The 72,089-nt window shown below is 41.3% G+C and overlaps 1 protein-coding gene across 1 annotated transcript; it reads right to left on the bottom strand.

Moving 5' to 3' along the window:
- Positions 1–60,706: 60,706 nt before the first annotated feature.
- Positions 60,707–61,945, bottom strand: LOC149257036 (uncharacterized). Its single transcript, XM_089452011.1, has one exon. The coding sequence runs from the start codon at positions 61,943–61,945 to the stop codon at positions 60,707–60,709; it is 1,239 nt and encodes a 412-aa protein (XP_089308137.1).
- Positions 61,946–72,089: the final 10,144 nt, after the last annotated feature.

The following is a 72,089-nucleotide window of genomic DNA, read 5'->3' as shown; positions in this document are numbered from 1 at the left end:
GCATGGTGATGTGTTTGGCCTTATGAACCCTTTCTCGAGCAACTCTTGTGCCTACTTCTTGATTTCTACATTTTCTAAAGCGGATAACCTGTACATTCCGATGTTAGGCAATGGAGCATCTTGCTACAAATGAATATTATGTACAATTTCCCTTTTGGGTGGCAGACCTTTAGGTTCTTGAAATAAGATATCATATTTTGAAAAACCTTTTTCTAAATCAGCTTTTTTTTTAGAATCACAACCCTCAAATACATTCATTTCATCGCGGGTCTTTTCCTTTACAACCATTAGTAAAAATTTCTTGCATGAATTTACAATTCTTTTCATCTGCCCTGAGTTTATGAGAGTGTAGTTATTTTTGAGCTGATGGGCTCTTACAATGTATTCTATTCCATCTTTCGTGAGTTGATACTTATTTTCATCTCTATAGAAAATGGCTTTTCTATCATACAAGAAAGGACTTCCTAAAACAATTCCACATATATCCAAGGGAATGATATCTAACTCAACCTCATCTACAAAAGTTGACCCAAAAGCAAACCTAATTTTACATTGTCTAGTCACTTGTAGCTTTGCTTTATCACATACCCAACCTAATGGATATGGCTTCTTGTGAGGTGTGGTTAGTAGTCCCAACTTCTTTACAATTGCTTTAGAAATCAAGTTTACTTGTGAACCACTATCAAATAAAGTATCAATTTTTTGATGCTTGGAAATAACTCTAATATGAAAAAGATCATGTCTTTTCCTCTCATTTTCTTCATTATCAATAGATTGTGCAGAATTACTAGTAGATGCTTCAAAATTTTTACCTTTTATACCTACAGTTGTGACTGTTGTTTCATCACCTGAGTTTGACCCAAAACCTTTCTAAATAGCAATAGCAGACTTCTTTTTCTTGCCATCGAACTTCTTGGGTTTCAACTCTGGATGCAAATACCAACAATATTCATCATCATATCCATCCTTCTTGCATTGAGTGCATGAAGGTTTGTCTTTCTATACAACATTTGCCTTCCTCTCTTTCCATTTATGCTTCCTCTTTTCCTTCTTCTTGTTTGTAGGGGGTTTTGATGATCCCCCAATCTCTGGGTTCACATTCTTAGCTCTAGCCTCCAGATGTGTAGCCTAAAATGATACCTCATCTATGCTAGTAGGGTTAAACATGAGAATGGTGTGCTTGAAATAACTATGTAGACCACCTATATACTTCAGCAAAGTTTCAGGTGAGTCTAGAGAAATTCCTAGAATTAAAGCTCTTTTTCTAAATTGCTGGGTATATCTTTGTACACTTTGCCCCTTTAATTGGCGAAGAGTTTGCCAACTCATCATGGCTTGCTACATATAAGCTAGTGGATAGAATTGTCTTTTAATGGCAGAAACAAATTCACTCCAGGTAGAAAGAATTTTACCATGCTTCTTCAAATTAGCTTGTGTCTTGCCTTCTCACCACACTAGGGCAGTTCCTCCAAGGCGAAGGCTAGCCAAATGAATCTTTCTCCTTTCTGAATCGATCCCAATGATCCAGGGAGCAATGTCTCTCCGCGGTATGTTCGACACCCTGCAATATACATCAATATGTCTAATCCAGTTATCTAGCTTTTCTACATTTAGTTCTCCATCATATATTGGAAAAGAAAATTTTACATCTAATTTAATTAAAGGACTAGAAGGAGGTGTTGATAGATGAGGCTCTTTTCCTTTCCCTTTTCCTTCAAAATGGCCATCTAGAAGAGGTTCATTTGTTCCTTTGTCTTGTTTGGAGGTTGAAGTATCTTCACCTCAACCTTTCTTAAATTCTTGGTACATCTCTTCTACCATGGCTCTCATCGTCATGAAACAGTCCATGAACTGAGAGTCTGATTCCAAGGGAATTTCTTCTGCCATTTTCCTCCTAGGATAGACTCTTCCAATTTCTGGGTTAGTCTCAACTAGTTCTCCTTCTCCTAATTTGAGCTTTGACCTAGTTAGCATTCACCAATCCAACACAAGCTTGTCTAACCTTAGAAACCTAAAGCTCTGATACCACTTGATCTGATAATGAGATCTAAGACATTTATTAAGGTATTATAGACTCATGTGCATGGATTTGCCTGTGTTACTTTGTGAAATGGATCGCTAAGATTACGAAACACATAGACAATGAAGCAGTAAAAGAAACATAATAGACAACACACATAACACAACAAGTTTAACATGGAGTTCACCCAAAACTCCTGGCTACATCTCTTGGTCCAGCCTTCAGTGGTGGCCTCTCTATTACGTCTTCAAAAGCAGAGTTTTATAACAATATGAGCTCAATTTGAGTCTCAACACACAACAAATACAATAGCAAGAGTTTTTCTTGAACCCCTCAAGCCTCTCTGAGTACACAAACTCTCTCTATCACTCTTTTTCTCTATCTTTTCTCTGTCTTAGCACTGCCTTCCTTGTCTTCTATATTCTATGGCTTTAAAGCCAATCTGTGTTTTCTGTTCATTTCCTCTTCTCGCACTTTCTAGGTCCCAACCTTTGTCCACTCGAATACCCCTTTTGTGTGTTAAATAATCATTGCTAATGTTTTTAGGGGAGGTGGCCACTTGTTCTACAACGGATGAGTGCATCGGGCCTCTGAAATCCCTGAAATGGCCATTCTATGTTTACACAGAGAAATACATTCAAACACAGAAAAATTCCACCAAACAATGTTCATCAGACTTCAAATATTATGAATCCACCATATAACTCCTATCGAATCCGCCTGTACATTGACATCGCATCTACATCGTTGATCTGGGAGATCCAGATCCAACGACTGTGGTTCATTTTGAGCGGCCCTTTCATACGGGGGTTAACCACTCTATGAGGGTGTTTTTCTCTCTCCTCAACTTGGACATGTGATAGCCAATGTATGGGCTCAGGCGGAGCCTGGCTGAAACCACTTACCGCTTTTGTTCCTCCAGAAATCCCACTTGTTTCATGGATTTCCTTTGCATTTGGAAAATATGTTAAATCACTGAAAAATCCCATAAAAATGGCTTTGGGCGAATTTGAAATATTATTCATTTTCATTCCCAAACCCTTTCGGGTCCACTTTTCATCACATCGGCACTCCCCTTGTATTTCGTTTAATAAACGAAATACGTGAAAATACATTAAAAATTCCATTTGACGGATCTCAAATCTTATGAAATAGCGTTTATATTTTTATCAGGTTCGGTCTATCGTAGCCTTAGTCATAATCGGCCCTGCTCCTTTATAAATCTCTCTCTCTCTCTCTCTCTCTCTCTCTCTCTCTCTCTCTCTATATATATATATATATATATATATATATATATATATATATATATATATATATATATATATATATATATATATATATATATCAGCGATGCGATAGCATGATTGATTCTAGACCGTTGATCTGCGCACATAGATCAACAGCTCTCATTTGATTGTGCTGCCTGCTATTGTGCTTCCTGTTAGAGTCGGTCTAGTAGCCCTCCATCAGCGATCAAAACTCTTTGCATTTGCATAAGTAGGTGTCTCATCAGTGTCAAGTTTTGCATCCCGTTAGGCATGCCATAACCCTGATGGAGGAGCTATTGTATTTATACCCCTCTTGGCTTTGCTGGATCAGTCATATCAGTCATTAAGCTCTTTCAAACTTGTCTTGTTTTGTCTTGAGGTCAAAGTCCTAGGTCTAGGGTTTTGGTCATTTATCTTTGCAAGGTCATGTCTTTGAAAGTCCATGAGTGCTCAGCAAGCCAGAGGGAGGATTGTAAACATGTTGCTTCGATATTTTTATCTTGTACAGTGAATTTTCACCTTGGATTTAAAAACTTTGTTTTTTAAAGCCAAGGTCATTTTTTTGAATTTTTGTAAAAAGTGATGAAATTTTCAAAAGACTGCAACAGACATCATGAAACCCTGGTCCCCTTGCCAAGATCCCTCAGATGATCTACCTGCAAAAAGAATCAAGAAAAAGCACTAAAAGAGTCAATTTCAGGACAAAGGAAGCCAAAAAGTCAGTTTTATAAAGTGTCAAAGATAAACTTTAGAAAGTGGGTTTGAGCATGAAATTTTTTCAAATGGAGGTTACAAAAGCTCAATTTCCCTCCTATTATTCTTATTATGCATCCAAGGCATCGTTGAGAGAGAGTGAGCAAGCATCAAGAGTGTTAGGCGAAAACTGGTCGAATTTCGGGCTCAGCACAGGCGCGCGACCCGTCAGGAGGGCGCGACCCGTCAGAGGCCATCCAGTAGTTCAAGTTTTGAACGGGTGCGACCCGTTGGGCGTGGCGCACGACCCGTCAAGGTTTCCCCTGCAAACTCGAAATAAAATCGCTCAAACTCCCTCAAATCTTCAAGATTGTTTGAGGTAGGCCCTCTACACTTCAGTTTGGTGGTTGGTTATGATTGATGACCCTAATGCTTGTGTTTAAAAGTTAAATTGTGCAAGTGGATGAAATTTCAAATGACTGTAATGTTAATGTTTAAATGTGCTAGGGTTTGTGTTGTTTCAAGGTATTTCCCTTGGTAAATTGTTTCCCTCCTTCCCTTTGTACTCATATTTGCATTCATATCTATTTTCCCCATGCTATGTTGTAAATAATTGCAAACCCTCCCCTCTCCCTAATCACCAAAAATACAAACTCTACCCCCCTCCCAAAGCATCAAAACTCAAACCCTACTCTTGCTTCACCATATGCATGCTATAAACATAAAAATTTCTTGGTGAATATGTGAAAGGTTTTGTAAATAAGTCTCCAAATGTTCCCTTGTTACATACATGTATTCCCTTATGTTCACTGTTTATACATGTATTCCTATATGCAGTGATTTTGTAAATGATTCCCTATATCCTTGTTATGTACATGTATGCATGTATATATGAAAATATTTGTTTGCAATGTATTCCCAAAATTCCCTGTTATTCATATATTCCCAATTCCTTGTGCAAGAGGTCCCTCCCCTAACATTTCCCTCATGTCATTGTCCCCTTGAAACAACATAGAATTCAGCACTTTTAAAGGCAGAAACAGCAGTACATTTTGTCCATTTTTCTCCTCAAACATGTCAGACACTGAAACATATGAGCAGAGTGATGACCATTCATAATCTCCAGAGATTGAGGTACAGAGGAGGCCACATCGAAGTGGAAAAGGTGGCCATCACAAGAGAGAGGAGCCTACTTCTTTGGCAGGTCTACAAGCTTGTCCTTTGGCAGTTTCTTGCTTTCAGTACATGTCCTGTTATGACTTTTGTGAGAGGATCTCTCGGATTCAACATCACCGAGAGTTGGCCCGCCTCTTTGTCTTGCACTTGCATGAGGGACATGTTAACCTTGCTGGGGTGGATTTCATTTTGACACCCGAGATCATTGCACAGGCTACAGGGATTCCAAATGTTGGGGAAATTTGGAATAAGCGTAAGGTATTGGATACAGTTCACTTTGAGCCTTTTGTCCGGCCACCATTCATGAGACATTTTTCCGGTGTGTTTCCTTTCAGGTTCCTCCGGAGTCAGTATGCCCCCATGTTGAGACTCATTATGCTTTATTTCATCTGTGAGGGCAGATTTTCCCAGGTATACTCATATCACATTCGCCTCTTGATGCACTTCACTCGAGTGCGGATGATGAACATCCCGGTCTTCTTTTATCAAAACATTGAGAAGATGGTGTCCATGATGCAGAGGAAGAGCCTGGCACAGCAGTACGGGAGCCTTTATCATTATGGTTTGATTCAGCTAGTGGTATTGCATCAGTTGACTCAGCAGGGCATCTCTTGGGATGAGTTCATCTCTCGAGATTTTTTCACAGCACCACCTTCACCACATCATGGGGTTATTCACGAGGAGGGAGGACCATCACAGCAGCATGACATCCCTGTCACTAGACATGTCAGCTCCTCACCTCTGGTTACATATCAGAAAGGCCAGAGGGCCTTATTTGCAGCAGCTAGGCGAGTACTATCTCCACAGCAGGTGGAAGGGGTCTCGCCTTCATCATTGGCTCAGCGAGTGTTATCTCCACATCAGGTGGAAGGGGCCTCATTTTCTTCACCAACACAGGTACCAGAGAGGGGCAAACAGCCCATGATTGATGAGGGTCCATCCGGAGTTCCCGATATTGAGCTTGTTGATCTAGAGGCTAGTTCTCCGAGCCAAGAGGCAAAGGAGATCATTCAGCATCTCGGAGCTGAAAATGATGCCTTGCAGAGGAGATTAGAGGGGGCACAATGGACCATCACCTACCTTGAGCAGCGCAACAAACAGTTGGAAGATGAGCAAGCACTTGATGAGTTATGGAGGATTCGTAGTGACCGAGTCTTGAACCGAAGAAGACCCGGTGATCCATTGCCCGCTGACCGAGAATCCATGCTCATCCAGGAGAACGCACACTTGGAGAGGCTGTTGGCTAAGGCCAACCAAGAGAAGAAATTGCTGAGGAACATGAAAAACCATTACTGGGCAAGAATGCATGTGTGCAAGGCCAAGATGAAAATGTTTCAAAGGCGGTTGTCCGAGGCCCTAAAACGAAAAACGAAGACCAATCCACTCCGTATCTTGGCTGAGGCTTCCCTCAAAGATCAAGGCACTAATTAGCTCAGCCACAGCACAAATCCCAAAAAATTTTGAAAATTTTGGGTGAATTTTGGCAATTTTTAGCAATTTGCAGGTTTTTCCCATTAACGGGTCTCACCCCGCGCGCGACCCTACATCATGGCAACTCAGTTTGGTAAAAACTTAGCATTTCTAGATTTTTCATGCAAAGTTACATATGCCCATGGATGGACTTGAGATTTTGTGCAGTTTTGGTCCCCCAAAAGGTCAAAAAACTACCAAAAAATGACTTTCTGGCCCTTTTTTGAGTTGCAGAAACCAGTCTTGGGAGAATTAAGTTTTGACAGGGCAAATGACCTCCAAACGCAAAAATTCCAGTTGGGTTGGAAATTATACTCATAGACCTTTCCAACAAGCCCACTTTTGCTCAATTTGGACACCTGAAAGTGCTTCAAACATTGCTCCAAAGGCGCGCGACCCGTCAGGTAGGGGCGCGCGACCCGTCAGGCAGTTTTTGCCAGATTGCATTGTACAACCCAGAAAACGCAGTTTTGACCCAATTTGACTTTTTGGGGTGGAAGATGATTATCTTTGATGTAATTATTGTAACTCTAAGACACTTTTACTCTTGTTTAACACTTCTAGAAGATTCATTCATGTAAAGGGAAAATATTTAATGAATGGATTGGTTTCCTAGCTTATAGAGGCAAGTTGTTTTGACTGCCTAGTTTGTAGTGCTTAGTTTAGAAGTGGTTGAAAAAGATCCTAGGATAGTGAGCTCGACTCATGGAGGCAGGGAAAGAGGTTAGATCATCTATATTATGTACTTTCTTGCTCATTTTCATGGTTGGACTCTTGAGGGAGAAGCTATCATTGTATTATTTCACTGTATCTCTGCAATTTTTGGCTAAGGAAGACCAGGGTTTTGCAGTCCTCTTTGGGATTCTTGTGGAATCATGTGTTGATGGTGTGTTTCTCATTGTACTTGTAAGCTTGTTATGTGATTCATTTCTTTTCTTTTACTTCTGCACATTAAACAAATGAAGTGTTAAAGTAGGAATTCATGCTTGCCATGCTCTGCTTTTAAGTTTGTTTAATTTCAATGTTTTCTTCTGTCTAAAGAGAATTTAAAGTTATTGTTTGCTCTATTTAGCTCTTCATCTTTCATTGCTGACCATCTACCTCAGTTAAAGGCATCAACATTGTCTCCTACCTCGCCCCAAGGAACCCCCTACAGAAACTGTGTCCAATCCCCGCACCCAAAATTGCCCTCTCCTCAATTTGCCACCAAAAACCCTAAAAACGCCAAATCAAACTCTTTGATCAGTTTACTAGCCTAATATCAGTGTTACCTTATTGGTCATCTCATCTATTGAAGATTTTATGAGATAGACCGGAGAGAGCCTTCTCCTGCCCTGTAGGGCTAGCTACGAGGCTAAATGGTTTGATGTTGCCTTGAGGTTTACCTTTCTCAGCCTGAGGTGAAATTTCAAGCGCTAACACTTCCCATATATCTGCCTCTGATAGCCTCCAATAGCCTTTGCCGATTGCGATTTTCTGATTAGATCTGGACCATTGATCAACCAGATCTGATGGCTCCTATGCATCACTCCTTTAACCACCAATAAGCCTGTTTTCCACTATTTTCTTGGTGTTTTTGGGTCTCGATAGTGTTTTCCGTTGTTTTATGAAGGTTTTCTCATTAGATTTTTTTGATCTTTTATGTGATGTTGAAGACTTAGAGGGTTTTTTGGATCCATTTGGATCACTTCGCCCGCAATTCGCGGAGTCTTTTCAACAATAATACTCAAAACTTGGGCTTTTAGCCCCAAAACATGTTGTGGGGGGATTCCATGCCCAAGAAAAGTAAAACTCAACTAATTTTTTAAAGGCTCTTAGGAAATAGTTCTATCCTTTAGGATACATGCAGCAAGCTGTTATTGATTGGCAGCATCTGAGGCAAGGTAAAGGGTAGAGTGTTCAAGAGTTTACTCAGGAGTTCAGAAAGAAAGCATTAGTGCTTGGTATTTCATTGGATACATGTGAAACTTTGTTAAAATACATCGGCAGTTTACATTCATATTTGCAGCATAAATTATTGATGTTTAATCCTGATGATTTTGATGAGGTGTGTGTTCAGGCCATACATATTGAATCAGGTGGTAGACCATTCAAGTTTTCATCGGAGTCATCCAGAGAGTTGGAAACCAAATATTCTAGTGACAATAAGGGAAAGAACAACTCGAAGAGAAAGAAATCAGCAATTGTTCAGAAGGAAAGACTTACTTGTTCTCATTGCCAGAGAATCAGTCATGATGAATCGAAGTGCTGTAAAATTCATCCAAAACTTAAGCCCAAAAATTTCCTTGAGGAGAAGGATGAAAAGAAGGCCATTGCAGTAGTCCAGTAGGATCTAGGTTCAGATGCAGGTGATGAAAGGAGGATAACTGCCATGGTTATGACAGGTAAAACTTTTGATACTAGTTCAAGTTCAAAAGCCAATGTATCTTCTTCAAACATAAATCCTTCACTTGAGGATAAAAGAGTTGAACTCTTCCACATAAGGATAAATTCTAAGCATACAAAGATTGACAAAATGTTTGACAGTGGATCGCGGGAAACTTTAATATCTGAACATATAGTTAATCAATTGGGATTGGAAACACAGAATCATCCAAGACCATACTCATTAGGATGGATTAATAAATCAAGTCAATTACATGTCACAAAGCAGTGTTGGTTAAAATTTGCAATTACATCTAAGTACATTGATGAATTAGAGTTAGATGTAGTCCCAGTAGACATATGTGGAGTTGTCTTAGGAAGTCCTTATCTTTATGATAGAGATGAAGTGTTTTACAGAAGAGAACATAAATATCACCTAAAGAAAGAAGGGGTTGAATTTATCGTTAGGGCACATAAAGTCAAATCAAACTTGGATTTAATTGTTACAAATCAAGTTAAGTAGTTAATAAGTTCAAGTAAAAATGTACTCATGTTTATTAAGGAACAACATAAGGAAGATTGTTCGAAATGCGAGATTCAGTTTATAGATCAATTGGTTAAGGTGCTTAATTATTTTCCAAGAAATCTTATTCATAAATAGGATAAGAAACATGAGATACATGTAATGTCCTATGAACATCTTCTTAAAGACATAATGAATCTCAACTCATTCATTCAACTGAATTATAGAAGATTCATCATTAGCAATGTATTGCAGGGTATGGTACATGTGAGTCTAATCAGAGACTTGCTTCTGATGGTATGTTTATTTTCAGTTTCAGGGGTGCAGGTCAGTATTGGGGAAAGTCAATGTTACATTTCTTTGGTATTGCGTCATCATTTCATGCTTTAAAAAGTAATGAAGCCTCTTTTCAAGTGGAGAGGAAGTTTATAAGTTTTCATGACAAAGCATTTTCGAAAGCAAATCTAAAGTTTCCTTATCATGATTTGAAAACTAATGCATTAAGTGAAAGTGTTAGCCAATGGAGATATCATTTTATAGATGAAGAAATAGTGGTTCAAGTAAATAAAAAATTACTTAGATACTTTCAAAGTCAAACTAAGTTGCAGCAGTCTTTACATCACAGTTGGATGAGTTTTGTGTAGCAAGTTCACGTAGTAGTCAGTCAACAGGAAAGTAAATCAAGTCAAGTAATTGATATGAAGTCAAAATCAAAGGAGTCTTTGAATATTTCAGTTATTCCGGAAAGTAGATTGTTAATACTCATCAGATGTATTGAACAAAGTTCTACGAAAATTGTTTTCAAAGATGTTTTTGAATCACTAACTCATGATTCTTCGTGGAAATAATTCCATTTCCATGTTTATAACAGGTTGTTTGCCCATCGTCGCAAGTTGTTCATACTATGGATGGAAGAAACAAGTCACCGGATCAAAAAGTGCCATGGTCAGCATCATTAGGGTTATCACTTGTAGGTGATTGATCGAATGTATTGGTACATCGTCAAGACAAGGTGGATAGAGAGGGACTTCTACCCTCATCGACTAATTTTTTAGTCAAACTTTTGTGGTCCAAAAGCTTTCAAGTGGAGAGGAATGATCCAAGAGGATCCGTCAATCCAATTGCACAAATATTCAAGTGTCGTCATCAATGTTCAATTTCATCATCAGCATTTAGTTCATGGGTTTCGTTCAGTTTCAACAGTGTTAGTTATGATCAGGTTGTTCAGCTAATATTCATAGGTTTTCATGGTGTTCAGCGGAGATGGTTTAGCCCTTGGTTGTCGACTTGAGTTCATCGAAAGTTCCCCAGGGTTTGGTCGAAAACACGTGTTTTTTTGTTCGACGTTGCAAGATATGTCATCAGGGTTGTCATCATGGCAAAGGATCAATATCGTCATTTGTCGATGATGGCCATGTGGTTTTATGTCACATTGTGACAAAAGATTGTAAAAGGGTTTTCTTTTAGGTTCTAGACCTAAACCCTAATCCTACATCTAAGACCTAAAACCCTAATGCATTAATCCTAAAGTCTAAACCTATGCTAAACACCATTACCTATCCAAATCCATCTATCAAATCCTAATCTAAACCTATGCTAAACACCAAACCCTAAGTCCTAAAACCTATGTATTAAAAATATATAAAATGCATTAATCCTATGTTTTAATACACCTCAGCCAATGTAATACAAACCATACAATGTAAAACATTACAAATGAAAACATATCAGCGCATAACCATAGGCCTTAACTGCACAGGTATGGAAACCATGGCAGAGAAGGCATGTGAGTAGGCCGTCAAAAGTTGCATTTAACTATTGGTTATAACCACGGAAGAACCGTGTGGCATGTGAACACAAGTAACTCACCGCGCAATTCAAGGGACTGCCAGTTGGAACCGTTAGCAGAACCACTAGCGCACTGACCGCAAGCTTGGTCCAGCGCTCACATGAGGTATCACCCTCCTCCGCCCAGTTAGATAACCACTAACGGTATTCGGGCTAACCTAAAGATTATTTTGGGTTTTAAATTGTATTTTTGGATTAATTTAATTCATAAATGGTGAATGTCACTATGTGACATTAAAGACTCTTAACCAAAACCTTAAATCAACCCCAGAAGTCAGAAAATTCATTCCTAAAGGCAGTCAATGAGGTTTTAATGTGCTTGCAAGCCTATAAGAGGCAGTTTTTCTCATTGAAGAATAGAATGTTGGTTTTGGGTTTTGTGTGCAGATTCTGGAGGTCAGAGGTTGTTTTGTTTTCAGTGTTTCGGGAGCATCAAGAGTCAGAATTGGAAACTGTAAGCGGCGTTTGAAATCTGGTTCAAAGGGATATCTGATGAAAGAGGTTATAATTTCTTGTGTGCAAGTTCCATCTAATTCACTGTGTAATCGACTTCTTCCTTCTCTCCCCATCTTGAAAGCGGACCCGAAGACATAGTCCATCAGGGACGAACTCCGTCCACCAATTTGTTGTCTGGTATAACTGTGTTTTTACTATTTACACTTTTGTTATGTATTTATTTTATGTTTAATCAGTTTTCGTAAATTTTATTCTCAAGGAATTTGCCTCGATTTCTGTTCTTTCAGTTATCATTCAAATCATTAATGGTTAATTGATTCTACATCAATTTTTAGTTTATGATCATTTTAGATCAAGTGGAGTTATTACTTCTAGAGGCGCTCTACAGCCCAGTATGGGGGTAGATCTCACGTAAGAACATAAACACATAAACATGTAAATGTAAAAGTAAAAATAAATGTAAATGTAAATGTAAACATAAATGTAATGTTTAACATTTAACATTTAACATTTTTAATCTAATGTCCACCCTATTTAAAAATCAATATAATTATTATTATGTATAAACACAATATAAATTTAAAATATAAAGAGGTTTACGAACACTCAAAAAATAGGTAGGCTAAATAAATAAAAATATAAATAAACAAGAGGTATGGTAAATAAATAAAACATCTTTTATATTTACTCAATAAACCTCTTTATATTTATGAAAACTCAAAAAAGAGATTTTATTTAGGTGAAGCCTATGGGCCAAATACCATGGGGCAATAAATTATTAATACCATGGGCCAAATACCATATATATAAAAGAGGTATGGTAAAAAATAAATATAAAATAAGTATAAAGAGGTATGGTAAATAAATAAAAGTATATCAAATAGGATTAGAAATCAACATCTAATTATATACGAATTCTATGGTCCAAATACCATGGTAAATAAAAGAGATACGATAAATAAATATAAATATAAATAAACCAAAGGTATGGTAAATAAATAAAACCTCTTTTTATATTCACTCTATAAACCTCTTTATACTTACTAACACTCAAAAGGGAGGTTTTATTTAGGTGAAGTCTATGGGCCAAATTATTATTAATACTATGAAAAAAAAAACATTATTAACCCTAATATTAATATTAAAATATCAATAATAATATTATTATTAAATCTAATATTCATATTAATATATTATAATATTAATATTATTAAATTTAATAACTTTGGATTAATACAATATTAAATTTGTTATATTATAATATATATTAATATATCATGATATATATCAACTCTAGATATATATGGGAGGGAAGAACAAAGCCATATAGTGATAGAGGTGGAGACATAGGGGGAGTGAAAAGGGAGAGATGGAGATAAAATGAAGGAGAGGGGGGAGGAGGAATGAAGAGAGAGAGAGAGGGAGATGAGTGAGAGAGGTAGAGAAGGGTAAGAGAGGGAGAGGGAGACACAAATATGGATAGGGGGGAGAGAGAGGGAAAGAGGGAGGGAAGAAGAAATACATAGGGAGTGAGAATTGGAGAGAGAGAGGGAGTGACAAGGGAGAGATGGAGAGAGAGTGTGTATGTTTAGGGGTGATATAAAGAGACAAAGAAGGAGAGATAGAGAGAAGGGGGAGAGAAGGAGAGAGGGGGAGATATAGTAACATAGTTAGAGAGAGAGAGAGATTGGGGAAGAGAGAGGGAGGTAGGAGAGAAAGGGAGAGAAAGGAATAATGAGAGACATGACTTGAGAGAGGAGGAGGAGAGTGATGAGGGAAGAGAGAGGATTGGGGAGAGAGAGAGAGAGAGAGAGAGGATATCAAGAGAGAGAGAGGAAGTATGAGAGAGCAGACCTGAGAGAGAGGAGGAGAGAGGGAGAGATGGAGGGAGGGATAGGGAGATGGATTTTGAGGGGGAGAGAGGGAGGGAAGAAGAAATACATAGAGATTGAGAAGTGGAGAGAGAGATGGAGTGACAAGGGTGAGATAGAGAGAGAGAGTGTATGTTTGTAGGTGAGATAAAGAGATAAAGAAGGAGAGATGGAGAGAAGGAGAGAGGAGAGAGGGAGAGTTATAGTAACAAAGTTGGAGGGTGGAGAGAGAAAGGGGGGGGGAGATAGATGGAGTTGGAGGGTGAGAGAGAGGGAGATAAGAAGAAATAAAGAGATAGATAAAGGTGGAGAGAGAGGGATAGGGGACAGTAGGAGGGAATATAGATAGAAGCGGGGGAGTGAGAGAGAAGGGGAGAGAGAGAGAGAGAGAGAGAGAGAGAGAGAGAGAGAGAGAGAGAGAGAGAGAGAGGAGGAGGAGGAGGAGGAGGAGGAGGGAGGGATAGATATGTATATTGGAGAAAGAGTATGTATGTTTTTGGGATGATATATAGAGAGAAAGGGAGATAGAGATATAGATGGAAAGTGAAGAAAGAGAAGAAGAGAGAGATGGAGAGAGGGAGGGAGGGACAGAGAAATTTATATATATGGAGTGAGAGAGCATAAGTGTTTGGGGGGTTGAGATAGAGAGACAAAGAAGGATATATGGATGGAGATATAGATATAGATGGAGGGGGGATAGAGGAAAGAAGATTTATTGCATGAGATGTATTGATTTCAATGTAGATGGTGATTTCTAATCCTATTTGCTTGCTTTCACTAGATGCTTTGATTTGAATGTAGATGTTGATTTATAATGATGTTTGATTGATTGCATTAGATGCATTGATTTCAATTTATATGATTTCTAATCCTATTTGATTGCTTGCACTAAATGCAACGTTGATTTTAGTGTAGATGGTGATTTCTAATCATATTTGATTGCTTGCACTAGATGCATTGATTTCAATGTAGATGTTTATTTCTAATAATATTTGATTGCTTGCACTAAATGCATTTATTTAAATGTAGATGATTTCTAATCCTATTTGATTTCTTGCACTAAATGCATTGATTTCAGTGTAGATGGTGATTTCTAATCCTATTTGATTGCTTGCACTAAATGCATTGATTTCATTGTAGATGGTGATTTCTAATTCTATTTGATTGTGTGCACTAGATTCATTGATTACAGTGTAGATGTTGGCATATAATTGTATTTTCTTACTTTCACTACATGCATTGATTTCAGTGTAGATGTTGGTTTATAATCTTATTTGCTTACTTGCACTAGATGCATTGATTTGAGTGTAAATGTTGTTTTCTAATCTTATTTGATTTCTTGCATTAGATGCATTGATTTCAATGGAGATGTTGATTTCTGATTTGATGTAATTGGATGTATGATGGTACATTAATTTTAAAGTGATTGGATTAACATTGAGCATTTATTTTAGTGTAAGCATAAAATATTATTGACAATGTACATTGTTTTTTGTGTTATAGTAATTCAACCTATTAATATTGGAGAGAAAGAGAGACAAAATATGATGTTTAATATAATAGCTCGAGCTAAATATTTAAACGGTTTATGATTTAACCTGTCCTTTTCATAAAATCTATACAAAAATATGACAATCGGTATTAAAAGATGACAAAATTAACAAGGCCGACAATAAGAATAGAAGAAGAAAATAGTTTGAGATTAATCACAATGAAGACTATTTATAATTGGTTATATTCTTGTTATTCACATTTTCTATCATTCAACACTATTACATTGTCAATTTACATTCAAAATTTGTATTTTATCATTTTTCATCATTAAAGTTATTAACAATATTTAGCATCTCATCAAAGTGAGGTAACTAAGAAAAATTAAAATTAAAATGACCATATTAATCTAATATATATTTAGCATATTTAAAGTGATTATATTAATATTAGATGAATTTACATATTATTGATAAAATTAATCATATGTTTGTTATAATTTATTTGGCCACACACGACTAGAACCAGCCTAGATTCATCATAACTTCGGATCTATCAAGCACAGAGAGGGATCAATCTCTCGAGGTGCAAACATTTCCTGAATTTTTTCACTAAAAAAAGAGGTTTTCACATCGAGATATTTGATCCCTCTCGACACTTGATAGATCTAGACTTAAGATGGATCTAACCTAGTTATTAGTTAAACTCAGTTATCTAAGCTCTAGTCTAGTATAGAGTCATTAGGAGTTTAGTTGAGTAGTAATAATTGTTGTTAACTCACTTATCTCTCAATTAACTGATCAATTTATTAAAAATAGACCCAGTCATGCATGGAATTTGAATTTCCTAGTTGTGTGGAGGAAAAAGGCATCAATGTATTTCTTAGTGTATACTAGAGAGTGTACACAGTTTGTATGCATTAGGTGAGACTCTTCTCTTGGGAATTGCGCAAGAAAATAGGGGCTTATCCTATTATTTAGGATCTAGTTTCCTTATGAATTGTGCAAGGAAATAGGAGTAGTAGGGTGCCAAGATTTGACTCTATCTTTTGCAAAGCAGACTCAGGAGGAGGAGATCATAATTGTAGTGTAGTTTATACGTTAATTATATTTAACTTGATGACTATTTGTGTTACCTTTTACCTTGTTAGATTTTTTCCTTATTATTACAATGTGAGATACATCAAACAACTACCAAAACAAAAGAATAGTGACACAAAATATAGGCTGCAAGCCAGGGCCAAAACCCCTCCTCTTGAGGGGAAAAGCTTTAAGTCTCTTCTCTTCTTATAGATCCTTCAATTGAATAATACCATGACCTAGTGACTCAGACAAATACCCTCCAAGATCAAGATCAACTTGGACTCCCACTATAAGGACTTCGACCTCCTACTATAGATTCAAAATTATGTGTCACGACAACTGCTACGGCACCTCTTAGAGACTTTGATCTCCTTCGTATAGCCTTCTCTTCCATTTTCTTGCCTTTTCTTGAGACCTAAGGCTAGTGGGACACCCTAAGTGACCTTCACTTGAATTTCATTCTCTTGTTTCTCTAAGACCTCTCTAAAGATAAACCCATCACAAAAACCCTAGATTCAACTTTCAAAGAAAGAGAACTAACCCAAGCACTTCTAGTTCTTTGACTTCTTCTTTATTCTTCTTCTTAGAATCTTCCTTGTCCTCTGCTTCACATAGAATGAGTGTGAGTGAGTGTGTCTAATGGAGGATGAGTTCCTCTCTATATAGAGGCTCCTTCAAAGGTAGATGTGGCTCTTCATGTAAGCTAACTTGACAACTCCTAGGCCGACTTTATCTTGGAGGTATTTTGACATTTTAAAGACAAAAAAAAATTCTTTATAAGATACAATGTGCCCATATGGTCTTCAATATATGACAATGACTCTTAAACCTAGGAAAAACCCTAGAAGAACTCAATTGGCTGCTTGAACTATAAAATAAAAGAACTTGAACATGAAACCCATGCTCCAATAATAATAATTTTTTTTTCATTTTATAATTTACAAGAATACATTTCATACTTATGAATACTGAACCTAGTTACACATTTTCTCAACACTCCCTCTTAACTAGGGAGGTATTCAGAAGAGGTACATGGTCATTCTCAATCTGAAAAGATCTCATAAAAAGTGTTGGATTGGTAACTTATGTGTCTATCATCATATTTAACCAACCTTGTCACATAGAAAGGTCTTGACTAATAGATCAATCTCTCCACAATGTCAAAGCACAATTTTGGCAAGAACAATGATTTATAGACACCATCATCATTTTCTCTCAAGGTACATACTCCACCCAGGTGTTCACTGAGTATGACTTTCCTTTCGACTATTATTTTCTTTAATTCCCTTAGACATTCTCAAAGAGTATCGAATGTTAGATGGTTACCCAATCCTCCATTCTTTTTTCCCAAGTGAAGAAAAGAATGTAGTGTCTATCTCTCCCTCTCAATTAGGGAGGATACATCTTCCAAACCAAGCTTTTATCTCAAGTACACAAGACTATTGTTTGGAAGTGAATTTGTCAATATGTTATCTACTTTCTCATCAGTGGAACTATATTGTAGTTGCAGCACACCATTTTGTACTAGCTCTCAAATATAGTGATACTTGTTGCTTATATGCTTTGTATTTCCATGAAACATTGGATCTTTAGACAAACATATACAACTTGTTTTATCAAAAAGTATCATTGTAGGGCTCATCAGTCCTTCAAATAGATCGAATAGCATCTTCCTCAACCATACTTCTTCTCTGCTTACTTCACGGGCTACAACATATTCTGCTTTAGAACTACTCAAAGAAACTATGTATTGCTTTCTGCTCATCCATGATATCATGGAGGATCCAAAACTAAAACATATTCACGTAGTGCTCCTTCCATCTTTCTCATTACCTCCCTAATTGGAATCTATATATCCAATTAGTTGGACATCATTCCTTCTATCATACATCAAAAATTATTGGATGTTTTCTCGCAGATATCTTAGAATATGTTTTTTTGCTACCCAATGATCATGCTTCGACTCCACTTGGAATTGACGGAGAACACTTACTGCAAAGCATATGCCTGGTCGAGTATTCACCAAGTACATTAATGAGCCAATAAGTGTCCTATACTTGGAAGGATCCACGGGGATAGATTCATAACTCCTTAGTCTCTTCAATTTTGTGATCATCAAAGTGTTCATATGTTTGCAATCCATCATGTCAAACCTTTTCAGCATCTTGATCAATTACTTTACTTGACCCAAGTAAACTTCATTAGGCCCCTACCATACTTCTAGTCCCAAATATTAATTCATCATCCCAAGATTCTTCATTTCAAATTATGTTGCTAGTTTCTTCTTACATTATTCAATTCGACCTTTTGCACCTATCAAGAGAAGATCATATAAATACAGAAGAATGATTATAGTTTCACCATCTATAACCTTAATATAAAGGTTCGAATTAGTAGATTTTTTTGTGAAACCTATTATTTGTAGATATGCATCCATTCTAGCATGCCATGCCCTTGGTGCTTCCTTGAGGTCATATAATGATTTCTTCACTCTAAAAAAATATGCATTCCTATCTTTAACTTTGAATCCGAAGGGTTGCTCTATATAGATGTCTTCATCTATTGTGTCATTCAAAAACATAGCCTTGACATCCATTTGGTGAATGTTACATCCCATCAATGCTGCCAGAGAGACTAATGATCAAATCATTATATATCTTGTTTTTGGAGAAAATGTCTCTTCATAGTCGATGCCTTCAAGTTGAGAGAAGCCTCCAGCCACAAATATTGCTTTATACTTATCTATACTTCCATCAGCCGAATGTTTGATCTTATAGATCCACTTGGAAGTAACCACATATTTGTCTTTAAGCCTAGGTATGATCTCCCAAACTAGGTGACAGAAGCACACTCTTATTGCTCTAGGCAGTTGAAAGGAGGTGCGGGACCATAAACTACACTACCCAAGTTGCAGAGCTGCGCGATTTTAGGACTGCGCGAAACAACGAAGTGTCACAGGGTTCGCAACAACATGAAGACAACAACGCTAGCGTGCGGGTCCACCGGAAAGTGACCGTTAAAGTCACTATTCATGATTTGATGGTCAGTTTGAGGCCAAATGGAGTGGGAAGCAGGCATTTAAGGTGAACTTTATGGCTTAGATTCTTGAAAATCTGCCGCCAATCTAGCATTGATGGGTTGAATGTGGGCGGAATGATCGAAATTGAATTCAAAAAGGTATATAAATTACAAGTGGTTGTCCAAGGAAAAACACTTGGCATTTTGAAAATTCAGTTGTTGCGCTATCAGGTGTGTATGGACCTTTCGAATTTGGAGGCTTTGAGAGAAAGTTCAGTGTTTGAAACATTGTTAAAGGAGATGCAAGACCTCCTGACTAGAATGATGTCGACATCCGAGGAAGTCGTGCATGAAATTGCGGTAGTAGAAGCCCCAAAGAGTGCCAGAGTAATAGTTGAGGTCCCTAAATCACCCAGAACACTAAGACCTAAGAAGGATAAGTAGGCTATGATCCCGGTGTGCATCTCACCAAGAAACCTGAAAAGGACCAAGCTCACCTTGCAGGAAAAGGGGAAGGCCACTAATCTGGAGGCCATCGAGGAAGAATCTAAAGAAATATTGGTGGATGATGAGGACATGGAAATGGAAGTTGAAACCCAGGGTGTGGACCCTATTACCTGATTACCTTAATATGTTCCTTCGTGCAAGGGTAAAGCCAAGGTGCTGAAGGACATAGACGAGAGAAAGAGCTCCCTGCAAACTCCATTGCTCCCAGATGATATTTCTTTTGATGGGATGCACTTAGGGTGAGTTCCTGTACTAAAGTTCGAAGATTGGGACCTCACAGATCATGATAAATTCCCTCATTTAGTGACTAAGCAACTAATGCATCGGCGGATTGATGCAGTGGCTAGAACGATTGAATTAGAGCCACACAAATGGCTCAAGGGTGTAGAGAAAGCTGGGTTGCTAAACCTCCTCTGGGTGTCACATTACCACCACGCCCCAGTGACTCTCTTCATCATCAGGCAGCTACTTTGCATGGTGCATGATGGATGTTTGGGGCTGGAGGAGCCCATTCCCATTGTAGACCACTTAATTCATCCAATCACATGGCTATCTTACTCAGGGGAGGATCCAACCAATATATCAGAAGGAAAGGGTGGCGAGTTGGCCCTCGTGGAAGTAATGAAGAATAAGTTCAAGTTAGAGAAGAAGAAGCAAGGATATGCCATCTTCAGCATTAACAACCCTGTAGTCAAGGTCGTGACACAAAATTTAGCAGGGAAGGTAATGCGAAAGTGCCACATAGATGAGGTGCCCGTGCCTGTGATTGCATTGGTGACCCAATGCGCTGAAGGAGTTCAATTCAATTAGGAAAATTATCTATGCAGTGAGTTCCTCACGATCTGTCGCGAGGCACAGGAGCAATGCAAGACATTCCACTATGCCTGGCTCTTGCTCTCACTCATACTGGTGGCATGGGAGCTTCCCGAAGATAGCCAATTCCCTTCGGTCGTGCCGAACCTTCCAGAGGCAGTGAAGTACACTTCATTGTGGGTGACCAAGGATTCATAACAAATAAGAGAAAGAAAGATCTTTTGGATCTTGATGGAGATGAGTATCTAGATGGGGATCAATTGCAAGCTATGGTTGTCACCCATAGTATATGCCAGTTTGTAGAGCTTTGTAGAGTTCAAAGCGAATTTCCACCATGTCTTTATCAGGGCTTGGAAGGACCCTACAAATACATGGCATAACCTACCATATCTGGTGACTGATGATGTAACTTTCATAGTCCACATGGAAGGACCCTACAAATGCATGGCATAACCTACCATATCTGGTGAATCATGATGTAATTTTCATAGTCCTCGAGTCTTGGCTCCTAGAGTGGTGCGTTCCATTAGGCTCCATAGTAGAAACGGACAAGTTTGTCGTGCAACGTAAGAAGGAAGAAACAAAGCTCGGAATGGCGCAACTGGCAGAGAAGCGTAGAAAAGAGGAAGTAGAGGCTAAGGCCCAGGCAGCGTGCAACGCCGCGAAACTGGCAGAACAACATAAAAAAGGAGGAGAAGAGCACGAAGGATAGAATTCACCTTCACTCGAAACTGAGGCAAAAACAGAGACGGAACAAGGTGGTGTGGACCCATAGACAACGTCCACCCAACTCAAGCGTATGCAACCACGCAAGCAAGCAGTGCCATGAAATAAAACTAAGGTAACAAATACATCCTTCGACCTAATCACCCTCACTAAGGTGGATTTGCATGATATCGGACAAACGGCGAGGGATGTCACCATGGAGGCCCTCCAACAATTCAAAGAGAAGCAACAGTTGGTATTGGGGGCTCTTCTGACAGAGATGCAGGAGTTGCAAGTACGCACTCCACAGGCTAGTATAGTGTCCACCAGCCTCGCAATCGGAACTTCAGCTACCGAGGAGATGTTGCGCACAAGGGTGACAATAACGATAGTGCTACCAGATGGGGCACTTACTACAAAGAAGGAGGCCGACAAGCCCATGGTTAGCAGTTTGAAACAGGTAGGATTGAACATGGTTGTGCTCCCTTGAGAGATGCTCTACCTCTTGCAGGATGGAGTCACCATGGAACTCAAGGCCCGGGTGTTATAGACATTTTTGTGCCTAACAGCATGGAGCATGAAATGTCAATAATCTGAGGGATCCAAAGTCCCTAAACATGTTGTTCTTACCCTTAGAGGAACAAGGTCTGCAAACCACAGCACTGAAAATCAGTTCTCCACCTAAAAACACTCAAAAACAGGCTATTTCTGGATCATGTCAGCTGCTCCACTGAGCATCTGCGCTGAATGTCAATTGCTCCTCCTTGTACCTGCGCTGAAGGTCAAAACTAATGAAGGCTACCTGCGCTGGGCGAGATTGGCCAAGTGGCACAGTCATTCTGCAAGGTCTCAACTGCCCAGGAAGCTTCCAAACTGACACTTGGGTCAAGGAATTCGCCTAGTGATGAGTAAGAGGGTCTTGATCTCCAAGTGGAAGCAAGATTCTCCAAGTGGACTCAAGAACTGAAGATTAACTAAAGTGGGAGAGGACACAAGTCAGCTTCAGGCCAGTCTCAAGATGACTCATCCTTTCTCCAAAAACCTATATATAGAGCTCTCTCATGAGGTCTATGGGGGCTGGAATTTTGTGCAAGTAAGGAAGTGTTGTTGGTTTGTGATTAGAGCTATTGGGTGTTTGCTTGAAGGAGGTGAAGAGGAGATTTCTTTCAGCTGGGAGGTGTTGCTGGATTGGGCCCATTGTGGTTGTAACTCTCTCAGAACTTTACTTCTATTATCAATAAAGTATTTGAGGTTCTTCTATATGCATGTGTTTTATGATGAATAGATGCTTGTATATTTGATTTATGCTAATCCTATAATCGATTATGGATGTATGCTTCTTGTAGTTTCCTTTTCTTGTGCTTTTACAGGATCTGTGTGTAGCTGGGCCGGTGAAAGGACAAAGAGTTAGGAGAAAGCGGCAAGGAGTGAAGACTGGATCGACTATTAGCGCAAGATAACGGTTAGTAGATCATCCTTTTCTTCCCTCTCTCATCTCATAAAGAAGAAACTTTGAATAGCTTTGCATTCTGTTGTTGCTGGAGTACTATCACCTTTAGAGTAGGGATAGAGGCATTCTGCATTAGATACTTTTCCCCCCAACAAAATGGCGACTCCGCTGGGGAGCGTATCTTGTTAGTTTGTTGTGTTTCTTGCTATTCATTGCATAAACAAGGAGAGTACTGAATCGAACTGTGTTTGAATCTATCAAACACAAAGTAGAGGGCAGCTACTCTGGCTCAGTTTCTGAGCAAGTTTATGATTTGAAGAGCTGATCCACAAGGACTCTAATAAGCTCTTAGTGATAGCTTTTCATCCTCCTTTAAATCCCTTAGTATGTCCTTGACTGATAGCTTCTGATTTGAGCAAAAACTGTGAATTTTTGAGCAATCTATGACCCAGAAACCAAGACGGACGAAAGTCTCGTTCTTCATTGCAGGCTGTACACTAGCAGTATGCATTTCAGCGCAGTTCCCGAAGGGGCTACCTACGCTGAAGGTCAAACAGGCAGTGTTACACCTGCGTTGGACCAGTCTTGGCTTGAGTTACTGTGTTTTCCTGCTGTGTCTTGATTTGTTTTCACTGTTGTTTTTGTTGTTTGCTGCCAGTCAGTAGGCCTATCTGAAACCATCTTCCTTTCTCATTATTCCGCCTCAGTTGTATAAAGAAACTGTATTTGTTATTTTGTATTTCTTGCGTCATTTATAGTTTCCCATAACGAAAGTGAACCAGTCTTGCATTGACCTCTTAGATCTAGACCTGTGATTAAGTGTCGTTTTGATCTCAAGAGTTAGTTTATTTGCTGTTCATAGCTGATTGAGTTTGTCGCTTTCGTTATATGGTTTGAATTTATATATTTCTAAGTGTCGAAACAAGTGAATCATAAGGTGTCTTTCGATTTTGGACAAACTTGTTTGCTTTCGCTTGAAATTGAATTCAAAGTTATACAACAACTTTCTTTTTGTATTTCATCAAACATTAAGGAAGTGAAAAGAAATACTTGCATTTTTGCATTTTGCATTAAGTTTGTATGTTGATTTAGGAAAAAGTGCATTAGCGAGTGCTCTTTGATCTGTGTGAAAAGGATTTTATCTCTCTTTTCCCTTAGTAGTTAAGATTTTCATAAGTCGAAAAGATTGGAAAAGCTTGCTTCTCATCTTAGACCGCATTTAGGAATTTGTATCAATACATCTCGTGGTGAACCTTGAAAGGCAAACTTTAAAAAGATCAACTTAAAATATATTGAATGAACCTAACAACGCTTTGAAACATAACGCAAACATCTAGAGGTCTAAGCTAGAGACGTGTTCCGGCGTCGTTAAACATAGTGACTGTCGATCTCGACGAAGGTGGGTGATTCCTCCTGAGAGTCGGTGGCACTAATACAGACTTGTGCTCCCACGTACCGTCGCGTATATATTGGGAGACCCCTATAGGATCAAAGCCTTTATCCATAGGAAACCGTGTCGGCCGCCCTACTGATCGCAATGCAGTGAACACAGCATTCACGAAGATCGACCACTCGTACCGTAAAACGTATTCTGTGGTTTTGCGAAAGGTTTGGCACACCCTCTGCCTAGATCTCCAGAGTAGTTTCTTTTGGCCTTTTTCAAACTCTATAACTGAAAAAGTCCAACCGAGAATTTGTCACTTCGGGCTCGTTAATACATCGAAGGAGACTAGAGTCATCTTTAGCTTTTTCTCGACTCTTAAAAAGTGAAAAAGCAAGTTGTGTCTAAAAAGCGTCTAATAAAATTCATTCAATTCGGAAACACAAATTTCCCCTTTTAATATTTTGGTTGATCGAGTAATCCGCAATCGTGGAAGAAAGTCAATTGAAAATCCGTCGTTTGCGGAGGCTTGCGAGTCAACCGTCTTTGTCCCCGGAATCGAAAACAGTACGGGCAAAGCGAACTCGTTTAACCGGGTCAAAATCTCCTTTGAAATTTAGAACAAGTGTTCCTACTACATCCGAGGTTCCGGTTACTCCTAACATTTCTGGAAACCTTGCCTCTATAGAAGAAGTTCAACAGCCACAGAAGGACAGTAATACTGATCCTAGTCCGGGGGCAAATACTTGTGTAACTGAACCAGTTCCATCTGTAACCGGTCCAGAGAGTTTTGCTCCTCAAACAACTGTCGCTGCCGAAGCAACCACTTCTTCGGCACCAAAAATATTTTACGGACCTGACGGTCTTCCTCTTCCACCGGGTTTGATTGTGATAGAGGAAATTGCAGAGGATCCGCAAGCAAGTACTCCAACTCATTTTGGAGTCAGGGTCCCTCTATTTCCTTCATCAGAAGTTAATCCACCACAAGTGGAAGTTCCTGTAGAATCGCTAGGCAATCTATTGGATAGACTTAAAATGTCTGAACAACCGTCATCATCTAGGACTGTGTCAAATGACACAGCGACAGCAGAAGCTCCTGCTGTCACTCCAACGATGTTTGCCGGCATACCAGCTGTCCCAACTAGCTCTCAACAGCTAGAAGGAGTCCACCAAGGGATTATGTCGACAGTATGGTATGTTCCAGTTTGTTCATCCGGAGTAATACCCGGTAATTCTTATGTTGAAACTCGACAGATTAATCCTCAAGAAGGTCAGTTTGGGCCATCTAGTCCTCAAGGACTAGCAATCCCTCTGAGTTCCAGATTGCTACCATATGGGGGGCAGTATGCCCTTTCATTACCTCTTCCGGGAGGATATCCATATGGCAGTTCTCAACAGTATTCAGGTTATACTGGAATTGCATCAAGTAGTTGGGTACCTATGCTACCTCAACAACCAAGGATTGTATATTCTATGCAACAGTGTGTACCTGTGACGAATATCCCAACCACACCGGCTATTGTAACTGTGTCTCAAGTTCAAGCGATACGTGTTACATGTCAACCTCAGATTTCTCAGGTTGTAATGCAACAGTCACTTGACCATGGGTCACAACCACAATCACCAACTGGTGGGTCGACACAAGTACAAACGGGTACAATTACCCCACACCTTGGTCCAATGGTTAGCATGGCGCAACAAAACATGGCGTCACAACCATGGCTTGTACAATACCACCAACCGCAGTTCTAGCAAGTATACCAAGGTTCTGAGCAGCAGATCTTTGCGAATAGTGGACAACCGTATATCCAAAACGGTCAAAACCAACCACTTTACAGTGGTCAAGTCCACCAACCGTATCAATCATACCAACATCAATTACGTTATGCTGGTATGCAAATACCCACTGCTCAAGCGATTCCATCGTACCCTGGTTACGCTTCGCCTAACCTGAATCAACAGTTACCATTCGTGGCAACTTTAGAGTTACCTGATTTACATCGGTTAACGAATGATCCAATTGCTTATGCCCCTTGGTGGCCAGTGATTCCTCATAAACTTCCATCTGACATTCCTAAATTCAATGGAAATCCAGGTGAAGACCCGTCGAATCACGTGATGACTTTTCATCTGTGGTGTTCGTCGAACACCCTTAACGATGATTCGATAAGACTTCGTCTTTTTCAGAGGACATTGACAGGTCCAGCGGCTAAATGGTATATTGACCTGCCAAGAGCCTCTTTCGACAACTTTAGTTCCCTAGCCACGACTTTCTTAACCCATTTTCAATTACCGATAAGGTATGAAACGGGAACAGAAATATTAACCAACTTCAAACAGACAACTGCTACCCATATATCTGATCACATGAGTGGCGTCGTCGTCGTAGGATGGTGAAAACATATGTTCCCGATCAGCTATTAGCTGAATGGTTTATAAAGTCGTTACTTCCGGCTATTACAGAAGATGTGGCCAAGGGGGGAGTCGTAACAGAGGAGCAAGTTATTGCTCGTGCACAGTATTTGGACTTGGTGTATACCCAGTCCGGCACTCTCTATGACAAAATACCTGACGCCCCTAGACCGGAATTTTCAATTCCTCCCCCTCCTAAATCAAATAGTGACTCTCATGCCGGTGATGGCGTGATTGGCACCGCAAACACGAAATCGATAAAGGCTTCCGCAAAGAAAGCCCGTAAGAATTTGGATCAAAATGAAAAAGCGGATATTCTTGCTTCGGAAGTAAATGCCGTATCAGAAGATAAAGGCAAAGAAACCAATCAACCAGGAAGCAAGAAGAAAAAACAAAACAAAGGAAAGAAGAAGAAACAGGGGGAGTCATCCCCTGGAAAAAATTCTTCAAACCCTCCTGGCAAAGGGAAACCAAATTATCCATGTTTAATATGTGATGATAAGGATCATAACACAAAGAATTGCCCATTCAAAGCTGAGTTAAAGAGGTTCTTTAAAAGTTCCCAAACATCAGCTGTGTTAACTGATCCATTTCCTAACCCAGGTCAAAATCTGGTTGATAGTGGAAATGCTTCCCCGTCGCAAGTACTTATGTTGTCGGTTTCAAAACAGCAGAATGATGCTTTGATTTCGACAAGGAACAAAGATTATGGAAATCCTCAGGTGTCGAACGAAAAAGGTAAAGATCAACCAAGTAGTTCGACAACAACTTCGACAGAAGTTACACCCACCATCCCTGAGTTAACAATAAAACCGCCAAAGGGCGTAGTACATAAGTCGACATTTAATCCTCGCGCCAGAGCGGCGCAGCATTATAATATAGTGGAAGATTTGGCCCAATCGCCATCCGCTATGTCGACTCTTGAAGTGCTACAAAATTGTCCAACCCAAAGGCAGGCATTGTTATCGGCAATTGGTGGAGTAGATCCTAAGGATTGAAATCTGGTATCCTTTGATCACAAAGGATATGATCCTCAGTTATCGGCTCAATTAGCTTTCCTTATTCAAGTGAAAGCCCTCAACAAAACTGTTCACAGAATGATAATTGATGAGGGGGCATCGACATGTATTATGTCGATGAGCTGCTGGAAAACTTTAGGATCTCCAACCTTGTCTCGATCATCGACGACATTAAAAACTTTCGACGGAAGGACTTATACCCCTTACGGTATCCTTAATAACTTGAAAGTTGAACTAGGAGGAAAAACAACAGAAATTGATGTTGAAGTCATTGATGGGAATCTTGATTATAACATCCTACTGGGTAGACCATGGATTTATGCCATGGCAGCTGTCGTGTCGACTTACTTTAGGAAGATCGCATTCCCATTTGAAGGAGGGATTACGATCATCGACCAACAGAATTTCCTCCCAAATGGTTCACAAGTTACAGGAAGCATTCCCATGATCCATGAAAGTAACCATTCAATTCAAGATATCGGAGTAGGATTATTGAAAGACCCCATTTTGATGGGAACTTTCGCGCTACCACCTCCTGTTTATTCGGGAAATGTACCGTTTGTAGCAAACTGCAACATGATATCTTCCGCGAAGGTCAACATGGATCATGCAATGGTATTGCCCCCAAGCCCTTTAGAAATATTGTAGCAATCAATGTTTCAGGCATGGGAGGCGAGCCCCAATCAACGCTCTTCAAGCGTTTGGGTAGATAGGTCTAGAGAGTATGGAACCCCACTAGATCCTTGGTCGAAAGTACATGGGACTGACGAAGGAATCTTACAATCAATGATGATTGAGGGGGCACCATGGAATGATCACCACCATCGTTCCCTTCTTCCGGAATATGAAGAAGATACTCAAAGTGACCTTTATCACCCTTCAGTATTTGAATTCCTAACGAATACTGTAAATACGGTGGATTCCGAGTGAAACCTATCCAATATTGAAGAGACTATAGCCATAAATATCTCGACCAAAGCAGATGTTGTAGAGAATATTTATGTCGGCAAAGGTTGTTCCCCTTCAGAACTGGAAATATATAACGCTCTTTTTCGCGAATTTAGAGATGTCTTTGCTTGGTCATATGATGAAATGCTAGGCATCGACTCAAGTATAGTTGAACATGAAATTAAAATGTATCCTGATGTCAAACCAGTAAGACAACGGCTTCGGCAGGTGCACCCAAAGAAAGCCGCTGCCATTAAGGCGGAAGTTGAAAAACTCCTCCATGATGGATTCATCTACCCGGTTCCTCTAACCGATTGGGTATCGAATATTGTCCCTGTTATGAAGAAACAAGGGACGATTAGAGTGTGCGTCGATTATAGGGATGTAAACCATGCTTGTCCAAAGGACAACTACCCTACACCCTTCATCGACCAGATAATTGATGAATGTGCCGGATGTGAAATCTTTTCATTTATGGATGGATTCTCCGGGTATAATCAAATAAATATCCACCCACAGGACCAATCAAAGACTGCATTTATTTGTCCGTGGGGCACATTCGCTTATCGAAAGTTACCCTTTGGTTTAAAGAACGCAGGGGCGACGTTTCAAAGGGCGATGAATTATGCCTTCCATGACATCAAGAACATTGTTCCACCCTATCTCGACGATCTTCCGGCTCATTCACGAAAGCGGACTGATCATCCACAGCATTTAAGAGCGATATTTCTACGTTGCCGACACTACAAGATAAGACTCAACCCACATAAATGTGTGTTTTGCGTCAGTTCTGGTCATTTTCTTGGCTTTGTAGTCTCTAGAGATGGGATTCGTCTCAACCCCTGTAAGGTTCAGGCAATCATTAATTTGCCTCCACCTTCAAATTTGCTTCAGATTCAGAAACTCCAAAGGAAAGCGAACTTTCTGAGGAGGTTCATTCCAAATTACGTAGAACTTGCTAAAGGTTATACTCGTCTTTTGAAGAAGGATGTACCTTTTGTCTGGGACCAGGTGGCGCAAGCTTCCTTTGATGCTCTGAAAGAATGTCTAGTAAAAGCATCATAATGTACGCCCCGGACTATCAAAGAGATTTTAACCTGTATCTGGCTGCAGCGGATACGACCATTGCGATGGTTTTAGTTCAAGAAGTCGATGGAATTGAACATCCTATCTATTATTTAAGTAAAAACTTAAACGATACAGAAAGTAAATATTCTTATGTGGAAAAAGCTAGCGCTTGCAGCTGTTCAAGCGATTCAAAGGTTTCGACATTATGTCCTCTTTCGGAAAACTACCATCTTGTCAGATTGCAACCCCATGACTTATATACTGTCGCGACAGTTGCTGGGGGGCAAATATTCAAAATGGATAGCAATCCTTCAAGATTTTGATCTGGAATTTGTAAAATCCAAATCAAAGAAAGCTCTAGTTTTCGCGGAATTGTTATGCGATCTCCCATCGTTGTCCAATGATGAAACATCGGAAGAGTCAATCATGGACGAAAGTTTGTTTCTGATATCTGTAAGCGATGAGTGGTATGGAGATATCATAGTTTATCTCCAAACCCAAAAATTCAGGTCTAATACCTCTCACCCCGAACAAAAACGTATACGATACCAAGCAAAAGACTACATGATCGTCGGTGATACACTTTACCGTCGTGGTGTTGATACAGTTCTGAGGAGGTGCCTTACCCATGAGGAGGCCGAAAAAGCCCTGAATGATTGTCATTCAGGTGCGTGTGGGGGGCATCAGTCTGGATATGCAACAGCGCAAAGAATCTTACGAGCAGGATACTTCTGGCCAACCATGTTCAAAGATTGCATAATAGCAGTCAGAAGTTGCCATGCTTGTCAAATCTTTGATAGCAAAACCAGACGACCACCCGCACCCTTGCAGCCTATAGTTGCTGTTGGGCCCTTCGCCAAGTGGGGCATCGATTTCATGCAATGTAACCCCACCTCGACCGGGGGGCATGGGTATATAATAGTCACTGTTGACTATTTTACCAAATGGGCCGAGGCGATGCCTACATTGGATAACACTGGTGAAACAGCTGCCCTTTTCTTTTTCAATCATGTAGTCGCCAGGTTCGGCATACCACAGGCTATAGTTACAGATCATGGATCGCATTTTCGCAATCACATGATGGTCGAATTAGCTGCCAAGCTAGGGCTATCTCACGACAGCTCTACCCCATATTATCCGCAAGCCAACGGACAAGTTGAGGCAATCAACAAAGTCCTGAAGCGTATGTTGCAAAGGATGATCGGGGTTCATAAAAGAATATGGCACCTAATCCTGTACTCAGCTTTGTGGGCTTACCAGACCTCGGTAAAGAACGCAACCGAGTTCACGCCTTTTCAATTGGTGTATGGCCTGGAAGCAGTCTTGCCAATCCTGTGCGAAATTTCGTCGCTTAAACTCGCGATCGACCTCCTCCCCGGAACTTCAGAGGAAGAGGCTCGTTTCTTGGAATTAATCCAGTTGGATGAAACCCGTCGTGATGCCGCTTTGGCTAACGAGGCCCATAAGAAACGAGTCAAGGCTCAGTTCGACAAAAATGTCAAACCCCGTGTCTTCTCAGAAGGTGATTTGGTCTTGCTTTATGATCAAGAATCCGATAAATTGGGAGCAGGTAAATTCAAGTCCTTATGGATGGGCCCCTATATTGTTAAAAGGGTGTTAACAAAAGGGGCCTACGAGTTAATGGATTACGATGGAATTCCACTGGCGCAGCCCCGCAACGGGTTGTATCTCAAGCGTTACTATGCTTAAATAGTAACCTGTATGCTTTTGTTGTATTTTGTTTTCGCTAAAGTATTTGTTCTGGTCGAGTGATCCACCTTTTTCATTGATGGCAGATGTCAAACCTTATGGAGACATGTGTTGGATATGCCGACGGAGCGAGTCGTAGTTCGCGGAACCTATCCTCTGCAGCCTGGGCCATTTTTTGATCCAAGCGGCGAGTTAGTAAGTTTCAGAGGTGTATGTATTGGGCAATCAACAAATAACATCGCTGAGTATAGCGCGTTGATAGAACTACTCTCTGATGCCATCACACGTGGCATACGCCGACTAATTGTCAGGCTAGACTCACAGCTCGTCATACTACAACTCAATGGTATATATTCTGTTCGCAATCCAGCTATTTATCGCATGTTCCTAAGAGTTAAGATCTTGGAAAGGCGATTTGATTCAATTCAATATCAACATATTTCAAGAAATTTAAACACATTAACCGACTCATTAGCAAACTATGTGTTAAATAGAAATTTGCAACATTTATAAAAAAGGACACATCATCAAAGATTGTACATATGGATCACGTAAATTAACCAGAATAAAATCCGAAAATCAAAATATATAAGCTGTTTATATAATTTCATACATAATGTTCTGTAACCAAGACAAAATTGGTCATATGACCTAAAAACTCAAAAAGATGCTAGGGGGCACCCTAGCCTAATGGTGCTCATGATAGTACGTCACAGCCTGTGCAATCATGCGCAAGAGACGAGTCCATCGTCTAGGCACACCAATGGTATGACGCTGCATCTGTAAAGGTAACTCGTCGATCTGTACATCCGGAAGGCCGCGAGTAAGGCTTTCAACCTGCTCCTGCACAGCTGTAAGGGTCTTGGTGTCATCAAGATCGCGGATAACAACTCTCCTAGCAGGCTCCCCTATTGGGGCAACAGCTGGCGATCTCGGACGAACTGTTGGACGAACAGGACCAATATCTGCATGCACCCAAGAGTACGATTAAAAGTCTTGATAGAATAAAGCACAGCAACATTATGAATAAGAACAATAAACAGTAATATGGTCAAAGAATTTACCAATGGCACCCCACTGATCGCCATCCGGTAGAGCCAAATCCGGATCACCTCGGAAATCCATACCCACATATGGATACTCAGAAAACGCCATCTCCTGGCGCTCGAACCACCTAAAGAAGGCCTCAGTGAAAGTGATCTAAGGTTGACCTGCATGCCTAGACATGTGGTCAACCCACCTCTGCATGCGTGGCTCGGTCAGAGAAGGCAAGTCAAGTATGATGTACTGAGGCTGCATCAGTGGGATTTTCTCCAAGGCAAAGGCAGTCAGAATAGAACCAAATCCAAAGTTCTTCAGCTTCCCATCCTTTATCTTGGTCAATTGACTTTTCATCTGAACAAGTACTGCATCACACCAGTTGAATACTTTCGGTTGGAGACACTCCAGGGCGTGCTGCATATAAGACCTGTTGGCAACATGTAAAGCTGTGCTACCAGCCATCCTACCAATAGTGAACAGAATGGACCTGAGAGCCCGATCGGTAATCTCACGGATAACAATCTTGCCATCTCTGCTCGGCTGAGAACCTTCCCTGCAATACTGGTGGACATAATCTCTGGTGGAATCAGTCCCCCGGGCCGTACCTGATAAGGAAACGAAGGCACCACGTCTTGACAACCCAGTCAAGAAGTACATGTCCTCTATGGTCAAGGGGATGGTCTTCCCCCTAATCTGGAATACTTGGTTAACAGGATCCCAAGCATCAAGCATATACTGCAGTAAAGAAATCTGTGCTCTCATACTAGAGATCCGGAAAAACTTCAGCAGGCCACAGTTCCGCAGCGCGTTCACTGTGACCGGGTCATGGAGGGCAATCATGTCCTCCTCTTCATGTTCTCGTTCTCGCCATGTAAGGGACATTTTGCTCAAGTCACCCTGCAAAACAAACAAGAGAGAGAATGAGTTCCTGTTTTGGTGAAAAACTGGCGAAAAATCATCAAAAATACCCTAAAACTCAGTCCTTTTGAGCCCAGCGCAGGCAGGAAGTCTCTCACTTGCGCTGAGGGTCAGGCTGCCTTAAGGCAGCTTGACCTTCAGCGCAGGTTTCGAAAGGGAAACCTGCGCTGATCCTAGGGCGCCCTGGCAAAACCCCAGGGGCTCAGAAAGACCGGAAAGAGGGCAAAAAACAGGAAAAGGAAACCATGAAAAGAAAGAGCTAGGGTTTAGCTCCTACCTGGTCCAGACGACTCCGAAAATCATCCGCAGAATCTCCCGGAATCAGCTGGTGAAAATCAAGGGGGAAGAGGCACCTCCAGAGCTCCAACAAACCAAATGCAAATGAAATGGTAAATGAGAGGTAAAAACACCTTTTTATGGCTTTTTACATAGTACAAAGTAAAATATTAGGGTTATATTCTCATTTTCATGCAAATATTATCCATTTCTAACATAGTTTGTTGCAGCAATTGAAAATACAGTACTACATTTGAAAAGAGAAAAGCTAGTAACGGTAAAAAATAAAAAATTTGACCACAAATCGAGCAGTTTTAGCATAAAGTTCATGCTCGTTAAAAAATAAACGCAAGATTCGAGCAGTTTTACTGCAGAATTTATGCTCGTTAAAAAATAGAAAAGCGTGAGCAAGGGTTCCACCAGAGTTCAAGCTCATTAAAAAATGAACCTATCCCGGTAAATAACCATTGTGATCGTAAATCTATTAGCCATAAAAGCCTTGGTCGTGTTTACACCTGCCACCTCCATTCCATTTGGCCGATCATTCACCCCCATATGATTGTTTACCCATTTTGAGGAACAGCTGCAAAGAGTGATTTCACTTAGCCATCCTTGTGACACTGCCGTGATTGGAAAATTCCAACCTGTACCTGGAATCTGCTGCTATCCCTGTTTATCACTCGTTCCTCAAAAGACGAGTCTTCTTTGAGCTCTTTTCATCTGACTCGTAAAATATGAAAAGTTTGCCGAGTTTTGGCCTTCCAGCTCTTTAAAAGGACCGGAAGAGCTATCCCTCCTCTAGATTTTAATCTTTTTGGACCTGAGGGATTATTGCACAAAAAGGTCGAGCGCTTGTTTTATTCGGCTCGTTAAAGTTATCGAAAATTGATCCCTTTTGTATTGTTTTATACTTTTTCGGACTTAAGGGATTAGATGACGAAAAAGGAATTTTGGAGTTAACTTTCTGTACCTTTTCAGACTCTCTAAAAATGAAAAGGACCGAGTTGTCTTTGTCGCTAGACTCGTTAAAATGATTAAATAGCGACAAACTTGTCTTTAGACAAGAACGAGTTTCCCTATCGCTAGGATCGTTAAAACATAGCGATGGGCTTGCCCGAAGGGCAGGTTATAGAACAAGCATATGTTATCCTCCTCAAGCTTGACAAAAATAAAGAGGTATGGTCAGAAATGACTGGGGGAAAATTGGGAGAACCTCGAAGCTTTGATGGTAGCAAGTCGCTCTTGAACATGACACTTTGTCCTCCGTACCGCATCGGGTTGGGTTGTTTCATTCACCGGTCTCATCACCATGGTCCTCGCCAAACCATCCGTATTTGGGGTAATGCTACCGATCCATCACATCAGTGTCGTTATATGTTCAAGAGATGTGTTTAGAAAGAGTCAACCGTGTCCCATCCACTGCCATACATTATCCTTCATCCACCCATGATTGCCACCCTGAATCATATCTCAGTTTGTTTTCACCTCCACTAAAGTCATTAGCTCCGTTCCGTGTCACTAATGTGGGATTCATTAAGGCCCTCCTTTGACGGATCGCTTCTTGTCGACTTCAGCTCATTATCTAAGAAGTTGGTCTAGGAACACCCCCCCCCAGTACTTTGAAGCTTGCATGCCTCAATGGCAAGTTTCTCACTTCCGGCGACAGGTATACATCAATGACCTTCGACCAGAAGATTTTGCGTGGTGTTTGACGCCAAGTCCTTTATTCACACCACGTGAATTGTACTGCAGTACCTTGAGGGTGATTGTCATTATTGGTGATTCCTCTCGCGCTTGTTGACGGTTTACATTATTGACCTGTAATCAAGCGATGTCTTTCCATGTTCGACTTCAGCGCAATTCTCACATGGATCGACTTGTACTTAGAGTGAAGATCGAACGAGATTGAATACCCCGGATCTAGTTTCATCCATCCGGGCTGCGATATATATTCAGGAAATATAAAGACATTTGATATGTACATGATTGCAGCAGATGATCATCCTACTCAAAGGATGATAATTTCAGCAGAGAATTATCAGTCTATCATCAGACGGTCGTCTGTTATATGTACCAAAATGAATTTATAAAGCTGAGCATGGGAATTCCCGCCTCAGCTAGATCATGAAAGCAGAATGAAAAATAATGTATTGTATTGTATTTTATTGCAGGGCACCTCTCAGCCGATTGAATGAACTTCGGATCCTCCTAATAAAGCATTTCACCCGATAAACGACCTCATACTTTAGGGGGCAACTATTATAGACATTTTTGTGCCTAACAACATGGAGCATGAAATGTCAATAATCTGAGGAATCCAAAGTCCCTAAACATGTTGTTCTTACCCTTAGAGGAACAAGGTCTGCAAACCACAACACTGAAAATCAGTTCTCCACCTAAAAACACTCAAAAACAGGCTATTTCTGGATCATGTCAGCTGCTCCACTGAGCATCTGCACTGAATGTCAACTGCTCCTCCTTGTACCTGCGCTGAAGGTCAAAACTAATGAAGGCTACCTGCGCTGGGCGAGATTGGCCAAGTGGCACAGTCATTCTGCAAGGTGTCAACTGCCCAGGAAGCTTCCAAACTGACACTTGGGTCAAGGAATTCGCCTAGTGATGAGTAAGAGGGTCTTGATCTCCAAGTGGAAGCAAGATTCTCCAAGTGGACTCAAGAACTGAAGATTAACTAAAGTGGGAGAGGACACAAGTCAGCTTTAGGCCAGTCTCAAGATGACTCATCCTTTCTCCAAAAACCTATATATAGAGCTCTCTCATGAGGTCTATGGGGGCTGGAATTTTGTGCAAGTAAGGAAGTGCTGTTGGTTTGTGATTAGAGCTATTGGGTGTTTGCTTGAAGGAGGTGAAGAGGAGATTTCTTTCAGCTGGGAGGTGTTGCTGGATTGGGCCCATTGTGGTTGTAACTCTCTCAGAACTTTACTTCTATTATCAATAAAGTATTTGAGGTTCTTCTATATGCATGTGTTTTATGATGAATAGATGCTTGTATATTTGATTTATGCTAATCCTATAATCGATTATGGATGTATGCTTCTTGTAGTTTCCTTTTCTTGTGCTTTTACAGGATCTGTGTGTAGCTGGGCTGGTGAAAGGACAAAGAGTTAGGAGAAAGCGGCAAGGAGTGAAGACTGGATCGACTATTAGCGCAAGATAACGGTTAGTAGATCATCCTTTTCTTCCCTCTCTCATCTCATAAAGAAGAAACTTTGAATAGCTTTGCATTCTGTTGTTGCTGGAGTACTATCACCTTCAGAGTAGGGATAGAGGCATTCTGCATTAGATACTTTTCCCCCCAACACCGGGAGAGTCGTGCTCTATAGGTGATGAGCAAGCAGCGCATCAACATCGAGCAATTGGGCCTGCAACAGAACTAGGCAGTGGAGAAGAACAAGAAAATAATGCAGGTATTGGAGGAAGCCTGTCGGATGGTCCCAGAGTTGGACATTCAAGCAGAAGAAATGGTGGAGGCGTGCATCCACAAGTTGGCCACAAGGGTGCGCAACGCTTGAACAAAGAAGGCCTAGGTTCAGCTAGAGCTGAACTTGCAGATTGTAGAATTTTAGCGGAAGGCCTAGTCTTCAACTCTATTGTAATTTAGGGTACAACGTACCACCACTATTGCAACAACAATAACAGAAGTTGACAGTGTAGTGGCAGACTGCATGCAGCCTTTTGAACAGTCATTCGAGGTCCTAACCACCCTGCAGGAGGAACCGAATGTAGGGCACCTGGAGATAGAGGAGTGCGAGCTACAACCACAATATGATGAGGTCAAAGGGACCATGTAGATGGTTTCCCTTACACAGAGGCTCGCACGGATGTAGGAGGGAAAGGCACTCAAGGAATAGGTGGATGCCGCTCAGCATAAAGAAGCGGTCTTAAAAGCATGCCTACAGCCATGGATAGACAAGGCTTATGCAATCACAACATCCATTGAAGGAAAGCTCAAGAAACTATAGCCATCTCAGTAAAAGAATTAGGGCGGCAGTTCAGCGGCAGTCACGTAGTAGCGAGTGGAAGAATTCCAGAAAGCAGCTGCTAAGTGTGCTATCGAAGTTGTGGTGATCCAAACGGAGCTGGGAGGTCAGCATGCTAAGATCTCCGCACCTACAGAGTGACTCGAGTGCGAGTCATGATGTTTGTGTTGGGGACCTGTTGGGTGCACAATCCCCCCAGGGAAGTTTTGGGGCTTAAAGCCCATATTTTGGTCGAATTTTGTAATCCAAGTGTAAAGACTCTGCATTTTGTGGTTGTGGAGCACATAGATGTTAAAAAGTCATAGGGTTGTCCGCCCTTATTTTGGAAAAGTAATGTCTGCTATAGAAGATCTACCCATGGTCCGCAGACCATGGGATTGTATAAATAGAGCTAAGCTCTAAGTAGTTTAGGAATGAATCAATGAAAATCAAGCAAGAATGAAGAGAAGTCTTTGAAGTAGAAGTCTAAGTTTTGAGTCATAGCGTAGGTAGAGGCTCTGCAGCTGAGTGCACAGAGGCCTAGAAGTCCACAACTGAGTGTGTGGACCCCTGTAGTGGAGTGCATGTTGAAATGTGGCAACAAGAATATTCCAATTTTAATTTTTCCTTGAATTAAAATCAAGAATTAAAATTCAAATTTAGTCTCACTAGTTGTCTCAAAAATAGTTAATTAATTCATATTTAGTTAATTAGTTGGAGAAATTCAAACATGAAGTCTTTGTGAAGTCATGCAACAGTTATCCATTTGATTGAGGAAGCTATCCCTTAATTAAGGAGATAAGGATGAGTTGAATTTGAGTTGTAATTAGTTAGCTCAGTTAACTAAGTTAAGTCCAGTTAAATTAGTTCCAAACAGGTTGAGGAACTAATTGTGAGCTCAGTCATTTAATGCATGCATGCATGAAACTAGTGTACTCTAGATAACTGAAGATTCTCTCATAAATAAATCATGCATGTCAGTTTAGAAAAATACCCGATTGAGATTAAAGGTAGGGACAATGTACTATTAGTTTCAAGAATTTTCCTATAAGAAAATCTCTTGCATGGAGAAGTAATTCATTCCTTAAGATTTGCGCAGTTTTACAATGAGTGAGAGCAGTGAGTGAGACCAGTGTCACTCAAGGTTACAGCTGGAGCACCCAGGGAAAACTGCGCAAGGAAATAGGAGTTTGGAGAGCAGAGGAGAAGGCTTGTGAGAATATTTGTTTGCCTGTGAGCATTGTTAGGACCTCATATTGTCCCTTTTTGACCATACATTTTGCCATGATATCATTGTTTTCAACTTACATTTAAAAGTCTTTGTTAGTGTTTTAACCCAATTATCTCAAAGGTACGTAATGATTCTTCTCATCACTATACATTTAATTATTTAGCATATAATAATGACATCTTCATAGTTAATCTTTGAATTATTAAGTGCTTAACAGTTAAAGAATGATGTGTAGTCCACGTTGCTGAAACAACTTGGAGTTTGCGAGACTATTTTTGCAGTTGCTGAAACAGTAAAAATGACACGCGAATCTTGATGTTGAAATAGTTGAGATTTGCGTTCTAAATTTGACAACAACAAAGGAACCAGACTGATCACCGATGAAGCTGTTACACTGGATGTAACACCTATAATCTAAAGACAGCATTACTGTAACAACATTTTGTTGACGGGAAATTGATTTCCCTATTTTTGTATAATGGGTTAAAATAATGTAAATCTTTTGTAATAGATGTATCCTCTTTATAAAGAGGAGAGATCTACATTAGAAGGGGATGAATAGACTGTGGAAAAAGGCTTAGCTGAAGGAACAGAGCTGGAATTCTTTGTAATATGACATATTGATGGATGAATAAGATTTTGTTCTGAACATTTTTTTCGAGTTCTTGTTTCCTAGGGAATCTTGTGAGAAGTGTTGTGGGGAAAAATGCCTATGCAGGACGATCCTATCCACCTAAGGTGTGACAGTGCCTTAGCAACAAACAGAGACAGCTATTCTAGTATTCTTCCTTTATGAATTAAGAATGAAGAGAGAGATGGATGAACTAACCGGTGTCTTCCGTTTGTCCCTCGATCCGACTTCTCTTCTCTTGGAGAGTTCCCAGCTACTTGCCTTCTCGCTCGCCCAGCTTCAAGAGGTTTCTGCAAGATCACAAGAAGAGAACACTACACAAGACATGGATTCATATTCATAACTAGTTCAGGATTAGAAACAAACTAAATATACTAATGCAATCATACATCAAAAATACATCAGCATATAGGAGAAACCAAGATAGCTTTATTGATAAATAACAAGGTTCAGGAAGAGATACAACCCAGAGGGCTCCAATCCAGCATCTCCTTCCCAGCAAATGGAATTCCTATCTTCACCCCCTTCAAAGCATTAAGCACCCAATGATTCCAATCTCAAACCAACAAAAATTCTTTGCAATAACAAAATTCCAGCCTCTAGATCTCATGGAGGAGAGATCCATATATAGATGTTTGGAGAGAGGATGAGTCAACTTGAGATCTGACTAGTGTCCTCTCCCTCTATCAGTTCTTGAGTCCACTTGGAGGTTCTTGCTTCCACTTGGAGATTTGGAACCTCTTACTCATCACTAGTCGAATTCCCTGAGGCAAGTGTCATTTTGGAAGCTTCCTGGGCTTTGACACCTTGAGAAATGAGCCTGCCACTTGTCCATTCTCGTTCAGCGCAGGTAGCCAGTGTTCCCTTTGACATTCAACGGAGGTAGCCAGTGTTGGCTTTGACATTCAGCGCAAACAGCTAGTGTAGCCACTGAAATGATCCTGAATTGACTTGTTTTTTGAGCAGTTTCTGGTGGAGAACTTCTGTGAATTGCTGTGGTTTGTTAGCCTTGTTCCTCTAGGGGTAGAAACAACATGTTTAGGGACTTTGGATCCCTTAGATTATGGACATTTCAAGCTCTATGATGTAAGGCACAAAAATGTCTATAACAGTTGCCCCCTAAAGTATGAGGTTGTTTATCGGGTGAAATGATTTATCAGGGGGATCCGAAGTTCATCAAATGCTGAGAGGAGACCTGTAATAAGATACAATACAATACATTATTTTTCATACTTCTTTCATGATCTAGCTGAGGCGGGCATTCCCATGCTCAGCTTTATAAATTCATTTTTCTGTACATAGAACAGACAATCGTCTGATGGTAGACTGATAATTTTAATGAAATTATCATCCTTTGAGTAGGATGATTATCTGCTGCAATGATGTACATGTCAATGTCTTTATCTTTCCTGAATATATATCGCAGCTCAGATGGATGAAACTAGATCTGGGGTCTTCAAACTCGTTCGATCTTCACTCTAAGTACAAGTCGATCCACGTGAGAAATGTTCTGAAGTCGAACATGGAAAGACATCGCTTGATTACCGGTCAATGATGTAAACCGTTAACAAGCGCGAGAGGAATCATCGATAATGATAATGACCCTCAAGGTACTGCATTACAATTCACGTGGTGTGAATAAAGGACGCAAAATCTTTCGGTCGAAGGTCATTGATGTATACCTGTCGCCGGAAGTGAGAAACTTGCCATTGAGGCATGCAAGCTTCAAAGTATTGAAGGGGTTGTTCCTAGATCAACTTCTTGGATAATGAGCTGATGTCGACAAGAAGCGATCCGTCAAAGGAGGGCCTTAATGAATCCCACATCAGTGACACGGGATGGAGCTAATGATTTTAATGGAGGTGAAAACGATCTGTGACATATGATTCAGGGTGGCGGTCATGAAAGGATGAAGGATAATGTATGGCAATGGATGGGACACGGTTGACTTTTTCTGAACGACTTCTCTTGAACATATGGCGACACTGATGTGATGGATTGGTAGCATTACCCCAAATATGGATGGTATGGCGAGACCATGGATGTGACCGGTGAATGAAACAACCCAACCCGATTGTGGTATGGAGGAAAAGTGTCATGTTCAAGAGCGACTTGCTACCATCAAAGTTTTCTTTAGTTTCTCCCAATTTTTCCCCAGTCATTGCTGACCAGTACCTCTTTATTTTTGTCAAGCTTGAGGAGGATAACATATGCTTGTTCTATAAACTGCCCTTCGGGCAAGCCCATCGCTATGTTTTAACGAGCCTAGTGATAGTGAAACTCGTTCTCGTCTAAAGACAAGTTTGTCGCTATTTAATGATTTTAACGAGTCTAACGACAAAGATAACTCGGTACTTTTCATTTTTAGAGAGTCTGAAAAGGTACATAAAGTTAACTCCAAAAGTCCTTTTTCGTCATCTAACCCCTTAAGTCCGAAAAATTATAAAACAATACAGAAGGGATGAGTTTTCGATAGTTTTAACGAGCCGAATAAAACAAGCGCTCGATCTTTTTGTGCAATAATCCCTCAGGTCCAAAAAAGATTAAAATATAGAGGAGGGATAGCTCTTCCTGTCCCTTTAACGAGCTGGAAGGCCAAGGACTCGGCAATCTTTTTATATTTTATGAGTCAGTTGAAAAGAGCTTAAAGAAGACTCGTCTTTTGAGGAACGAGTGATAAACAGGGTTAGCAGCTGATTCCAGGTACAGGTTGGAATTTTCCAATCACGGCAGTGTCACAAGGATGGCTAGGTGAAATTACTCTTCGCAGCTATTCCTCAAAATGGGTAAACAATCATATGGAGGTGAACGATCGGCCAAATGAAAAGTGGAGGTGACGGTGCAAACATGACCAAGGCTTTAATGGCTGATGATATTACATTCACATTGGTTATTTACCGGGATAGTTCATTTTTTAACGAGCTTAAACGCGGGTGGAAACATTTTCTCGGTCTTATGTTTATTTTTTAACGAGCATGAACTATGTGCTAAAACTTCTCAGATTTTGCGTTTATTTTTTAACGAGCATGAACTGTGTGCTAAAACTGCTCGAATACCCAGTCATGTGATAAGAATGTCTCATTGAAGATGGTATTTTTTATGGAGCTTCATCTTACAAAGCTTTGCTCCGGATCCTTTCGTCATGCAAGTTTGGAAACGACTAATCCTACGAGTTTAAAGGGTTAGACCTACAGGTTTAAAGGGAAGGACCTAAAAATTTAAAAAATAAATAGCCGCCCCTTGCTTGCACTACAAAAGGTTTGCATGCCCCCAGGTATTAAGTATGATTTCGAAGTTACCCCTCAATTTGCAAGTAAAACATTCGTTCTACCAGGAAAGGCCTACCTGTCAGGCGGAAAGAGTCGATTGTGCGGACACAACCAACCTCCCTAGGAGCCTAAGACTCTCTAGTGACAAACAAGAGCAATCCTTCTCTAAACATGCATTTACTATATAAGAAATCAAGTGTTTAGATCCTACTTGTAGTCCCACGCTGTTGTAGTAGTCCAGCTCCGCTGATCCGGATGAGCTCCTCCTTCACTTTGAAACCTGCATCCACTAACAATCAAACGATTAAATAGCACTTGATAATCTCATAGAATAAAACATATTTAACATATAGACCAAGGAGTACATCAAACAACTCATAAATAACAAGTTATTGAGAAGAATGGACTCATTTGCATTAATAGGTAACAAAAGGAACAATTACAACCTGAGCCTTGGTGTTGTGCAAGTCCCTCCCAGGGTCCATCAAGAGTTCTCCTTTACTTTGACAAAGCTCACCCACTTCCAAATAGAACAAGCAAAGATGGCAATCTCTCCTCACAAGCTTCTAAATGGGAGTCCTAATTCCCGCAACATCTACCCTTAGAAATGTTTAGCTTCCAACCTCCCTTCCTTCTGGCCCAATGCCTGTATTTATAGTGCTCAAGAGGAAGTTAATCAGGTCCACCATCAATGGGATAATCCCCTCTTTGGATGGGATAGCTCCCTTATTGATGGGATAAGTTCCTCTTTGGTAGGGGTACATGGACCATCTAGAGGCGCTCAATACACGTCGAACAACCTTCTAGAATGCTCTAGAAATGACCACAAGTAACTTTTTAAAGATGAAACTTGCGCATTTTGACCTTTACAGGGGGACACACCTGCCCCTTAACATACAGAGCGTCCAAGGACGCAGATTTTGTGAACATTGGGTGCGTACCCGCAGGTAAGGTTGAGAGAACCTGCGTACCCAGAGATAAATACATTTATAAAGACTTTCTCTCTTTTTGGAGTTTGACATGGAGAGCAGAGGCATAAGACTTGCCTAAGAGGATAGCATGACTGTTGATAGAGCCATACTAACTGTAAATAGCCATGGTGACATTTTTTAGTGTAACACTACCTCTTTCAGGTTACCCAAAGATTGTTCCGTTAATCTTTCAAACAAAACACTTCTTCGGCGGTGTCTACCGAGATAGACAAAGGTGAATGACCTTAGTGCCAAACACGTAACTTTGACAAGAGAATCTTATTCTAGAATAACCCTCTTCCAGCATGGGCGGGGTACAGACTAGTCATATTCTCCTGCAGAAACCTACTCTATACCCAAATTTTTCCTGCCGAAGCAGACCAGGACGCATGCCCCCTGGGTTCCAGTCATATCCTTCCGGATTACTCGCGCTCATCGGGAGGACGGACCGTGGGTTGAGACATTTCTTGCATGAAGAGACCATTTAGGGATGGTATATGACTATTTGCGATGCGTGATCCGGGAAATGAAAGCTGGTCCACGAGCTTGACCACTCTTCCTTCATGCGGAAAACACATTACTCTAAAGAGTGAGGAGACGATGGCTCCCATGCAATATATATAGTCTCGTCCAAGGAGTAGGTTATAATCCAAGGGTCCTTGAACGACCATCACGTTCATTTGAACGGTCTTCCCTTTCAATGTTATGGGCACATTGGGGAGGATCCCTAAAGGTCGACTGGTTCCTTTATCAAAGCCTGATAGATTTCTCATTTCAGGCAAAAGCGCTGGCGAACCAAGCGCTTTCCAAGAAATAGAGGAAAGGATACTCACAGATTCCCCCTCATCAATGATAGTGCCAGCCATTACCATTCCGTATATTTGAACGCTAATTTTGAATGGTATGCTTGCTCGCAAATGGGGTCTGCCTAGTTGGTTCCAGTCGAAGGACACAACCAGGTTGCTTGGTGGTGGGACCAAATAGACGGCCGGGTATGACTCTGACGAATTTCTTTCCTGCGACAAAGGAATGGGCAAATTGCCCCCTTGTTCGTCGGAGTCTGTGTTGATGAAGAGAATTTGGACGGTGTCGTCTTTATTCTCCTCTGTGATGGTATCATTTGAAGATAGAGCCTCTGAAGGCAAAACTGGGTCAACTGCCGTCTCAACCTTTTGACTTTCGTCAGGCATGGATCCAGATGGTTCATCTTCAATGATAGGTGCTTCGGCTAACCACCTGGGCGGGCCAGTCGGTTTCTCAACTAGTAAAGGACTTGGCAGGAGTTTTTGATATCCAGGAGGAAGTTGCGCTCGTAAGATCGGGCGATCTTCCAAAACTCTTTTAGCTTCATCTAAGAAGGGACAACGGTGGATGGCGTGATCGCCTTCACACAGTTTGCAGGGAAATCTAGCTTTCCCTCTCTGTCCTGTGGCTTCACTTTCACTAGTTGACGGTGAGCAGTCAACATGGCTATCAGAGGTTGATGCTACCGAATTGTGCAAACGGGGAGACCAGTCCCTTAGTATCCGAGGGATGCAGGGACAATCTCTGTGGAAGTGGTCTCCCTTGCATATGACACATGGCGATTTAGGCCTGGTCAGTGCTGTGTGTGGATTTTTGTCAGACGACACTTGTTTGCCCCCAGTCGCCTTTGGCTCCTTATTCTTCTTCTCTTTCTTCTTCTTTTCCTTCTTCTCCTTAGGAACTTGGTTTTTTGTTTTACCAGTTCTGTCAAGCGAAGAGGAAGGAGGAGAGGAAGAGTTAGATGAGGTAGAAGGCTGGTTGGCAACTCTAGTCTGGTCTAACTATTGACTCGACTGTTCAGGAATGGTGGTGTTCTGAATGACATTGGTTGAAAAGAGCCAGACTGGCAGGCCAATTGTCACTCCTGGAAGCGACAATGTGGCCATATGGGGCGCACCAACATCTCCCCAAGAGGAGAAGGGACTAGGATTTCCACCAAGGGGAATTCCTTGGTTGGTGTGCTCCATTTTTTCAACCTAAAGATCAACGCAGGAATAAGGGTGATTGTTCCATTTAAAATAAATTTTTAACGACGCTTAGACACAACTTGCTTTTTCAGTTTTAAAGAGTCGAGAAAAAGCTAAATATGACTCTAGTCTCCTTCGATGTTTTAACGAGCCCGAAGTGACAAATGCTCGGATGGACTTTTTCCATTATAGAGTCTGAAAAAGGCCAAAAGGAACTGCTCTGGAGTTCTAGGCAGAGGGTGTGCCAAACTTTTCGCAAAACCGCAGAATACTTTTTAGGGTACGGGCGGTCGATCTTCCTGAATGCTGTGTTCAATGCATTGCGATCAGTAGGGTGGTCGACACGGCTTCCTAAGGATAAAGGTTTTATGCCTATAGGGGTATCCCAATATATACGCGACGATACGTGGGAGCACAATCCGTACTGGCGCTATCGTCCCTCAGGAGGAATCACCCACCATCCACGAGATCGACAGTCACCAGGCTTAACGACGCCAGAACATGTCTCTAGCCTAGACCTCTATGTTGTGCGTTATGTTGCAAAGCGTTGTTAAGTTCATTCAATTTATTTTAGGTTGATATTTTTAAAGTTTGCCTTTCAAGGTTCACCATGAGATGTATGATACAAATTCCTAAATGCAGTCTAAAGATGATAAGCAAGCTTTATATCTTTTCAACTTTGAAAATCCTAGCTACTAAGGGAAAAGAAAGACACCATCTTTTCTCAAAGAGCAATCAACACACTCTAATGCACTTTTCCTAAATCCAACATGCAAACTTATCAAATGCAAATGCACAATGCAGGTGTTTGTTTTCCTCTTTCTTAGTATTGATGCCTACAAAGAAAGCTTTTTGTACAACTTTGAATTTGCTTTTAAATGACAAATACAAACAAGGTTACTTTTTCGAAATCAGAGAGGGTAGAAGAGATTACAACACTTAACGATTTTCGAAATGAATACTTGTTTTGACACTTAAAAGAGACAAACTCAAACCAAATGCAAAAGTAAATGTATAATCAATCTGCAAACAGCCAATGAACTCTCTTCTAAGATCACAATCAACAGGCCTGAATCAAGGGCTACAGGATGATTATTTCACTCATGCAAAGGAAAACTGTAAATGATGCCACAAACACATAAAAACACTCACAGTCTTTTTGTAAAAAAGGAGGCGGAATCTAAGCAGAGAAAAGGAGTTATCAGACTGGTACCTATGCTGGTTACAGGCTGCAAAAATCAGAGATCAAAACAAGGCAAAACAGAGCAGAGAACCCCAGCTGCACAAGGGAAAACTGGTTCAGCGCAACCTCAACATAGGGGTTTTGACATTCAGCGAAGGTAGCCTTCACGGGACCTGCGTTGAAATGTAGAATCCCTTCACTGGGTCTGCGCTGAAGGAGAAACTCTCGTTTCCCACAGGTTCTGGGTCACAGATTGCTATTTTATCTACTGTTTCAGGCCAAATCAAAGCAACAAGCAAGGTGTAATCAAAGGGATGCTTTGAGGGGCTACTAAGATCTATCACAAAGGATCATCAAATCATTCGTGAGTCCATTATTCAGATCATAGACAAGTCCAGTGATTGGATCAAAGCAGCAACTGTCTACTTTGCATCCGGGAGAAGCAGATGCAGTTCGATTGTTGCTGTCGAGTCTATGAAACAAACAATTATATAAACACAAATAAAATGACTAAACAAATCTCCCCAGCGGAGTCGCCAATTTGTTGTGGGGAAAAATGCCTATGCAAGACGATCCTATCCACCTAAGGTGTGACAGTGCCTTAGCAACAAACAGAGATAGCTATTCTAGTATTCTTCCTTTATGAATTAAGAATGAAGAGAGAGATGGATGAACTAACTGGTGTCTTCTGTTTGTCCCTCGATCTGGCTTCTCTTCTCTTGGAGAGTTCCCAACTACTTGCCTTCTCGCTCGCCCAGCTTCAAGAGGTTTCTGCAAGATCACAAGAAGAGAACACTACACAAGACATGGATTCATATTCATAACTAGTTCAGGATTAGAAACAAACTAAATATACTAATGCAATCATACATCAAAAATACATTAGCATATAGGAGAAACCAAGATAGCTTTATTGATAAATAACAAGGTTCAGGAAGAGATACAACCCAGAGGGCTCCAATCCAGCATCTCCTTCCCAGCAAATGGAATTCCTATCTTCACCCCCTTCAAAGCATTAAGCACCCAATGATTCCAATCTCAAACCAACAGCAATTCTTTGCAATAACAAAATTCCAGCCTCTAGATCTCATGGAGGAGAGATCCATATATAGATGTTTGGAGAGAGGATGAGTCAGCTTGAGATCTGACTAGTGTCCTCTCCCTCTGTCAGTTCTTGAGTCCACTTGGAGGTTCTTGCTTCCACTTGGAGATTTGGAACCTCTTACTCATCACTAGTCGAATTCCCTGAGGCAAGTGTCATTTTGGAAGCTTCCTGGGCTTTGACACCTTGAGAAATTAGTCTGCCACTTGTCCATTCTCGTTCAGCGCAGGTAGCCAGTGTTCCCTTTGACATTCAACGCAGGTAGCCAGTGTTGGCTTTGACATTCAGCGCAAACAACTAGTGTAGCCACTGAAATGATCCTGAATTGACTTGTTTTTTGAGCAGTTTTTGGTGGAGAACTTCTGTGAATTGCTGTGGTTTGTTAGCCTTGTTCCTCTAGGGGTAGGAACAACATGTTTAGGGACTTTGGATCCCTTAGATTATGGAAATTTCATGCTCTATGTTGTAAGGCACAAAAATGTCTATAACAAGAAGGACATGGCCCACCTTCATCACAAGATTCACCCATTATATTTCTGCAGTGTGTCAAGTGTGTCTTTTATTCATGCCTTGTTAACAAGTATTGTTCCCTGAATATTGTTTATAATACCTTTTGTTGAAACTCTGTTTCTTTCTTAATTGATTGTTGTGTTATTCAAAGTTAATTCATGAGTGTTTCACTGGTGATTAAGTTACAGAGTGAATTGGAAAGCTAGTTAATCAAAGGTAGGTGTTGGAGATTCCCATTCTGTGGATAGGGTCCTAACTCTCTGTTACAACACAACCATTGTTTTCTTTGCAGATTGATTCCTTTTCATTATATGATTCTTTGAATGGAATTAAGCATTCTTTAGTTATCTACAATAGAGTGTAATTGTTGTAATGCAGAGTGGAGCTTTAGTTTGTCAATTTAAGGCGTGATTTGTTTGTAATATAACTTTTGTTGCTTTTAAAATTGAGTGCATATAGTACATAGTTGCCTTTGAAATAACAAGACTTCCCTGGGTTGACAATTAATGTTGCACTTCGTTGTTTAATTCAATAAGCAATTAAAGTGACCATCAAGCATCGAGGAGGATGGTACTAAGACCTGCCTAGCTGTGAGAGCTAAGGCTTTGTATAATTCTAAAGTATTTCCACCTTGTATGATAATATAGATAGCAGGGTTTTTAGCTGAGGCTTTCCCGAAAGTATTCTTCTATGTTTCATGTGTATTGATTCTTCTTCTCTGTTATACATGTTCTGTTTGATCTTGCTCAAATCGATTAAGCTTCCGCAAGTTTGATTGTAGAAGTATATTAATTATTTTTCTTTAGTACATTGCATAATCAGGTTAATCTACAGTGAGAATTTCTACATGGTATCAGAGAAACGGTGTTCAAAGCTGTGAACAACATACTAAGAAGGGAAAAGATTCAAAGTTTGAAGTTATTGATTGCAGGTACAAAATCGATTTATTATCACACCTCAAAGTTCATCAATGGGGTTCAATGGCTTGAGACTCGAGTATGCCTTGGATGGTAACTCGAATTACATAGCATGGAAGGATCGCATGGAAGCGATATTAGAAGACAATGGTTTGAAGGATTTCATTAATCAAGAAATTCCCAAGCCAGCTACAGCTAATGCACAAGAATTGACTGAATGGAAGAAGTGGGTGGCGAAAGCGAGAAGGATTCTTCTGCACGGCGTTCGAGACCATATTTTATCGAGTCTCCATGGGAAGGAGACACTTTATTCAATGTGGAAGACATTGAAGGACCTATATCAATACAGTAGCGACCAATGGAAACTGGCGCTCAAGGAAAAGCTTCATAAAATCAAGTGTGAAAAGGGCGACACTATTTCTACATATGTGAACAAGCTCACCACCTGTAGAGATGAGCTTGGTAGTGTAGGAATAACGATAATCGATGATGATATGGTGAGCCTTTCTCTCCTTGGTCTTGCAAAGAGATCGAATAGCTACCAGGACTCAGTGAATTAAATAGAGAAATTGCCCAGTGGTTGGATCTAATGTAGGAAGAGATTAGGAGAAGCACCAGAGATGGTTCTTCATCTAAGCATGATGATGAAGAAAATCTAGCCTTAGCAAGTAAGGCAAAGAAAGGGAAAGGGAAGGCTTCCCATTCCAAATTGAGTTCTTCTCATGGTGGGAAGAAGATTGGCAAATCTAAAGTTAGATGCTATAATTGTCATGAGGTGGGACATTATGCAACTAATTGTCCATTGAAGAAATCCAAGAAGGGATCCTCGAAAGGATCAGAAGGTGAGGCACTGGCCTCACAGTTCAATTTGGATTTTACCCTCATCGCATGCATGGTTTCATCAACGGTGGGTTGTGTTTGGTACCTGGATAGTGGAGCCTCATTCCACATGACCCAGGATAAAAGTTTATTTAGTACCTTGGAGGAGAAATACCTCAAGATGTGCATAGATATGGGCGATGATGCAAAGTACCGTGTTTCAGGTGAAGGCATGGTTGTTTTTTAGAGGGGGCATGGAGCTCCTCTCACCCTGAATGATGTAAAGTATGTGTCTGGACTGATGAAGAACTTGGTATCGATCATGATGTTGGAAGACAAAGGCTACAATGTTGTCTTTAGTAAAGGAAAGGCATTCTTGAGACACATAGCCACGGGTCAGACCAAGAGGATTTGGATTCGAGTGAAGAATATCTACAAGCTAGAGGTAGATGATTGTGTTGCATTGAGTTCGAAAGTAGAATTGACGAAAAGCCAAGACATTCGCGAGTTATGGCATAGGCGGTTGGGCCACTTGCATCATGGGGCCTTGAAGATAGTGCAGCAAATTTCTACCGGACTTCCCAAAGGTAAACTTTGAGCAAGTGGACACATGCAAAGGTTATCCTTTTGGAAAGTACGCCAAGATTTCCTTTCATGATCGAGACAGTTGAGTTGAAGCAATCTTGGAGCGATTTCATATAGATGTGTGTGGACCATTCTCAATAGCATCCACCACTAAATAAATGTATTATGTGTTTTTCATTGATGATTTTTCTCGTAAATGCTGGATCTATTTCATGCAGAAGAAGGATCAAACCTTCTTAAAGTTTTGTGAGTTCAAAGGTTTGGTTGAGAAAGAATCAAGAAAGAAGATCAGGGCCTTAAGAAGCGACAATGGTGGAGAGTATGCCTCTCAAGATTTTAAGGACTTCTGTGTAGCGGAAGGAATTAAATGAGAGTTGACAGCACCTCATTACCCACAGCAGAATGGGGTGGCCAAGAGGAAGATCATAACGATTGTGGGGGCAGCTGAGGTGATGCTGCAAGACCAAGGCTTACCACTTCATTTGTGGGCTGAGGCATGCAACACAATGGTCTATTTGCATAATAGAAGCCCGCATCGTATACTTGGGATGAAGACACCAGATGTGGGTCACTTCAGGATCTTTGGTTCATAGGTATATTTCCATGTGACCAAGCATGCTCAGAAGAAACTTCAGCCGACAGCTGAGTTGGAAATACTTGTGGTGTACACTGATACACCTCGCAACTATCAGGTGTAATTGCCTACCAGTCAGAGGATAGTGTTTCACAGAGATCTTAAGTTTGATGAGCAGAAGACCATGCAAGTTTCCCTTGAGAGGGAGCTCCAATGACAGGTTGTGGAGGAACTTTTGCTTCCTAAGGAGGAGGAGCCTCTGACTAATGTCAATTAGCCTCATGCAGAGGTTCCAGGAGTGGAGGCATCCACTCAGGAAGAGTCTTCCAAAGATGAGAAAAATCGCATGAGAGAAGCTGACAGATTGTTGTCGGATGCGAGAGAGAATGTGGGAGAACCATCTTCTCAACGTAGATAGAGGAGGTCACCTGATAGGTACACTGGATACATGGCCCTTATTGGGGAATGTGTTGAGATCGAGCCATCTTCCTTTAAGTAAGCAGTGTAGTGGCTAATTTGGGTTGATGCTATGGTGGAGGAGTATGACTCCATAGTTCATAATAGTGTTTGGGATGTGGTTCCAAGACCGGAGAACAATTCATTTGTGAGTTCCTGTTGGCTTTACAAAGTAAAGAAAGCTGCTAATGCTGGTTTGGAGAAATATAAGGTAATATTTGTTACCTGTGGTTTCTCACAAGTCAAGGGGATCAACTATGATGAGACTTTTGCTCCTATAGCAAGGTACTCATCTATCAGATCGATGTTGGCACTAGCAGCATAGATGGGTTGGAAGATCCATCAGATGGATATGAAGACTCTATTCCTCAATGGCAAGATTGAGGAAGAGGTGTACATAGAGTAGCCGAAAGGTTTTGAGACCTTCAATCATGAGTCACATGTGTGCTGACTCAAGAGAGCTTTATACGGGCTTAAGCAAGCACCTCATGCTTGGTACACCAGGATCGACAACTACTTCACCGGGTTGAGCTTCACAAAGAGTGAAGCAGATGGAAACCCATACCACATCATGGTGTAAGGTAAGCAGTTGATCATTCTTCTTTATGATGAGGATCTCATATTAACAGGTGATGATTAGTTGATCATGTCTTGCAAGGAGGACCTTGCAATAGAATTCGAGATGAAAGACATGGGTCTCATACACTACTTCCTTCACATGGAAGTGTGGTAGAAGGATGGGGAGTTGTTTCTGTCTCAGGGCAAGTATGCTAATGAGATACTCAAGAGATTTCACATGGAGAAGTGCAAGCCCATGTAGACTCCTCTAGTAGGTAACTGGAGGAAGGAGGGTGCTAGTTCAGGAGAAGTGGTAGAAGCTATTGGGTATCGACAGCTTTTGGGTTCACTGATGTACTTAGTGAACACACTACTTGATTTGTGCTATGCGGTGAACCAGCTAAGTCAAGCTATGGTTAAGCCTACCAAGTTGTTTCGGAAGGCTGCTAAGTATGTTTTCAGATACCTCAGAGGCACATCTTAGTATGGATTATGGTACAGACAAACAGAGGGAGTGAAGCTACAGGGCTTCACTGATGCATATTAGAGGTTGTTTTGATTTCAGTGTTTTAGGAGCATTGGGAGTCAGAATTGGAAACCATAAGCAGCATTGGAAAGTTGGTTTAGAGGGCTATCTAATGAAAGAGTTCAAAATTGCCTATGTGTAAGTTCAGTCTATCTAATTCACCGTGTAATTGACTCCTTCCTTCTCATTCCTAATAAAAACAGTCGCCCATCTTGAAAGTAGACCCAAAGACGTAGTCCATCAGGGATGAACTCTGTCATCAATTTGTTGTCTAGTATAACTATGATTTTACCATTTTCACTTCTGTTACACAACAATTTTATGTTTAGTCAGTTGTCATAAAGTTTTCTACTCAAGCAATTTGCCTCAATTTCCGTGCTTTCAGTTATCATTCACATCATTAATGGCTAATCGATTCTACATCAGTTTTTAGTTTATGATCATTTCAGATCATATAATTTGGTATCAGAGTAGATTTTGTTTGTAGAATGTGCCATTGAATGTTAACTAGGTCAAAGTCGCAATGAGGAGAAGGAATCCTTGAGCAGATTGATCCAGAGATTGGAAAGCGATGAGTCGTTCAGAAATCGACCATGTCAGGACCTAATGCAGGTGAAAACACTAAAACCAAGATGAGTGAGGAAGAATTTTAGCAGGCATTCTTAACCATGAAGTAGATGTTGGGAGAATTATACAAAGACAAGAATGTGAGAGATGATTCTTCTTCAAAGCCATCGAAGAAGGACAAAGGTATTGGCAAGGATGATAAACCTCCTTCACCTCCATAATCTCCATCTTCCTCTTCTTATTCTTCTTCTTCTAGTGCAGAATCTAAAATAGAAAAGAAACCTAAGAAAACATCTCTTTTGAAACTTGATGTTAAATTTGAGTTACCTATTTATGATGGCGAAATGAATCTTGAAAAGCTAGATAACTGGATAAAGCAGTTAGAAGTGTATTGTCGCATTCAGAACATTTATAGCGATAAAACTAAAATTCAGTTAGCTACACTTAGAATGTGGGGAACAACTTTAATCTGGTGAGAAATTTGTTGGCTTGTTGGGGCCTAACCAAGGTTCAAAGGTGATTTAGCCAAACAAATCCTAGTACTACTGGCCCTTTCGGCAACATTCCGTGAAGCGCGGACTGAGGTCTCACCCGAAGTAGTATGGGAGGGTGCTAGAACTAGGTTTCTGCACCCTAGAGATGTTTGAGGGTATCAAGTGGTCTGTGGTTTGACCCTACACGCATGTTGCTACGCGTGCTTACCCATACCTCGTAGACTAAGATACTGCCTTTGCGCAACCCTACTCAAGGGTTGAACACTATGCTTCTGTTTTATTACCCAAGACTTCACTGATATTCCAATGTTAGTTGATTAACTTAGCCTACTTGCATGCTTCAAGTTATACTTAACAATATAAATCATTCATACAGGTGCGTGTAGTAAATAAACAGTATATTTTCAAATTACATCAAACATGAACTAACCCAAGAATAGATACACAAAATTATGATAAAACTTCTCTTTATTAATTCCTTCCTCGGTTACAGACTCAACTTCGCCCTATGCACTCAGCTGTAGGGGTCCACGCACTCATCTGCAGACTCTAGTAGGCCTCTGCGCACTCAGCTACAGAACCTCTTCCTACTACTATGACCCAAAGCACTCTATGCTCTCTATCTTCTAGACTCCATTTGTTCCTCTATGTATCTCCAATTTTCTTTACAACTTAGAGCCTTGCTCTATTTATACAATCCCATGGTCCGCGGACCATGGGTAGGCCGACACTAGATTCAAAACTTAGGGTGGACAACCCTGTGACTCTAACATACAATTTGCACTTCGCACCTGCAATTCACAGAGTCTTTTCAACAATAATACTCAAAACTTGGGCTTTGAGCCCAAAAACATGTTGTGGGGGGATTCCATGCCCAACAAGCCCCCAACACAAACATCGTGACTCGTCCTCGAGTCACTCTCTCGGTGTGGTGATCTTAGCACGGAGTCCCTCCAGCTAGTCCCGAACAGCCTGAATGTTGGCAATGCACTGAGCTATTGCCTGCTAAACCTGTTGCATTCTTAATTTTGAACCCTCTATTTTTGGTGTGTTGCGCTACTTCTGCGCATGCATCCCTTGAATATGCACAAGCTTTCCTTCAATATCCATCTTGATTAAGAAAGCTTCATCAATCCATGGTTGGACACATGCTTTTAGAACTGCTTCCTTGTGGCATGCTGCATCCACCTTCCCTTTTAAAGCCTTGGCTTGCTGCATCCTTGCAAGTCGCTGGGTAAGGACTACTATAAGCACAGTCCCTCTAATGATGTCATATTGTTGTTGGAGTTCACATGCCTCGGTCTCCAGCCACTGAATGTTGGGGTCCTCCTACAACATAGTGAGGACCTCCAACGCCTACTCCAAAATGTTGGTACAGTCGCGGACTGCACCTCTAATCTCTTCCATCCCTACTGCAATAACATTGATGTGCTTTTCTTTGACCTATGGGGGAGTGGAAGGCTACGCCTTCAGACACAGCTCGGCAATCTTGAGATTCAGCTCTAGCTGCACTCTTGTTATTTCCTCGGGCACGTTATGGACTCCACTTGCTAAACAGTGGATCCGCACTTCTATTGGTAGGTCTGCTACAATGGACAACTATGGAACGCACTGGAAAGCATCATCAAATGTCTATACAAACTGTCAGTTTTGCAACACTAACTCGTCGTGTTGCAAGCTAAGCTATTCTATATTAATATTTTGCTCACTCAGAACCTAGATTGTGCAGCTCTCTCTGGCATGGAGTTTTGTTGTTATCCCATCCTGCAACTGATAAAGTGTGTCACAGGGAAGGGAAACCAAGTTAAGGCCAATGCCTTTCATTGTATTAAGCGTCACCCGATCCATTGTGCTCTCCGAGACTAGCGCTCCCTTTTGCAAGGTTATCGTATTAGCCATATTCACGCAGAGCATATGTTATACTGTTGACGTGCTTGCTACGACATGGGTAGACAAGGTTCCTTCCTGCAGGGGCCACACCTATAATTCTTGCAGCTGCACCCTAAGGGCCCCCAACACACTCTGGTGCTCCATCACAAACTCTTGGAGCACTTCACTTGTGACATCACGGACCTTAGATGCAGCGTTAGTGATGCCACAAACCATGCGCGATGTTTTCCATCTGTCAAAGTCATGTTGGCTTTGCGAATCATACTTTTTAGTCTCTGATCCAGCTCCCAGGGGGTCTCGTCTGGAAGCATCGCAATTTCCTTAAACTCGATAATCGATTGCGTCTCTGATTTTGGCCTACTAAATTCCCTATTTAGCATGGTCTGGATATCTACGATCCCCGCGTTTGGATGGTCATTAGAATGCTTAATGTACCATGTCAATGCCCGATCCTGCAACGCACTTACAAGTGTTTCCTTCTTTATATTTTCATCCACGAGTCCTTTTGCTTCCCATATAGCCTTTACCATGAATCAAAATTGGTACAGATCTTCGTTCCCTACTCCCCTCAATATTGGAAATTTTATTGTGCTCTCCATATTAAACTATGGTGGTGGCGGAGGTGGTGTGGGTGAAGTTGAAAGTGAAGATAGTAAAACAGGTGGCAGTGTAGGTGGGGGTGGTATGCATGGAATTCGTTGTCTTATCAGACTGATCGCACTCCTCGGAGAAACTCTCGTGAGCTCCTCCTCAATCTCCCGCAGAGGTGAAATCAAGGGACTAGTCTATAATTATTTGCTACTTCTGTTTCTATAGATCCTCCCACTTCATGTTGCCTATGTTACTTTGTGCAATGGATCGATAAGATTTTGAAATACATAGACAATGAAGTAGTTAAAGAAACATAATAGACAACACACATAACACAGTAAGTTTAATATGGAGCTCACCCAAAACTCCTGGGCTACATCCCCTGGTCCAGCCTTTAGTGGTGGCCTCTCTATTATGTCTTCAGAAGCAGAGTTTTACAATAGTATGAGCTCAATTTGAGTCTCAACACACAACAAATACAATAATAAGATTTTTTCTTGAACCCCTCAAGCCTCTCTGCGTACACAAACTCTCTCTATCACTCTCTGTCTCTGTCTTTTCTCTGTCTCAGCACTGCATGCCTTGTCTTCTATCTTCTGTGGGTTTAAAGCCAATCTGCATTGTCTGTTCATTTCCTCTTCTTGAGCTTTCTAGCTCCTAGCCTCTGTCCTCTCGAATCCCCCTTCTAGGCGTTAAATAATCATTGCTAAAAATTTTAGGGGAGGTGGCCACTTGTTCTGCAACGGATGAGTGCATCGGGCCTTTGAAATCCCTGAAACAACCATTCTCTATTTACACAAAGAAATACATTCAAACATAGAAAAATTCTGCCAAACACTGTTCATCAGACTTCAAATATTATGAATCCACCTTATAAGTCCTTTGAATCCACCTATACATTTACATTGCATCTCCACCGTTGATCTGGGAGATCTAGATCCAACAATTGTGATTCATTTCAGGCGGCTCTTTCGTATGGGAGTTAATGCCCGATGAGGCTGGTTTTCTCTCTCCTTAGCCTGGACACATGGTAGCCAATGTATTGGCTTAGGTGGAGCCCAGCCCAAACCACTTACCACTTTTTTTCCTCCCGAAATCCCACTTGTTTCTTGGATTACCTTTGCATTTGGAAAATATGTTAAAACACTGAAAAATCCCATAAAAATGGCTTTGGGCAGATTTGAAATATTATTCATTTTCATTCCCAAACCCTTTTGGGTCCACTTTTCATTGCATCAGTGCTCCCCTTGTATTTTTCTTAATAAACGAAATATGTAAAAATACATTAAAAATGCCATTTGACGAATCTAAAATCTTATGAAAAGGTGTTTATGTTTTTATCGGGTCCAGTCTATCATAGTCTTAGTCATAATCGGCCCCGTTCCTTTGCATAGCTCCGATGCAATATTGCGATATCGCAATCACATGTCGTTGATCCTCCCAGGCCTTGGTTAAGCTGTCATCTTTTTCTAGCAGCTGTAGCACCGCTGCCCTGTAGAAGAAGTACCCCCATGGGTCGAACTAGAAGCAAAAATATTAACAACAAAAAAAAGAGTGTGGATATGATGGAACCGCCTTCAGAGCTGTATCTCCCTTTATGCCTGTAGATCAACAAAAGGCCTGTGATAGTGTTGATAGAAGGTTCCATCCACTTCTTCCTGTATTAACCAGTCCTCTTCTTGCCGTTGCGCTGATTGCTTGGATAGGTGGTCCGCTCGTGACTTGCGCTCCCTGTAAATGTGATAACAATCAAATTTTTCAAAAGCAGCTATAAGTCTGTGTGTCTCATCCAGAATATGTCTCAAAGTAAAAACAGTGCAGGTAGATTTTCTGTTGAGCCAGTTGCAGACAAGTTTTGAGTCTCCAAACAGTTGTAGTTTTGTGCATCGTTTCTCAAGTGCAAAGTGTATGAGGTGTTTGGCTATAGAAAGCTCGGCATAATTATTAGTGCCCCTTCCCAGATATATTTGTAGTTTGAAGCAGTGGTCATCCCTAAGGTAAAGGAGGGCCCCACCCCCACATCCCTCCGCTTGGGCTGAGCCATCAAAGTAGGCCCAGGGGTAGGATTTATCAATGAGTTCCGGGGAAATGGTTCGAGGAGGGGCCTGCAGAGGGTCATTAGGGATGAGAGCGAAATCTGCAAGGATGTGGGAGACGATGGTTGGCCAGGATGGAATTTTTTGGTAAAAAATTGCGCGATTCCTCACCGTCCAGATAGCCCAGCACATGAGGAGAGGGATGTTCCTATCTTTGCCCGAGTGGTTCTCCAGCCAATTCAGCTAGGCTTCGATGATTGACTGTCCTTGCCATCGATTGAGGGAGGGGGAGAGAGAATAAAGGAGGGACCATTGTTCAATGACTATAAGGCAGGACAAAAAAAGGTGTTCAGTGTCTTCCTCATTGCTCCTGCACAGATGGCACCAGAAGGGTCCATGGAAGGATCGTTTTTTCAAGTTTGAGCCAGTGGGGATTTTGTTGAAGAGGATGCCCCACATGAGCATACGCGTTCTGGGAGCTGCTTTGAGATGCCATATAGCTTTCCACCACTGCTGAGCATTTTCTGGCTGAAATTATTGCATGAGCTTTTGGTATCCATCCTTTGGAGTGTATGAACCATTTTTTGCAAGTGCCCAGACTATCTCATCTTCTTCTTCTGTTATCCTGATGTGTGCCAGTGTGAGGGCTTCAGTGTAGATCTCCCAATCTTGCCGCCACTGTTCCGGGATGTGGAGGTCTGGTGTTGTCTTCCAGGCCTGATAAAGAAAAGTGGAGTTTTCTGGGTCTGCAATATGTACTATATGTGTGACACCCTGATCCATAAGATGAGCCGTAAGCTGTTCTGGCAGTCGATGGGCATTGCCACATCCTATCCAGGGGTCTATACCTATGCGGACTGAGTTCCCATGATGAATTCTCCATGTTAGACCCTCCCGAATGAGAGGGAGGGAATTGAGAACTGCTTTCCAAATGATTGAGTGTCTTCCACTTCCCTTGTGTTCCCTTCGAATCGAGCTGAAAATGCTTTCTGGGGCAATGTATTTCTCCACTACTACTTTTTTCTAGAGGCTTTGGGATGTGAGTAGTTGCCATCCTAGCTTTGCTGCCAAAGCTTTTGCAAAAAATTCCAGTCTTTTTATGCCCCAACCTCCCCATTTCTTGGGCCTTGCTATGGTGTCCCATTTTACCCAGGCAAAGAGGTTCCCCTATTTGTTCCCCTTCCATAGGAATTTGCAGCATATTTTTTGGAGTCTGGTTAAGATTCCTCTTGGTATCCCGCCAAAGACATCCAGTATACAGGTGTTGCTTCCAGCATTGCTTTTATAACAGTGAGTCTCCTAGCCCTGGTGAGATATCTATTATACCATACATTTAATCTCTTCTCCACCTTTTTAATTAGCCATATCCAGTCAGCTGTTTTGTATCCCCCATGTTTCACACAGAAGCCAAGATATTTCAGCCCTTCCTCCATAGGGTGAAGGTGGAAAGGGAAGCGGTTTTTTATATAGATGACCTCATGATGCGAGCAACCTGTCGCTAGTAGGGTGGATTTATGAACATTTATTATCATACCTGTAGCTTTCTGGAACAGATCAAAGACAAGTTGTAAGGCTGAGGTGTCAGCCAAGCTTCCGTTTAAGAAGATGAGCACATCATCTATGAACAGGAGGTGAGTAAGTGAACAATTTTTCGTGATTTTTATCCCTTTAATCCTGCCCCTCCTGTGTTCTGATGCTATCAGCCTGCTAAGCCCTTCCATGATGAGGAGGAACAGTAAGGGGGAGAGGGGGTATCCTTTCCGAAGACCTCTTTCGGCAGAGAAGAAAGGGGAGGGGGAGCCATTAAGAAGGACACTGAACGGAACATCATAAATACAACTCATAATCCTCTTAATGAACATGAACAGAAAACCCAGGTGGGTGAGAAGCATTCTGATATAAAGCAGATTTACCATATCGAAAGCTTTTGAGAGGTCTACCTTAAGGATCATTCCTTTCAATTGCTTGCTCTGCATTGAGTGGAGAAGCTCTTGAGAAGTGCCAATAGCTTCATGGATCTGACGACGATGGAGGAAAGAAAATTGTTCAGAGGCTATATGGGCTGAAAGGATGGGCTTGAGCTTGTTTGCAAGGATTTTGGCCATAATCTTATAGAGGCAGTTGCAGAGCGAGATTGGCCGAAAATCATTGAAAGATACTGGCTTATCGGATTTAGGGATGAGGGCGATGAAGGTGGCTTTGATGGCCGAGGGGATCTTTCCAGAGAGATTGCAATGATTGATCACTTTAAGAAGGTCCCAGCCCAGTAGCTCGAAGAAAGCTAGATAGAATTCGATGGACTAGCCGTCAGGACCCGAGCTTTTGTCTCTTTGGAAACCCCGAATGGTAGCTTCCAGCTCGTCCATTATAATTTCTTTAGAAAGCTCCTTTGCATCCTCGTCATCCACAAATCTGGGGAAGAGTTCAGCCACTCTCATGATTTCTAATAGACTTGCTTCTCTCGGGGCCTTGTATATATTCCTGAAGTGTGAAGAGGCTAGGAAGGCAAGTTCTCTGGAGGTGTGGACCTGATGTCCTTGTTCATTTTGCAGCTCCCAGATAATATTGATCGCTTTTTGGCCATTTGCAAATCGGTGGAAAAACTTTGTATTCTCATCCCCTTCCTTGAGCCAGATGGCTCTACTTCTTAATCTCCAGCTTTCCTCTCGGTCTCTGAGGACTTGTGTTCTCTGATTGATAAGGCCTTCATACATGACTTTCTGATCCGGGGAGATATAGGTTCCTTCCGAGTGGGATTCTAGGTCTGCAATAGCTTGTTCTGCTAGAGATATCGTTAGGTCATCCTGCTGTCGTTTCTTTTTGGCCCATTCTCTTGATAGCACCTTGATTTCAGAGAGGTTCCTTACAAAGCATGTGGCTAGGTCTGCTTCGTCAGGGATCAGATGTGCTTTCCAGAAATATGTTATTAGTTTAATATATGAGGAGTCCTGGAGCCAAGTGGAATTGAACTTGAAAGGGGCTTTGAGGTTCTGTTGTCTTGCTCCAACTTCCAGATATATAGGTCTGTGGTCCGATATCCCTCCACTTCCAACCCACTGCCTAGATCTGGGGTGATTACTATTGAGCACCTCTTTGATAATAAAGCGGTCCAGCCTCCTGGCAAGGCTTTGTTCTCCAGTTCGGTTGTTCTTCCATGTGTGATGTATCTTAGCCGAGGGGATATCAATCCAGTGGTGATCCTCGAGCAGCTGCTCAAAGAAGTCAAAAAGTGGGTCGATTTGTGCCATATGTCCCCAGGATTCAGAGAAGCCCATAGAGAAGTTCAAATCTCCTCCCAAAATTATATTCTCGGCTAGGAGGAGAGGGGAGCTGAAAAGCTTTTGCCAAAAGATCTCCCTGTTGATACAGGGCCCATAGACATTTAGGATTCTTAGATCCTCCTCCAGGTCCTTGGAGAATATGTCCGCACCCAAAAAACCTCCTCCACCCCAGATATTCTTCAGTTTAATGGTGCAGTTCTTGAAGCCAATAGCAATTCCCCCAGATCGACCAGATACATCAATGGCGGAAAAGACCATCCTGGCATCCAGGAGTCTAGAATGGAGGTGACTAAGTCTGCTTTGCATAGGGTTTCTTGTAAAAAGATGATGTCAACCGGTTCCGAGAATAAGAGATGCTTCAGGGCCAATTTTTTCTCAGGGCTGGCCAGCCCTCTACAATTGAAGGATAAAATCTTCATGGAGGGGGGTGTGGGAGGGTGTCCGGTGCTCTAAGTACCCTTTCAATTGTATGCTATTTGCCCTGGATGACATCGTCCCCCGCTTGTTTTTGCGCTTTGTAGAAGGAGGATGGTATACCTCTCCCTTGTTTGGGCGAGAGGGTGAGAGGCCCCACAGACAGCACAATGGCGTTCGTCTCTTTCTGCTTGGTGATCGAGCGGGTGGAGTACCTCAGTGTAGAGTTTACCAAGGGGGAGGGCGAAGGAAAAGAGAGGGGAGGGATAGAAGGGAGGGAGGAGGAGGCAGGTAAGCCCGAAGGCAGCGGGATGGGGCAAGCCATGTATAGAGAGCGAGTAGGGGGAGGGGGCGGATAGGCGACCTTAACCAGGTCAAGGGCAGACGGGGAAGAGGGAGGGGGAATCCTGATCGGGGGGGGCATGCCGGGGAGTGATAAACTCAAAGAAGAAAGAAGCGAAGCAGAGACTGATGTAGGAATAGACGTACCCGATGAGAAGACAACTCCTTTTGCAGCCTTTGAACGCGTCATTGGAGGAGATGGAGGTCGGATCGGGTTCGATGCTTGCTGCTTTTGCCGAGGATCAGGAGGCGCTTCCATTGTGTCAGAGGTTATATTATGCTCCATTCTAGGTGCCACCGCTGCTGGAGGGTCAGGTAGACCTTCGGTAGCCGGCTGGTCCGGTATTGTGGCTGCCTGCTGGGCTTTCTGGAGGAGGGGGTAGTCTTTGTAGAGGTGTCCCACCTGATGGCATCTTCTGCAGCGATATGGGATTCCTTCATAGTCGAGCTTCTGCTTCCTTGAAGAGGATTTCCACTGGATGGTGATGTGTTCCGGCAAGCCCCCTCTGGTATCCATATGCACAAGAACCCTTGCGAACGCCATCATTCCCGTCGAGATGTAAGATTTGTCAGATTCCATGAATGTGCCCAGAGAGTTCCCTATTCTCCTGAAGATGTCCTCGGATCAATACTGTAGGGGCAGGCCTGGTAGTCTGACCCAAACTGGCCTGACCCCAAGCTGTTCCATCTCCAGGTTGAAAAGGGGCGTCCATCGCTTGAGGAGTACCGGAGCTTTTTCAAAATGCCAAAAGGATGACAGTACCCAGCTCGTGTGGTCTGCCCTTGCGAACCTTAGTACGAACCAGCCTCGCACAAAAGTCTGGACGGAGGGGATTTCTGCCAGATATTGGCCCCAAATCTCCGTGGCCCAAAGCTTCAGTTTTTCCACTGTGATATGTCTACCCCGAATGCGACCGACGAGAACTCTGTCCGCCAAATCCATAGCGTCCCCCCACTGAATGTCTTCTTCAAGCCACAGGATGACGTCCTCAGCTTTGGATTTGAAGCAACGTTGTTTCTTTAAGGGGCGGGAGGACACGCGGCCAGGGATTTCAGGTGCCCTGGAGCCGGCCGGGGGGGAGCTAGGGGGGGAGGGTTAGGGTTCGAGCGGGGGGGGATGGCCTCCGGGAGAGGGGGGATAGCATGGTAGCTTCTAGAGGAGGCGGGGGGAGCAGGGGGAGGGATAGGGTCAACGGGAGGAGGGTTCTCCACAAAGCTTGCAGGAAGATGGGGAAAGGGGGGTAACCCCGGTTGAAGAGGAGCAGCGTCGGTCGGGGAGGATTGAAAACAGTCTACAAGGAAACCAAGAGAAGCCGGGGAGGGAGCAACAAAAGTGGTCTAGGAGGAGGGCTCGCCAGGGAGCAGAGAGGTGGGGAGAGATAGGTCGGTCGACAGAGTAAGATCCTCTAAACTGGCAGACAAGTTTTCGCTATACATACCTCCAGAAGTCGAGAACGTGGAGCACCAGATGGAGCTTTCCGCAAGCGGGGAATCCGAGTAATCCACCTCGCCTATGTCCATAATGCCAGCTGCTTGAAACTGCCTCGAAACCAGGTAACCGCCTTAGACCGGCACCGACAGTAAGGAAAACCGTTAGGGTTTTGCAAGCAGGAGATAGTAGATCCGCAGAAGCACAGCCAGGTCTCGCAGGCGGAAGGAAAGCGACTGTTGCAGCCGTTAGTTGTCGGCAAATCTGAAGAGCCCTGGCGCCATTCCGAAAGGGGAAAAGGGCCAGAAACGGGGTGAACATAACAATAGGGTAAAAAACGAGGATGAGGGGGTAAAAGGGAAAATATCCGCCGGGCAGGGAGACGGGGGGGACAAGACCCGACACGAAGTCCAAGAGAGAGTACGGGTGCGGGGAGGCTACAGGGCCGTAACTGGCTTACAACCCCGTTCATGCAGGTTCCGTTAGCCCATTTCACAGAGCCGGGCCATCCAAACCCTCATCCTCATCATTCTTCATTGTATCTTCTCTCTCTCTCTCTCTCTCTCTCTCTCTCTCTCTCTCTCTCTCTCTCTATATATATATATATATATATATATATATATATATATATATATATATATATATATATATATATATATATATATATATATATATATATATATATATATATATATATATAGATATATATATATATATATATATATATATATATATATATATATCTATATATATATATATATCTATATATATATATATATATATATATATATATATATATATCAGTGATGCGATAGCACAATTGATTCTAGACGGTTGATCTATGCACATAGATCAACGTCTCTTGTTTGATCGCGCTTCCCATATAGTCGCCTCCGATAGCCTTTGCCAATTGCGATTTTCTGATCGGATCTGGATCGTTGATCGACCAGATTCGACGACTCCTGTGCATCACTCCTTTGACCGCCAATAAGCCTGTTTTCCACTTTTTTCTTGGTGTTTTTGGGTCCCGATAGTGTTTTTTCATTGTTTTATGATGGTTTTCTCATGCAACTATTTTCATCTTTTAAGCGATTTTGAAGACTTAGAGGGTTTTCTGGATCCATTTGGATCACGCCTTCCCATTGAAAAAGCTTTTGGACCACCAAAAGTTGGTTTTTAGGCATCAATCAAGTAAGGATACAACTTCCTCACTTGCCCAATATCTATCCATCTTGCACTGCTTGGTTTTGAACCTTTGAGTCTGATTCTAAGGTACTCAACATCCCCTCTGCACGTAGTTCTCACCTTTCTGTCTAGAACTATATCTTCCTGCAACTCATTGAGATATTTAGGCAACAGATCATCAATAGAAGGCAACTGAATTTGCTCTTCGGGATCTTCAATCAATGAAGGTTCAAATATTCTCAAGTTCTTTGTATTAATTACTGAATAGATGTGCATGTAAGCTGGCAATTCAAGGCTGATTTGATATTCACCCTATGAGTGACATCAATTGAAGATTTATTAAACTAAGGTATTAAAGACTCATGTGCTGGTGCGTGTTCTGTGTTATTGAAACAATGGATTGATTAGATTGCCAATACATAGATAATAAAATGGAAAGACAACAGAGAATTATAGTAAGCAATCATAAGGACAAAAACAATTTTAATAAGGAGTTCACCCTATTCTCCAGGGCTACGTCTCTGGTCCAGCTTCAGTGGTGGCCTTTTTTTATTGTGTCTTCAAGCAGAGAAATTACAATACAGGGACTCAATATGAGTTCTCCCAAAGCAAATTTTTCATGACAGGGTGGTTCTTGGATTCCCCAAGCCACTTGGAGTACACAAAATCTTCTTCTTCCTACCAGCTCTGTGACCTCCTGGTCTATAGTGGAAAGAGCCAAATGTGATGCTCAATCCAGACAAATTCTTCTATGGGAAGGCTCGAATCTTCAAGCTCTCTAGTGCTCGACGTTGCCTATGGTTAACTCGGCCCTTTGTCTCTTCTGCTTGACTTTATTGTTCTTTGTGTTCAGTCCTCCTCTCAGGGTTCACTATTCACTGTCTCTCCTAGTCGCTTGTACTCTTCTCAATTATCATTCCAACTCGACTCTAACTGATTCGACTATCTCTGTTCATGGTTTTAGCCATTCGATCCCTATGCTTGTTCGGTTCCTCTTCCGCCTGTCGATTCACCTTCTGCAGCTGCACTTTGAGTTCCCAGTGTTCGGCGTCATCATGAACGCTCAAGGAGTGGCCACCTGTCCTCCTCTAAATGGCGCAAGCATGCTTCATCGGTTCATTTCTTCAGTTATGTCGTGGATGTGTTCTTCCTCCACCGTGGCAGTCAAACGAATTCCAAATCCCCTTATAATGTAGCTTAATTCCCTATCGATTCCACTTCTTTCCATCGGGTGTGATCTTAGCCGTCTGATCTGTGCCCTCCAGATCTGACGCCATATGCATGTTTCATGCGATTAACTTGCTCGATCGATAGCACGCGATCAACGGCGGTTTTCTCTCACCTCCACCTGCCATGTGTCGATCTATGTATGGAATCGCTCCACTGTTGTCCAAAACCTCTTACCGTTTAAGGGTACCCCGATCAATACCGCCGGTTTTCCAGCACGCAGGTCCTGCCTTTGTACGTTAGCATCTTTTGCTTTCTCTGCCCGTGGTTTCCTAGCTCCCGATGTGACCAAGCGCTCGAGCTTCCCCCTTCAGGGCCCTATTCACTAGTCGCTAATCGCGCTTCAAAAACCTCTTCCTTTTCCCATTCTGGGGCTCCCAGGGACTACTTTGGCCTCCTGCGTGGTCTCCATGGGCCCCGATCAGCGTGCTTTGAACGAGGTCCTCTTCGTTCCATGTCGGCTGCCATGGCCACTGGTTCAGGTTGTTTTTGATACTGTTTTGGATTTCTTTTGAAATTTGTTTAACTTGATTCAGTCATGGTTCTCGACAGCATTTCTATAGATCCAATTCAAATCATGGCCTCCCTACTGAAAAGCTTTTGGACCACCAAAATTTGGTTCTCAAGCATCAACTAAGTGAGGATACTGTTTCTTCACTTGTCCAATCTCAATCCACTTTGTGCTTCTCAACTTTGAACCTTTGAGCCCAATCCTGAGGTACTCAACTTCTCCTCTACGCATTGTCCTCACCTTCCTGTCCAACACTGTTTCTTCCTGCAACTCATTGAAGTATTCAGGTAGTAGGTCATCAATAGAAGGCAATTGAATTTGCTTTTCAGGGTCCTCAATCATTGAAGGTTCAAACAATCTCAAGCAGTCTGCATTTACGACTGAGTAGATGTGCATGTAAGCTGGTAGATCAAGGCGAAACGCATTTTCACGAATTTTCTCAAGTATCCTAAAAGGTCCATACCTTATAGGCTTTAGCTTTTTACCTTCACCTTGCATCCGGTCTTTGCTGATATACAGCCAGACTTGGTCTCCAACTTGAAAACTATGCTCCATCCGAAGCTTATCATGCCTAGCCTTGTACTTGGCCTAGCGTTTTTCCAGTTGTTCCTGTACTACCTGATGGATCTCTTGGATATGTTTAATGAACCTGGTTGCCTTATCCACATCATTGTTTCCATCAACCATGGTATCTTTACCAAAGACAAAATCCAAAGGAGACCTTGGTGTGAAACCAAAGCATGTCTCAAAAGGAGATATCTATGTAGAAGAGTGTTTAGCTCTATTGTAAGCATGCTGCACATAACACAAGTGTTCATCCCAAAGCTTAGGATGTTTACTGCAATAACCTCTCAGTAACTGGATCATAGTCCTATTTACTACTTCTATCTGGCCATCTGTTTGTGGATGAAAAGCTATGCTTTTCTTTGACTTGGTGTCCATCAGTTCCCACAGACTAGACCAAAACTTCCCCACAAATCGGGTGTCTCAATCAGATACAATGGAAGTGGGTAATCCAAAATGAACCCATACATGTTCAAAGAACTATTTTGCAGTCTGTTCAGCTGTGATCTATTTACTACAAGGTATCAAAATACACATTTTGTTGAACCTATCCACAACAACATATAAATAATCATGACCTTTCCTAGATTTAGGTAGTCCTCCAACAAAATCCATGGAAACACTTTCGCAAGGGTGAGAAGGAACTGACAATGGAGTGTACAAGCCTAATTTTCTATTTTTGGGCATTCTTTTAGCACACATGGCACACCCTCTTACATATCTAGAAACTGTCTCATTCATTTTTGCCCAATAGCAGAATCTTTGCAGTTGTGCAACTGTTTTACTTACCCCAAAGTGACCTGATATCAGAGAAGTGTGTGCTTCCCTAATTATCTTTATCCTCTCAGTTTGTGGAATGCATAGTTTCCCACAATGGTATAAGAGTTGGTCCTTTATATGATAGTCCAATTCTTCTACTCTTTTGCCTTGACTCAAAGCTACATATACATCTTTAAAATCCATATCCTGAGAATATTGTTCTATGTAGCTTTCATGTAGCACAAAATTATGCATAAGTATGGTAGATGCCTTTATAATGGATCTGGATAACATGTCTGCAACCTTGTTATGTATGCCCTTCTTATATATGATGACTAAGTGAAACTGTTGTAGAAGACCCATCCATCTGTAATGTCTTGATTGTTGCAACTTAGTTTGGGAGTGTAGTTATTGAAGTGGTTGATGATCAGTATGTATGATTGTCTCTTTGCCCATTAAATAATGTTTCCACTTTTTCACACTCTGAACTAATGCATACAATTCTTTATCATATGTAGGATAGTTAAATACTACAGGATTAAAAGTCTCAAAATGATAACAAATGGGTTTGTCATGCTGTGTCAACCCTACTCCCATGGCATAGTCACTGGCATCAGTTTGGATCTCAAATGGTCTTTGTAAATCTGGCAGTGCTAGTACAGGTGTTGTACTAATTTTATCTTTCAAGGTGTCGAAGGATTTTTGATGTTTGCCTCCCCACTAAAACACCTTATTCAATCGTGTTAAAGCATGTAAGGGAGATGCAATTGAGGAGAAGTTAGAAATGAACTTCCTCAAATATTGTGTTGCTCCTAGGAAGCTTCTCACTTCTTTAGTAGACCTGGGTTTAGGCGAGTTCACAATGACTGCCACTTTAGAGGGATCTATTTTCAATTAACCTCCCCGTACTGTATGACCCAAGTAGTTTAGAGATGTTTTTCCAAATTCACATTTTGATAGTTTAACATAATTTTTTTCTCTTTTCAAAACATCTAATGTTTGCTTAACATGCTTTAAATGTTCTTCCCACATTTTACTAAAAATCAGAATGTCATCCAAATACACAATAACAAAGTCATCAAGAAAAGGTCTAAGTACATCATTCATTAATCTCATGAAAGTTGTAGGAGAATTAGTCAAGCCAAAAGGCATAACCAGCCATTCATACAATCCTTGCTTCATTTTGAAAGCAGTCTTCCATGCATCTTGCTCTGCAACTCTGACCTGATGGTATCCACGGTGAAAATCCAGCTTGGTGAAATAAAGCTTCTTTCAATTGATCTAAAAGATCATCTATGTGAGGAAGGGGTTAGTTATTTTTATTGTTATCTTATTCAGTGTTGGATAGTCAATGCACATTCTCCAAGAGCCATCTCTCTTTCTCACCAAAACAACTGGTGATCCACATGGTGATGTGCTAGGCCTAATGAAGCCCTTCTCAAGAAAATCCTGCACCTGCTTCTTAATTTCATCATTCTCTAAAGTAGACAACCTATACATCCCAATGTTAGGCAATGGAACATCTTTCTGCAAAATAATATCATGTACTATACCATTTTTGGGTGGAAGACCTTTAGGTTCTTGAAACAAGACATCATACTCTGAGACAACCTTTTCTATATCAGCCTACTGTTTAGCATTATAGCCCTCAAATACATTGGTTTTATCAGGTTTCTTTTCCTTTACAACCATCAGTAAGAGTTGTTTGCATGAATTAATCATTCTTTTCATCTGTCCTGAGTTTATGAGAGTATAATTATTCTTGAGCTTACGAGCCCTTACAAAGTATTTGATTCCATATTTAACTAGTGGATACTTGTTCTCAGCTCTATAGAAAATAACCTTTATATCATACAAGTAGGGACTTCCTAAAACACTTCCACATATATCCAAAGGAATTATGTCTAACTCAACCTCATCTACAAATGCTGACCCAAAAGAAAACTTGAGTTTGCACTGTCTAGTCACTTAGAGTTGTGCTTTATCATTCAACCATCCTAATGGGTATGGTTTCTTGTGAGGTGTAGTTGCTAATCCCAATTTCTTTACAATTGCTTCAGAAATCAAATTTACTTGAGAGCCACTATCAAACAAAGTATCAATCTTTTGATTTTTTGAAATAACTCGAATATGGAAAAGCTCATGTCTTTTTCTCTCATTTTCTTCATTAATAACAGATTGAGCAGAATTACTAGTAGATGCTTCAGAATTCTTACCTTTTATACTTGTGGCTGCTATGGTTGTTTCATCTCTCGAATCTGACCCAAAATCTCTTTAAATATCTGTAGTTGTCTTCTTCTTCCTTCCCTCGGACTTCTTAGGTCTCAGCTCTGGATGCAGAATCCAACAATGCTCATCATCATGCCCCTCCTTTTTACAATAAATGCATGAATCTTTGGCTTTCTATGCAGTGTTAGCCTTCCTTTCTTTCCACTTCTATTTTCTTTTCTCCTTTCTCTTGCTTACAGTGGGTTGGGATGGTCCCCCAACTTCTGGATTTCCATTCTTTCCTCTAGCCTCTAGATGAGTAGCTTGTACAGATACCTCATCTATACTAGTGGGATTAAACATGAGGATGGTATGCCTCATGTAGCTGTGTAGACCACCAATGTACTTCAAAAGAGTCTCTGGTGAGTCTAGTGAGATACCCAACATCAATGCTCTCTTTCTAAACTCTTGAGTATACCTTGTACATTTTTCCCCTTCAACTGCCAAAGAGTTTTCCAACTCATCATGGCTTGTTGCATGTAGGCCAATGGATAGAACTTCTTTTTGATTGCGGAAACAAATTCACTCTAGACAGAGATGGCCTTACCATGTTTTTTCATATCAGCTTGGGTTCTACCTTCCCAACAAACCAAGGCAGTGCCTGCTAGGTGTAGGCATTCCAGCTGAATCTTACTCTTGTCTGAATTTATGTTATGTACCCTGCAATACACATCAATTTGTCTAATCCAATTGTCCAATTTTTCAGCATTTATCTCTCCATCATATATACGAAAATCAAATTTAACATCTAACTTAATCAAAGATGCTTTCTTATTATGTACAGGGCTATTAGGAGGTGTGAGAAAGTGTTCCTCTTTCCCCTTTCCTTTGGAGTTGTCATGGAAGTGAGACTCATCATCTTCTTTCTCTTGCTTAGAGCTTGATGCATCTTTCACCTTTTGCTTTCTAAAGTCTTTGTACATTTCTTCAACCATAGACTTTATAGCTAGGAAACTCTCTATGAATTAAGGGTCTAACCCCATAGAACTTTCGTTTGACATGGTCTTTCAAGGATAGAATCTTCCAATTTCAGGATTAGTTTCCACCAACTCTCCTTCTCCTAATTTTAGCTTTGATCTTGTGAGCATTCACAGCTATACCAACACAAGCTTGTCTAACCTTACAGCCTCTTGCTCTGATACCACATGATCTAATATTCACCCTATGAGTGACATCAGTTGAAGATTTATTAAACTAAGGTATTATAGACTCATGTGCTGGTGTGTGTTCTGTGTTATTGAAACAAAGGATCAATCAGATTGCCAATACACAGACAATAAAATGGAAAGACAACAGAGAAATACAGTAAGCAATCATAAGGACACAAACAATTTTAATAAGGAGTTACCCCTATTCTTCAGGGCTACGTCTCCAGTCACTTGGATTCCCCAAGCCACTTGGAGTACACAGACTCTTCTTCTTCCTACCAGCTCTGTGACCTCTTGGTCTATAGTGGAAAGAGCCAAATGTGATGCTCAGTCTAGACAGATTCCTCTATGGGAAGGCTCGAATCTTCAAGCTCTCTGGTGCTCAATGCTGCCTATGGTCAGCTCAGCCCTCTATCTCTTCTGCTTGGCTTTACTGTTCTTTGTGTTCAGTCCTCCTCTCAGGGTTCACTGCTCACTGTCTCTCCTGTTCGCTCGGACTCTTCTCAATTCTGATTCCAACTCGACTCTAATTGATTCGATTGTCTCTGTTCATGG

The sequence above is a fragment of the Pinus tabuliformis genome, chromosome 6 (genome assembly GCF_031772625.1).
Source record: "Pinus tabuliformis cultivar Carrire ecotype Pingquan chromosome 6, CPIR1, whole genome shotgun sequence".
NCBI lineage: Eukaryota > Viridiplantae > Streptophyta > Pinopsida > Pinales > Pinaceae > Pinus > Pinus tabuliformis.
The sequence above is the reverse complement of the archived record's forward strand: the minus strand, read 5'-3'. Positions and strand labels throughout refer to the sequence as shown.

What these genes read in the sequence shown, in the direction of transcription:
- LOC149257036 (XM_089452011.1), bottom strand. Translation starts at nt 61,945, where the DNA reads ATGGTCTTTTCCGCCATTGATGTATCTGGTCGATCTGGGGGAATTGCT.